Below are 71915 nucleotides of genomic sequence, written 5' to 3'. Positions count from 1 at the left end.
AGAAAATTCTGTTTGTCGACGGGACAAAAGTTAGTTTGGTTGAAGACGTTTCGCAGCTTATCCAAGTTGCTTCTTCAGTTCTGGTCAGAATGCTGGTGGACACTTCCTTATATCTGTCTGCAGGAAGGAGCTAACTAACTACTCTGAAACTAACACACCTACTTGCTTACAGTTTATGTTAGTTAGTTAGGCCTATTGACCTGTACTGGGAGTGGGGGTCTAATTAGCATAACAATTCAGGGCCATAATGGTGCTCCCTCACCTCTGGACCTGACCTGCTACACCTGTTGTTCTCTTGTTTGTTTTGAATTAGGTTTGAGGATGGAGTTATAAATAGGAGATAGGTGGTGTCTGAGGCCTCCATTTCTGTTTAGAGAAGGATTCTCTTTCTTAACAAAAATGGCTTCTTTCAATCCCTTCTCAGACCAATTATTTTCTCTGGCTAAAATCTGTACCTCACTGTCCTCAAATGAGTGGCCCGAGGCTTTTAAGTGGAGATGTATGGCAGACTGAGGTCTACTACTGCTCTCTCGTCTGTGTGAGAGGTGGTGAGGTGAGGGGGCACCCATTATGGTCCTGAATTGTTATGCTAATTATACCCCACTCCCAGTAGCAAGTAGGTGTGTTAGTTTCAGAGTAGTTAGTTAGCTCCTTCCTGCAGACAGATAGGAAGGAAGTGTCCACCAGCATTCTGACCAGAACTGAAGAAGCAGCTTGGATGAGCTGCGAAACGTCTTCAACCAAACTAACTTTTGTCCCGTCGACAAACTGAATTTTCTCCTCACCATTTTGGACTTAAAACAAACATGTTAGTTAGTTGGATATTAGTTAGCACATAGCTGATTGGGCTCCAGGATGCCTCTGGACTCTGAATATTTGAATTCTGTGGGAAGTCTGTGGGAAAAATAATTTAAGAATTTTCCTCCAGAGCCAGAGCAGACTTGGAAGTGGGTGGGACTGTGGATCTCCTTAGGGAGAGAGGGTGTGTGCATGTCTGTCTTTGAGCAGAAATGGATTTAACAGAGGTACAGCTCTAGTTGGCAATGTTAGGAACATTCCAGTATATGGCATTATAGATCACTCTCCACGGAGACAAGCAGGTAACACACCCAGGCCAATTTGTAGGTTTCAAGCAATCATGTGTGAATAACATGTTTGTTTTTCTATATATTTTTTATATTGTGTAATTTCTGTCCTCTTCAATGACAATGACCAATGTGTATGGATTTTCACATAGGTTTATGTTGGTTTAATTGTGTATATGTGTGTGTGTGTGTGCATGCATGCGTGTGCATGTGTATGTGTGATATTTGTGTTACCTCTTCACTGACGATGATGAGTGGATACCGATCTTCACTGAGGAAGTTGAAGATGCACCAGAGTCTGAAGGCATCATCCTCTGAGATCTGCAGTTTTATCTTGTCAAGGTTCTTCTTACAGCAGAGAGTCCAGCACATGTGGTAGAAGTCTACCTTATCAAAGTCCCCTTTAACCTGAAATACAACACAAAAATGAAAGTATCAATTTTTTATCCCATATATATAAGAAGAATGTGTCTTGCTCAAAGACTGTGTAAAGAAGTGGACTCAGTGAGTGTGACGTTCAGCTCCAGTCAAATGAAACTCACAAGGCTAGTAATTACAGGAGCTAATTTGGAGCCAATTCCATATTAGGAATAGGAATTTATTTACTGACAAGATACAAAATAAAAACTCCAGGATCATGTTGAGTGGGTTAATACAAACATGTTAAGGCCAAAATGACAAGGCTAACGGCAGCAGTTACAGACAAAGGGTTGACAATTTTTCAATGTAAAGTCAATTGGACCCAGAGTTGGTGGAGCCGGAAACGCCTCCGTGAACACTTTCTATTTAGAACATGGTGGCTAGTGGGTTAGATCTGTCCATTTAGTCTATGGTCTTGTCCCAGTACAGATATATTGTAAAAATAAGAGATAAATATACAACCACTGTGCACTGTGTGCATCTAATTGTAAACTGTTTCATTGTCAATGAATCAGCAAGTGTGCATTAGCATGCTAGTTGTTGTTAGCATTACCATCACAGCAAAGCTGGTCTCTGAAAGTTGTGAAAAGCGCTTATAAACTGAATAATGTGTGTTGTGAATGCATAAGGTACATGAAGAATAATTTGGACCACTGCAACCCATTTAAAATGAACTAGTTCTGTTTTTCAGTGTTTTAAGACAGTAAAAAAAAAGTACAACATAAATCAGATCAGATGTGTAATGATCACAGTAAGTATAGAAAAGTGGGCAGGGATAAGGGGTAGGTGAAAGCAGACATTTTCTGAGCATGCAGGCCTCAAATACAAACACAGGATTATTCAAACATGTGAATGAATGTAAACTCAGCTCAGAGTGAGGTCATGATTAGGACAAACTGGTGTAAATTTTGTAATCTTGCTATCCCTTTAAGTCCTGCTGTTTGAGTGTGAATGTTCCTGGTTGTTTTTGTGGCGTTCTTTCTCTGGTCTCCATGGTAACGTCCCTGAGTCTCTCTCCTAAAACACAAACTCTCACGCAACTTCAAATCCCCTTCTATCTGTAATAAGCAGTCTAGGTTTGTCAAAAGCAAATCAGATACTAACTGATACTAAAACTAGTATGGAAACTAGATACTCATTTAAACAGGTATCAATACTAAAAACAGTCACATTCATAGAGATATTATTGTTTGCCTACAATGTTCCACAGTATGGCTTAAGCATAATGCATTTTAAGGTATTTTTGAGCAATAAGAAAACTCTAATTAAATAACTGTAAGATACATCAACTTAATGCCATACTCTGGAGCACTGTAGGAAAATATAAATGAAATCTCCATGGAGACAAGCCACCAGAAAATGACATAGTGCACCTTTAAGCCATTTAAAATCATTCTATTCTTACTTGAATCATTTTTTTAAAGAAACTACACTTTTCTAGTGGCATACTTGAGTAATATGTTGTACAGTGTAACAGTTGTGGTTACTCTTCCCACTGCCAGTAACTCTACAAGTGACCAAAGTTTTGTCTTGACATTTTATCTTTCTTGCGCCACTCCTTAAGATATTATTTAGTTTACCTAATTTTGTGTCTGTCCTTTGAAAATACCATATTTTGTGCATCATTTAATGTTTTGTCCATCAGATTTGATTGTTTCTGAAGTTAATGTAACTTCAATACTAATCAAATCATACGTTATGTCTCGACAGTTATCCAGTGAGTAGTACTTCTCCAAAATACATTTTTACTCTTAGATGAGTACATTCTTGGACCACTACTTACTTCTGCTTGAGTAATATTATTTTGAAGTAACGTTATTCTTACTTCAGTACAATAGTGGTTAATCATGGTTGTTATTATTAGTAGTAGTTTCATTAGCAGTTATTAGATGTGAGTTTCCTTGTTTGCTCCGGATGTAACCCTGTGGTGTTGTGGTTTCCTTCACTTTTATGGTCAGAAGTAGACATTAGTCACAGATGCAGTAACTTTAAAGTACTGTGTAGTAACTGTGTAATTGTCCTGTAGTACTTCTGTGGCAATCTTGTATTTGACACAGTTGCTGTGATGAAGTAACTGTGATATAATGCAGTAACAGGAAACTCCATCTGAACTCCACCCTCAGTCTGGGTTTGCTCCAAGATACACTACATCTCTGCATCTGGAAATACTAGCAGTACTAGCAGCAGCAGCAGAAGCAGCAGTAGTAGTAATAGTAGTAGTAGTAGTAGTAGTAGTAGTCGTAGAAGTAGTATTAGTAGTACTTGAACACAAATACAAGAATGTGGTGAACGTCACAGATCTATAAATAACTCAGGAGTGTCCTCTGTGGTTATGAACAGCATTCCAGCAACTGATCAGACAGGTCTATCCTCCTCTGCTCCGCTGCCCCTCTCCTCTGCTCCTAGGACCCTCTACTCTGCTCCTCTCCTCTGCTCCTAGGACCCTCTTCTCTGCTCCTCTCCTCCTCTGCTCCTAGGACCCTCTTCTCTGCTCCTCTCCTCTGCTCCTAGGACCCTCTTCTCTGCCCCTCTCCTCTGCTCCTAGGACCCTCTTCTCTGCCCCTCTCCTCTGCTCCTAGGACCCTCTTCTCTGCCCCTCTCCTCTGCTCCTAGGACCCTCTTCTCTGCCCCTCTCCTCTGCTCCTAGGACCCTCTTCTCTGCTCCTCTCCTCTGCCCCTAGGAACCTCACCTCTGCTTCTCTGGCCTTCTCCTTTGCTCCTCTGCTCCTCTGACCCTTGCCTTTGCATGATCATTTGCCAGTTCTTGGTTAGTCACTGGAGCGTGTCAGTTTCGGCCCAGGTTTAGGTCACAGGTGCTCTTATTTTGAAAGGACCAGTGAAGCGTCAAATGTCATGGCTTCACTTCCTCTTTCTGTGAAAGACCTGAGTCAGACCCAAAACATGCAGAATCATCCTTCTCACATATTTAACCCAAAGAGACTGAAGAATGGGTTAAATGAAGGTATAATCCAGGGACACTGAAGGATGGGTTAAATAAAGGTTTGTATTTTTGTGGGCACAAGATTTGCCCTGTCAAGATAAAAACACACATTGTATCGGTCCATCTCAAAATAATACATAAAACATGTTTTTCTAGGTGCATATCATTTTGTGAGAGTCAAAAGAACACTGACGATTCTCTAGTGTCTGAAAACAAAACTCTTTCTCGACTTTGACACAAAATGTGTTAAATATTTCACCTTTAGTGATACCACAACACCACTGTCAAGGCCAGCTCTCTCTCCTCTGTTTGTCACTCTATAGCTCCTCTCTCTACATCCTTTCCTTCTTTCTCTCTCTCTGTCTCCCCTTCCATCTCTATTTCTCTTTATGCCTCTGTCTCTGTCTCTCAGCCTCTCCTCTCTATCTCCTCACTTGCTCCCTCTCTCTGTCTGTCACTCTTTATTTCCTTTTCTTTCCTCTCTCCTCCAGTCTCTCGCTTCCTGTCTATTTCCTTCAATCCACCTCACTCTCTCTATGTCATCTTTGATCTATCTATCTCTTTTTTCCACGTGGTCCACTTGCTCAATTTCTCTCCATCTCTCTCTCTTTATTCATACCAACTTTAAATTGTTTTTTTCTTTAAATCTCTGGGTTTCCATTCCTTGGTCACATGACCCGTCCTCACTCAGATCCTGGAAAAGTTCCAGAAAAAAACTTTAGTCTCATAAATAACAATAACAGAAGGAGCCTGAGTCACCAGAGTGATTGGTCCAGTGTGATACATCAGGATTTACTTAAAAACTATTACAGTATAGAGCTTTTCTGGACTGTGAATTAAACCATGGCTAAAGGTGGAAACTGCAGGAGCTGCAAAATAAATAAATAAAATAAAGACTTCTTTTGATTTGAGCAGTTATCGATACTAAAAAAGTCACATTCACAGGACAGAAACAAAACTTTCCTAAATAGCTTAAGAATTATCTTGAGCTGCATTAGAACTATAAGAGCACATAGACTAGTATATATACCCGTGGACCACTAAGGAACCTACCTGGACGACTGAGGGATTACACAGATATAAAGTCACATGGTAATGTAAAAGAAAGTACTATCATTTAATGTTGAAAATCACATTCTGTTGTCTAAAGAAAGATTTTTTTTTAATCATTATGGTACTGGTATCTTTTTTCATGGTATGAAATGTAGAATAGAGACAACACTATTACTAACTTTAGACTAACTTACTGTATGACTTATATACTTAGTTTTGCGACCCCATACATTTACTCCTACTTGAGTAATAGTGTACCGTGTAACTGTATGAATGATTTGAATATTTGTGTTTCTTGGAAAGCTCCTTCAGATATGATTTAGTTTGGCTCATGTTTGGGTCTGTCCTTTGAAAATACCAGATTTCGGTATGACATACATTATTTTTGTCCTTCACATTACATTCACATTCACTTCATATTATAAATGTAGTTAAACTTTAAGTTTCTCTTACTTGAGTACATGTTTAAGCTACTCCTAAACTATTTCTGCTCAGGACTAAACCAGGACAGAACCAGGACTGAACCAGGACTAAACTAGGACTACAGATGGTTCTTTGGCCTAATATTTTCCTGGTTTCAAAAGAATTGAAAGAATCATCCGGACTCGCTTATAAGTGACACAAATTCTGTGACACTTTGAGCACAAAGTGAAACCACAACTCAGCAAATTCTACAGACCAATGACCAGTCAGGAGTCTGCTACAACAACAGAGAGACAAGGACTAAACCAGGACTACGCCAGGACTAAAGGAGGACTAAAGCAAAACTAAACCAGGACTACAGCAGGACTAGACCAGGACTGAACCAGGACAAAACCTGTGAGCCCCACTAGAGGAAGTGAAGCTTCTACGGTTGGATGGTTTAATTGTTGATTTCATGGAGCAGAACAGGTGGAACCAGATCAGGAACAGGAAGTCCAAGTCCTTTTTGAGGTCTGAGCGCCAATCAGAACCAACAGACAGATTCTGGTTCAGTCCTGATATAGCTCTGGTTTAGTCCTGATTTAGTCTTGCTTTAATCCTGATTCAGACCTGGTTTTAGGTCTTACCTTGTCCAGTATGTACTTGGACAGGTAGGGCATGTATCCCTGGTTGGACACTGGACCTTCGTCGTCATCTTTGAAATGTTCTTCTAAAGCCACAGGATCATGAGGAACCTTCAGCACCGTGCACAGGTTATGGGACAACACCTGAGGAGAAAAACAACCAATGAGAGACAAACGCCGGAGAGAAACATCCAATCAGAGACGTGGAAGAGAGAGGATAGCCAATCTGAGAGGAAAGGAGAGTATAACTATAGAGAGAGAACCAATCAAAGACAAGACTTGGAGCAAAGAATCAGTCAGAGAGGAGGAAGAGAGAGCATTGGGAAACAGACAACCAATCAGAGATAAATCTAAGAGAGAACAGCCAGTCAGAGAGGAGCATCCAAGATGAGACAGCCAATCAGAAAGGAGAAGAGAGCCTTAAGCACCATGCACAGGCTATGGGACAATACTTGAGGAAAAAAGAACCAATCAGAGAAAAGCACCTGAGGAAAGACAACCAATCAAAAAGGAATATAGAAGAGGACAGCTAATCAGAGAGGAGGAGAGTGCAACGGTAGACAGAGCCAATTAAAATGAGACAAAAAGACCTGCGGCAAAGAACCAGTCAGAGAGGAGGAAGAGAGTAGGTTTGGAGAGAAACAGCCAATCAGAGAAGAGAATACAATTGCACATGGGGAAGGAGAACCGGGACTAAACCAGGACTGAAGCAGGACTAAACCTGGGCCAGGACTAAACTAAAACCAGACCAGGACTACTATATAGAGACACATTGAAGACTTTAAACCTAGAATGAGAATCAGATTTTGAACTGATCATGAAATACAGAGAATAAGAGTCTAGGCACAGTATATTTTGCATATATGCTCCACCCACTGCCAAAACTCAAAAACAATGAAAACAATAACTTTTGGTTCACTAATAAATGTTAAATCTCTAACTGACCTAGGCATTCTGTCATTTTTGTTTGAGGGAAATATGACTTTTTATATTCAATTACTAACGGTAATAACAGAGGGATGAGGGGAGTTCCCAAAAACACTCAAAAGAAGAAGTGGAAATGATTATGTCTAAAAATGTGCTGCAGAATTCTATGGTCGAATTGACATGTCAACTGTCAAAATTATGGCTCAGGTCTCTGTTATTACTTGGCCTATTCACATGAAATGAAAACTGGCACAAAGTTCAACGTGTCAATAGGCCATTGATACTTTGCTGCCAATGTCATCAGTAATCCCTGGAGGTGTGAGGCTAAGGTACTGCTCTGTCTGAAGGTCTGTTAGACTTTAATATGAACTTTATTTTAACACAATATGACACTAAAGAACAGACTTAGCAAAAACTACAACAGTTGGGCTGGGTTGGGCTATTAAACAAGTCTCTCACACATACAATTACAGTCATAAGCCAACAATTTTTCAGTTAGTCGCGCTCACCTTTTTGTTGAAAATCAAACTCCTAAACAGGACCATGAACATTCACGTCGATCACAAGCTCCTGGAAATGTGCTGTTTTGGGTTTTTTAAAATTAATTTTCAATTACTTGGTACTATTTGCTAATGTGTGCTTTTTGTAGGGTGACCAGACATCCCTATTTACCCGGGACAGTCCCAGTTTTGAGCACTGTATCTCCTGTCTGAGCAGACTTATTCAAAACTAATGATTTGTCCGTTTTATACAAGAAATGTCCCAGGTGTCCCTATTTCTGACCAATTTGATACACGGTAACAGTAAAGAGAGGCATAAATTGTCATTTATTTAGGTAAAATACAGAAAAGCTGCTTAAAAATGACCAAAACACAAAGAAAATATGACTACACTGGCTCACATTAGTGCCGCGTGCGTAACAGTTTTCCTTAATTATGCACTCCTTTCACAATTTTATTATTACCAACCAACCCAAACCAGGAATGTCCCAGTTTTTTATTTTGAAAATCTGGTCAGTTTTGTGTCATCACGGTAACTGCGTTGCACCATAGACACACATGTAGAACCCAGCATGATCTCACTGCAAAGTACCATTAAATAAAGAGTGAACTATATAATAATTAAAATGTGATTTTAGTACTTTACCTACCGGGAATATGAAAACAGACTCTCAAATATATTTCCTGTTAAATAAAGTGAAATGTAAATATTTGTCCCATTTTTGGCATAACTTTATTTTTAACTGCAATATTACAATTCCATTTGCAGTTTGTTGTTAAGAAGGAGCATTGTATTGTAATTTGCGCAAGTAATTTCCCAGTAACATGTAAATCTAATTTAAAAATACACATACATTGGTTAGGCAAGCTATAAGAAGCAATAGCAGGATTTGATAACAGAGCCATTTGAGAGGTGAAGAAGTGAAAATTGAATGAAATACTGCTGTGGAAATAAGCACTACACTGGTAGTACAGGTAAAGGTAATAGTAGTAGCAGTAGAAGTAGTGACAGCAAGTAGTTGTTGCATTGTAAAGAAATAGTTTTAGATGGAATCAGCACAGTTTCTTTTGTGATTCTAGGTCCTGTTTAAGTCCTGATTGAGTCCTGTTTTTGTCTTTGTTTACTCCTAGTTTTGTCCTGGTTTAGCCCTGGTTCAGTACTCATTTAATTTTAGTTTAAGAGCACTGGCTTTAGTTTAATATTCGTTTAGATGTGATTTAGTCCAGGTTCGGTCCAGGCCATCATTAAACCGAAAAACCCCAGGACTCTGTTCTTGAGGCATCCACAGACTGTCGCTTAATCTCATATCGCTGTGACCGCAGCAATCTCGGAAATACACGTTCCACTCGATCAACAATATTTACTCAACACTTCTCAAACTCAAACTTTAACAGGAGCGCACATCTGTCAGAATGTGCAGCTCAAATACCGCAGAACTATAGGGTCGTTTGAAACCAAGGACCACTGAACTGAACCAGGACTAAAGAAGTACAAATGCAGGTCTAAACTAAGGTCCAAACCAGAACTGAACATGGACTAAACCAGGTCTAAATCAGGACTAAAGAAGTACAAATAAAGGTCTAAACTAAGGTCTAAACCAGAACTAAATCAGGAATAAACTAAGGTTAAACTAGGACTAAACCAGGACTAAACCAAGGACTGAACCGGGAATGAACCAGGTCTAAACTCCGCGGCTCATCCTGCGCTCAGGGCCCGGGGACACGCACCTTGAGCTGGGACTTGGAGACCTTCCCGCTCCGGTCCACGTCCAGCGCGGTGAAGGCGTGCCAGATCGGCTTAAGCAGCTCGTCCCTGGACGCCATAGTCCTGGAGCAGGTCTGGAGCAGGTTTCTATATTGAAGAGAGAGAGGTCATGCGTGCATGAACTGCACATTCACTTCAAGAGCGGCTGTCACGTGACCACAGCAAGCGCAAAGCGCAGCAGCGGCGCTCAGCGAGAGATGCGCCTCGGCGCAACCATCAAAGAACAATTAATCAAGAACCAAAAACAAGAGAGAGAGATTGGAAGAGCAACCACATGTTTCAGCAATGAAAGCCAGCACCACCAAAAAGTTTATTTATTTATTTATTTTTTTCGCTAGGAAAAAAAAAATCTTCTGTTTTATGTAAATCTTCATTTTTATAATTCACATGGGACGAGGAACAAAAATGCAGTGTTGGGAAGTAACTGAAAACATGTACCCAAAATACATACACAATAATCGTGTTTAAACGTTTACAGTTTTCTTTTTCTTCCTTTTTGCAGTTTCAGGTGCTGGGCTTGTTTTGCTTTGATACTTTGACACTTGCTTGGACCGTGGTAAAATGAACTGGAAGAGAGCCACGTTTGATTGAAATACAGCCACTAGGCGTCGCTGGTGTGTGATCTGAGCAAAGTTATGAATTTCAAACATTAATTTTATAAGGAAAAACACCATGTTAATGTTCATATTATGTTGGTACTCACGGGTATTTAACTATAAAAGGTAGCCTTATAATAAGAGGTGAAACGTAACAAAGTATAAGTAGTAAAGTACTTTACTTTAGATATTCGTGTAATCCCTCAATCGTCCAAGTAGGATCCTTTAGATGTCCGTGTAATCCCTCAGTCGTCCAAGTAGGATCCATCGCAAAGGAGAAATTCAGTTCTGTCAACTGGATAAGTTTTGGGTTTTTTTGATCGAATAAGTTTCAAAGCTCATTCATGCTGCTTCTTCAGTTCTGGTCAGACACTGGTGGACACTGCCTGAAGGGAGGAGCTAACTACCGTACACTGAACTCTGAAGTTAAGACACCTGCTTGTTTACAGTTTCTGTTAGTTAGCTATGTCTATGGAACTGCACAAAGTGGGGACTGTGCCTGTGTCATATTAGCATAATCATTCAGGGCCATAATAACCTCTGTTCCTGACCTGGCTATCTCTATTGTTTTCTTTGTTTCGATTTACATCTGAGGTTGAAGTTGCAAAATGGAGATAGGTGATGTCTGAGGCCTCCATTTCTGTTAGAAGATGGATTGTCTTTCCTAACAAAAATATCTTATTTATCTCCCCTCTCAAACCAATTCTTTTACCATTTCATAACCAGAGTTAAGATCTGTACCTCACTATCCTCAGTGGAGTGGCCCGTGGCTTTTAGGTGGAGATGCAGACTGAGGACCATTATGGCTCTCTCTCGTCTGTGTTGATACATCCTCTTGAGAAGTGGCTGTTTAGTTTCTCCAATGTAGCGCTCACAGTTCATAGCTTCACTACACTGAATGGAGACCACATTGCTTTGTGCCTCGGTGTTTTGTCCTTTGGGTGGACCAGTTTCTCTCTTAAAGTGTTTGTAGGTTTGAAATAGACTGTGATTTCATGTTGTCTATAAATCCTCTGTAGTTTTAGGCTGCTGTACTTTACTCTTTGTACTTTATTATTTATTACTTTATTTAGTGGATCTTTTTTTATTTTTACTTCACTATATTTACTATATAGGAGCAGTTATATGTACTTTCTACTCCACTACATTGTTTTTTGTTGTTGTCTGAGACCTGTTGAAAGCCTGAGAAACTGATAAAAAAAAAAAAAAAAAAAAAGAAAAACAAACTGTTTTTGTTGAACAAAGTTAAACACAAATCTCTATCAAAATCACTAAATTTTTAAGGTTTATTAGACATTGAAATCTGCAAATCTGCAATACTTTTACTTCTTAATCTTTAAGTACATTTTTAAATGGGTACTTTAACAAAATTGAGTAGTGCTTCCACCACTGCTTATAATATCACTTCACATGAACGCTCAGGACAGAATCTTGTTAACCACAAAGTCAGTGAAGGAAAAACTGGAACCATTCCAGTTTGTATATACAGTAAGTTGAGGCACAGATGATGCTGTTGCTGCCCTCATCCATATTATGCAAGATTTTTTTTTGTCTGCCTTCAATACAATTATAAAATGTCAAGCTCAGACAGGAGCTTAATGCATAAAATCAGAGTTAATGATGAGCAGAAGATGGTCTTTGTTAAACTGTCCTGTGTGTATTAAGGTTAATATACTGATATAGCAGCCCACGCTGTGGATACTTTATCATTAAATTAAACTATATATTTCAGCACACCCCTCGTGTGTAATGTACTTGTATTGTGTTGATGTGACTAAGCTGCTGTTTCTTAGTGAAACAAATTCCTGATCTATGATCTGACAATAAAGCATTATCTTATTAATCTAAATTGCAGAGCTCAAAGGTTGAAGTGAGAGGCAAAGTGTATCATGGTTCAATCCAACAACTGGCTTTATTAAAGAATCTCTGAAGGAGTAAAAAAGATAAATTAGGGCTGAACAATTTTGGAAAAATTGGAAAAGGCTATCTGTACTTTTTTCTGCAAAGCATTGAGATGTGATTCTATTTACGATTTATGTTATATTTTATTTTTTAATAGTAGGATTCAGTCAGGGGTGTAGAGGTCTCAACAACAGGGTCAGCAGCCTTTACACAAAGACCCTATGGAAACAAAGGGAGGGCATCTGAAACACAGGGACATTTCAGTACATGTTGGAAGAGGACAAAACTTCAGGGTCAGCAGCTTTTACACAGAATAAGATCAGACATTTTGTCTGCTCAAAAAATATGTTAACAGTTGCAGTCTTTCCTACTTCAATTTGTTTATAATATATCTTGCAACCCTAACACAAATAATGTTACTTAAAGCAAATGGCTAGTTGTATTAGAATTTGACTTATTTGAAATTTAAAGCCTTGTATCAAACGAGTTCGATAATAAAAAAAGATTAAATAATTTATCATGACCAGAAACCAAGCCCAAATCAGTGAGTTTTAGAAAGAAGTTTATTAAAAGAACATATTTACAGATAAAACAGAAAAGTTAGATTTTTACAAAGAACAAATGTTTTTTCTTCAAACGTCAAAATTAAACAGAATTTGACTGTAAAGACAAACAGTGATTGTTCTAATGCTAAGGCAGAGGCAGAGGAACCAGCGAAACATACAAAAATACCACCATTTTACAAACCAATCCCATGATAAACATTTAAATGTAGATCAAACATCAGTGCGTTCAACAGTGGAGATGACCAGCGATGTTTACAAGGAACAACTCATTTGGTGTTTAAAATGAGAGAAATCATTTTTTATAAATGCATGAACCACGATCTTGTTTTAAAGAGGAGGTATTACACTTTCATTTTAAATGCTGAGTATCCACTCATTTTGATCCCCTTGCCAAGTCACTCCAGCTTCAGAATTGTTAATGGAGAATGGTCATGTGACAGCATGAGTGATGCATGCTTGTCTTACAGTTAACTACATCAGTCTGCCCCAGGGCAGCTGTGGCTACAGTAGTAGCTTACCATCACCGGGTATGGAGTGAATGAATTCTCTGTAAAGTGTCTTTGAGTGTCCAAAAAAGCGTTATATAAAACTGATGGAATTATTATTATTATTATTAACTTAGGTCGACAGGGTCTGTGAGAGATCACTACATTAATCAGACATGCATGGATGACATCTAAAATTTCTTCAGGCATGTTTTTGATGAGGGATCAATGTAAAAAAAAAAAAAAAAAAAAAAAAAAAAAAAAAAAAAGAAAATTGCGTAACACCCCCTCTTCAACAAAAAGGGAAAAAAATGAAATGTTTTGTTTTTAAAGTTCATTAAAAATATGAAATCAGACTTACTCTTAATATGACATTTGTTTACTGAAAAGACTGAATACAGTGTAATTTTATTGGAAGTATAAATCTATACCAACTAACAGCCACTTAACCTCAAAATCACATTAGGTTTTGTGTTTTGTTTTTTAGTTCTTTTTGCAAATTCCACACAGAAATCACAAATTAGAATCACACCACAACAGATAATTCAATTTCAGAACAAGACGAAACAACAAAACAAAATTCACTGAGATCAAAATGTGTAATTTTGTCAATCAGTATTAAAATTGGGGATTTTTGTGTTTCATAAAAACAAAATGGTTGAAAATAAAATGTTAGAAGTTGATTAACATAACTTTTTGCTCCACTGATGTCACAAAATGGCCGCTACCTGTTTTGTTTACGCTTGACCTCTGTCCTCTGACCCAAACACAGTCATAGCAGCGCTTTCTACACTTAGATTTTTTTTTTACATTTTTGTTTGGAATTTACATTTTCTGAGAATTGTTTACATTTCGACTCGTTCAAAGTGCTCTGATCTGGTTCAGCTTACATTCATCTAGGAAACAAGGAGACACTAGGAAAGGAGAGAAGAAGGCAAGGAAAAAAGAAAAGACTTGCTTTTTCAGTTTGTTTTTTGTACCAGGATTTAAAACTGAATTTTGGACCCATTTCACACTTAAAGTTCCTCAAAAAGTTTAAACTTTTGTGACAATTTTTTAATTCCAAAATAAAACATTCCATAATATCTGAAGAGAGCGCTAAAATAGTCAAACGTGTGAAGGACATTTAAAACCTCTTCAGACATGTTTTTAATGAGTGAACAATGATACGACATGGAGGTAACTCCATAATGTCCATTTTGCACAATAGCCCCTGTAAGGTTTGACAAGTTGAGCAACATCAAATTTGAAACTTCAAGGTGTAAGTTATAATCTCATTGTCTCTAAATGAATAATGTGCATTTGACATTTTAAATCGAAGAGTCAGTACAAATTTGAGTCAACACTCTCAAGTGTGAAAAGGGTCTAGGGATGAAATTATTTTAAATACTGTCCAAACTTGTTGCTGCATTTTTGAGGCAGTAGGGCTTTTTTTCTTCTTTTGTTGCAGAATTTTAAAAACGTCCATTTCGTTTGAATCTGCAGATCTTTGACAGTTTTTTTTTTTTTTTGAGTTGAAGTTTGTTTCTTTACCCAAGTGAAAATCCGGGGATTGGGAAAAATGTGTCTGGCAAAATCTGGTCTTTTTTGTAAAGTTGTATTTCCTGGTTTAGACCTGGTCCAGACCTGAGTCTACTGGAGTCTTTTTTTAGTAGATGGTGAGATCTGGTTTAAACCTAGTACAGATCCAGTCTCTGTAGGTCTTGCTCAGTACATTGGGAGTCCTGATACAGATCTCGTTCAAATCCGGTTCAGACCTGGTCTCTCTAGTTCTTGCTCAGTAGATGGTGAGATCTGGGTCAGACCTGGTTCAGTCTTTTCTCAGTAGATGGCATGTCCTGGTCCCTATTCAGTCCTGTCCCGGTCTCTAGTCCTTCAATATATAGTGAGTCCTGGTTTAGTCCTGGTTCAGACCTGGTTGAAACTCGGTCTCTGTAATCTCAATATATAGTCAGGCTGACTGAGCGGTTCATCTTCTTGCCGATCAGTCTTCCGTTCCTGGGTCCGGTCTGGAGTGTGGATCTGGTCAGGACCCGGTCTGTGGACAGGACTTTCTCTTCTGCTGCCGCTCGAGCCATCTGAGCCTTTTTCAGCTCCCTACCACAGAAGAACATAGCATTAGGGAGTGTGTCAGATGCCCTCCCCGTATGCCAGATAATTTGTTTTCCTCCATTTTGACCAAATGCAAATGCAGAAGAGAGCGGATATTTTGTGAGAAACTCTTTGATGAATGCACGTCTGAATTTGAACAGGTGTTTAAAATGGAGGACTCGGGTGTGAATGACTAAATACACAAAGAACTGTCTGCTTCTGGATCTGTCCGGACTAGTTTAATTTTACACTCACTTTCACTTTCAGATTTTTGTAATTCCCTCACACCCTTTTTACTTTATGGGGAAAATCATTGTGCCTATGCAGTTTAGGCTTACATTTATTACCAAATTTTATCACCCATTTCAAAATTGTATAAGTATTCATAAGATATACTTTGAGGTCAAAGTACATAGTTTATATAATAGTGGTAGTTGATTAGTCGGTTTAAAAAAATCTATTGCACTGGCGTTATGAAATAGTAATGGCAGTAGTACTGACAATCAGTAAGACTGATTCTGTCAGTGCTGTTATTGTAGTACTAGTACAGCATTGTAAACCACTGTATATTACATAATAGCAGGAGTAGTAATGCACAATACTTCCAGAGTTAGCATGGTACTCACTTTTGCAGTAGTGCATTCTTGAACTTCTCAGCGTTGAGCTCCACTCTGAGCTGGTCAGCGTCCATCTTGGCGGCGGTGAGGAGCACAGGGTTTCTGAGTAGCTGTGACGTGGAGGGTCTGCGCGAAGGGTCCGGGTGAATCATTAGCTGAGGAAATAGAACAACAATTATTTCATTATCAGCTGAGAGTACAGGTATATAAGGATAACAAAAGGATTTTATTATCAACAACACAAATACAAAACCATGTGCTATCTCACCTTGAGCAGTGCGATGAAATCCGGAGACAGGACCTGTGGGATGGAGGGTAGTTTTCCTTGCCGGATTTCGTGCCATTTGTCTCCGTTTGTGGGAAGTGGCTCAGCTCCGGAAGCACTCACCACAGTGAGCGCCAAAGCAAAAATGTCCGCTGTAGTTCTGTATCAAGTTGCAACTTTCTGCAGGTAGAAAGTCAACTGCGTGATTCCATGGAAATTAAAAGTTAAAAATCATACTATGGAACATTTTCTATGGAGATGGATATGTTTTATGCTATACTGTGGAACATTATAGCCAAAGAAACACAACATTTCCATTAAAAAAGAGCAGGCTTGTGGAGATGCAAGCCCATTACAGTAAGGATGCAGATTGTTCAATGTTTTTCATTTCAATAAAAACATGCTTTTATTTCAGTCTATTTTTTGGCAAAAAAGTGACATAATGTGGCTTTAATATCAAATTAAGTTCTATGACGGGAGAGGTCAAGTTTATTTCAGAAAAGAATGAAAAAAAAAAGAGGCCTCACCTCCTGTAGAACTTCATTGGCCAGGTACCGGCTGTCTCCCTCCTCCACCTGAGGGTTATTCACACATGTCACATGACCCAAGTCACCTGATCACACACACACCACAGTTAGTACACCTCATGATCAAATATCACAAAATTATTAACTAAAATACAGTTTGTGGATAGATTTCTCACCAATTTTGTAAATGACGCTTGTAGAGAGTTCGTCCTCTTCTTCGTCCACATCTTCACAACTTGTAACTGATTTACGTGAAATAAAGATATTACCTGACAAAAGAGAACAATAAATGTCAGAATAGAAACTCCAGAGCAGCAACTCATCTGATCTAAACACAAACTTTGGAACATGTCTGGTGCTGAGAAAAGACATAACCATCAAGAGCAGGAATACATTTTAGGTTTTACATTTAAACAGTTTAATATTTATACTGTTTTAATGAAGAAAAAAAAAGCGTGATTCATATCCAATATTAGCATTGTTACGGCTTCACGTGGGACAAATTTCATAAAAGAAAAACTCAACTATGCACCTCTCATTATCAGACTATAAATATGAAAAAAACTGACAAGCAAAACAACTGTCAGGGAAGAGAAACATGCCACCCTATTTCACCACCTTCTCTGATCTTTGGAGAGGTAATGCTAATAGTAAAAGCAGTAGTAACACTCGCAGTGTTTGCACTTGGTTTGATGTCCATGTGTTATACAAGTAACAGTAGCAGTTTTATTCTCTTACTTGGTTTAATGTCCATGTGCACGAGGCCAGTGGAGTGCACGTAGCGCAGCCCTCTAGTCACTTGGAGCAGCAGGTCTTTTAGTGCAGCTTCGTTTAAATATGTAAGTCTTCGGTAGTTTTCAGACACTAGGTCAGCTAGCGTACCGCCATTGCAGTACTCATTCTGTATTAGCATGTGTTCGTCCTCAGCCCACGCAGAGTAATACCTCACCACATGGGGGTGCTGTCCCAGGACCGCATGTGCATACACCTCACGTAGAGCATTCTGTCTGAAAGGGCAGAGAAAGATAAATATTAAATTACATTTCAAATTCTCTGCATGGTGCTGATGTTTGTTTTATTAAGTATTATATTCTTAGTAACACTAAATCTAGCTCCAACAAATTGGAGTTCCATTTCATCCCCCCTAACCGGGGCTTCAAACTAAGATAATCATTCAGAGCTTTAAGCCTTAAGCAGCGCCTCTGGTACATACATACATAATTCCCTTCCCTTATTCTTGAGAAACATCTAAACATGATTTAGTGCACTCACTCGTCCACAGATCCGGCGAGTGGTTTCTTGGACCTCTTGATGGCGTAGATGCAGCCATCCAGTCGTTTCACACATTTAAACACCGCCCCAAACTCTCCACAGCCAATCTTCTCCAACTCCAAGAACTCAGAGGTATAACGTGACGCCATGTTACTGTGCATCATCGTGATACGCTGAAAATATGAAAAAACACATGTGAAAATACTGCAAAACACTGTAAATTTACACAACTGATATGAGGCCAGTCAAGTTAATGTCCATAGGCCCAGTAATTACAGAGATATCCACCTCCAACTCAGTTTCAACTTTTTAAACTTAACTACTAACTATCAAGTACAGGGATACTACAATTTTGGGTCGTTACCTCAACAGAATCCATTCACAGGTGTCATTTAAATGATTCCTGCCTGATGTGAAGGACTGAGTGAGGACTTTTGACCATTCAAAAATCCTTCAAATCAGTTTGGAATTTCTCTAAAATTAAGTAGTAAGAGTGTAGGTGAAACAAAAAGATAACTGTTTTTACCTTTGAGGGAGGCAGGATTTCCTCCTCTCCTTCTCCATCACTAGGGTCCATGTCTTCACCACAAGAACTGAAACAAAAACACAAGATTTAAGGTTAGAACTACACACTGGTTTAACTCTTTCCCCCCTGGACGCCTACTAGGAACAACCCATACATATGTTACTAGGGCTACCTATAGAGCATAATTGCATAAAAGAAAACAGACTTCCACGAGTGATTATAAATGATTTTTACACTCATGAACTTAATTGTAACACAGACATATTTGGTATCTCTGGAAACCTTAGACTCTGAACTATTCATTTATGGATGTTTAAATGTGATTCAACTCATTTATAGGTGTATAACAGCTCACTGAAAATGAGAGTTTACCTGGTCAGGTGCAAGCTCGAAAACAAAAAACTACATTCAGCATCTGATATCTGCATGTTCTGAGTACTATATTCATAAAAAACTAAAAATATACTTTGTCAAAGTATTTAAACAGATTTCATATCACCAGATACAGTATAGCCAAGTGTACACCTGTTTTTACCTGTTGTTCACCTGTGTGCACCTAATTCATTTTTTTCCATTTAGCTTATTCAACTCATTTAACTTATTCAACTTATTTTATTTATTCAACTCATTTAGCTTATTCAACTAATTTAGCTTATTATAATATAATAATAAAACTCTTCCCCGTCAGTGTGTGTCCAGTATTTGTCATCTTGGTTTCTTTCTCGTGCGCAGAGCTCCGCATGAGCGTTTTTTCTGTAGCGATTCTGTTATACATTGCATCTTGGGAAAAAAAACTGAAATATTTTAAAGGACTAGCTTGGGCAACATCCAGATTTCAGGGCAATTTTGGTTCATAATCGAGTATAAAGCTCAGATAGTTTGTTCGGATATCGCAGGACTCCACACAGACGCATCAGCGGCATTCTCATCTTCTCCCCGAAAGTCCGTCGCTATCGCTGTTTTCCACTTTATAATCAACTTCAACATCATCACTTTGAAATCTATAAAAGTCACTTTCTCTAAACTTATCCATAAAATACGTCCGCTCCTCATTATTTCTAAAACTGCGCGCCGCAGCGCCGCGATCTTTCCATTGCACGTGTTTCGTGTTGTGTTTTTTCCGGAAGCTACAATCGTCAGTATTTCGATTAACTTCGGAAAAAATCGGCGAAAACATATCCTTGAATCTTATTGGTCAGTCTAGTGTGGGTTGTAGTGGCCCCCACCGATCACAGTCTCTGTTTAAATGTGAAAAACCGAGCCATTTCTAAAGGTCGTCAAATCACGTCTTTAGTGATACGGCGGAGGTGTCAAAAGTCGTCATTAAGGGTTCAGGGGGGTCGTCAAATGTCGTCTTCATGGGGGAAAGAGTTAAAGGTGGTACAGCTATATTCTAGTATATGAGTATGGAGTCTAATCCCTAGTACTAAAATCAAGTTTGAAATTTTAGTATTCTGACTACATTAAACAAGACCAATAAGAGTCCTCAAACATGAACATTTTCAAATCTAGCATATGTTTAGAGAGTTTTTGGTACTCACTCATTCCAGTGTGCCCTCTTTCGGTTGACCCTTTGCTGTGTGGCCGATTGGATGAGCAGAGAGTCGGGTGTGAAGGGGTTAAAGTTCACCAGTGGCGTGTGTTGTCGCCGGGCACTGTCTGTCAAGGCCTTTCCTGATTGGTCGGTTTTGAACAGCGCCACTCTGCGATTGGATGAAGTAGTGCCCGTCGTCCGCGCTCTGGACAGTAAACTCTGAGGGGAGAGACACATGTTAGAAACTTGTAAACAATAAGCACTTTAGCATTTTAAACATTGCCCTGTGTGTCAGATGCCCTCTGTGTGTCTCCATAGGGGTCTTGTTCTGTATAAAAGCTGCCAACCCTGTAGTTTAGACATCTACAAACATGTTCTTGAATGCATGGTGTTCTTGGATTAGTTTAAAGTTCAGATTTCAGTTTCTGTCAGATGTAAATGCTCCTCAAGGCGTTTGAAATTCAGGATTCTGTCGAGGTGCACAATTCAAAATACAAACATGAGATCTAGTATGTCAAAAAATGTGAAATGAGATTTTTCTTTGTTTTTTTCAGCCCCATTATGAACTGTGACATTGACGTTTCGGGTGTGTGTTGTAGCTTTTGTCTTGTGGCGTCGTGCAAACATCAGTGCTTTCAGGTAAAATTATCCGTTTTTGTTTAGTGTAAAATGAGCTGACTTCTTTCAAACCTGTTAAAAAAAATCTCAAATTTCCAAGCTTCAAATAAGCAGATGTCCTTCGTGAAGTGACAGTTTAAATCAGTGTTTAAATGTCCACACAGAGGTTTTAACAATTTTAAAAGACCTATATTGCACAACTCTCAGAAGAGTCAATTTGTTTAATTTTGTTTCATTCACACATGGTCAAGTAACCCTGTATTATTGGTCTGACTATATCTATAAAGCTCAAAATGCACTGTTCAACTTTGTGATATCATGAAGCAGTAGTTAAAGCAGGGGTGTCAAACTCATTTTGGTCCGGTGGCCGTATCCAACCTACTTTAATCCCAAAGGGGAAAGATCAGAAAACTCATGGCATATATACCCCAAAAATAGCAATAAATTCAAATATTTGTGCAGAGAAAAGCAAATCTATTACAGAAATCTTTTTAAATTGATGAACTCTTTCTTTTACAAAATATTATAATATTATGAATAACCAGAAACCTTTAAGAAAAATACAATTTCAACACAATGTTTTAACATTAACTTGTATGCAAATAGGAATAAGTCAATTTTTCTTGGAAAATCCTGCACTCGGCTCCACTTTTCTCACTTTTAACATTTTGCTGATGATGGTGTCCCAATCAACAATCAAAACGATCGTCCTTTAAGAGCATTTGGAAAGAGACAAGTCTTCATTTGTGCTGCTCTGGTGGGAGGGGCCACGCACAGAGGTGCTGGAGACACTGCTATGCTAAGCGGCACAAAAAATGACCAATATTTTAATAGAAAGCATAATTAAAATATTTTAGTAGAAAATCAGCCGAAGGCCAGATTAAAGGTCTTGGAGGGCCGAATTTGGCCCCCGGGCCATATGTTTGACACCCCTGAGTTAAAGTCAACAGCTCCTTTTACCTTTAGTTCAGTAGAGATAGGTAATTCCAGGTCTGAAATCATCCAAATGATTCTAGTGAAGGTGTACAGCATTTAAAAACACAGTGGCATACTCTATCCTCACATGACTTCACAAGGAGGAACAAAGTGTTTTCTGTTTGACAGAAGAACTCAGCCTAAATATGCAGGGTTTGTGTATTAAACTTGTGTGAATAAAGCAAAACACAACTTCAAGTAGTATGTTTTGAATACCAAAATTTCGCAATATAAACCCTTTAAATAATAAAAGAATCTTTGTTTAGGTTTTTAAATTAGTGATGAGGTGTTAAAACTTCTGTGACATACCACACAGAGCCGAGAGTCTCCACATGTGGAACAAGGCTCTATGGTCTAACCTGATTTAAATATCCTGTGTGTAAACTAGTGGGCATTATGGCTGCACAATTTAGGGGGTTCCTAATTACAATTTAATTTAAACAAAGATTCAAGCCAAAAGTGCATGTATTAAGCCAGACCAGAAGCATTACCGTTTGGTTCTTAATGACATAAAGAGGACAGACTAACTTTAAATAAAACTATTAGTTCATAAGTTCCATTAACAACATTACTCAGTTCAAACTCCAAAGCTGGTGCATTGTGGGTAGGTGTAATTCAAACATTCCTTCAGTTAAAGTGAGTTTAACCCAGTGACCCACATCTTAGAGTTACGTAACTCACTGCACAGGAGCCAGGTTAAAAGCAATCGACCAAAAATGTATTATTATTTTTTTTTAACAGATTTAAATGTGCCACTCTTTTACATTTCAAAAACAGCCCATTTTTAATATAAAGTTGGACTTCACTAAATGGACATATGCATCAAAGGAATGACTCAGCATTTTAGAGCTTTAAACAATTGACAAGTTAAACATTAAAGCAATATATTTTCTGCAATATTTGACAAAAAATTCTAGTTTAATGCTTTTTTTTTTTTGTTTTCTAAAAGAAGCAGTTGACTAATGTGTATTCCAATTCCTTTAGCCAATCCAAAAGCCAAACATAATGGACAATATTACAGAATAGTTACAAATACCTTTAACTGAAACCGTATTAGTGCTTTAATATTAATTTTACTTGTGGCTGTTCGTGTTCGTGTCACCAAAGCAAAGCAGAGAACAAACCACCTGTTGAGTCATACTGTTATCCCAGAGGAGCACATTCCAAAACATGGTGCACATATTTAACATTGCAGCGCTATTTTAAAGTTTAAACTGAATTTGTATGTGTAAATACATTGGTCAGGTGTGTATGAGAGGCAAACAAACCTTTGGCGTGTGTGGCGTGTCGAAAAGCCGCAGCTTTCTGAAGGTTTTGTGTGGAGGAGTGTCGGGGCAGTCGGGGATGGGAGAACTAGACGGTTCCCCCTCATCCTGCGGATAAGTCCGGTCTGGAGAGTCTCCGAAGAGTCGGGAGGAGAGCTTCTTTGGTGACGGGGAGCAGGTGGCGAAAAGGCGGCTGGTGGGGGACTGTAGGTGCGTGGGAGAACCGAAGCTCAGTCCGTCCTCCTCGTCCTCCCAGAGCTCCACATCATCCGCGGACTGATCCAGAGCGCTGCCCGCCTCCATGCGCGCTGCCACTGGAGAGTCCATCTCCGTGAAACCGGACTCTTCCCCGGTGCTGTTGTTCACGTCGTCTATGGGCTCGTCCTCCCCGTCGCTGGAGGTGAACTGGAGCTTCTGTCGGATGGGTTTGCACTTGGGAGACGCGGATCCATGCCGCTGGCGACTGTAGCGCGACATGTTAAGGGTTTTAAGTCCTCGCGTCGGCAAAGTGCGAAGAAAGCGCAATAAAAGCGGTCGAAATCGGGAACAGCGACTTTTTGAGTGCACTATAAGATGCTATCAGGCGTTTATCCAAGTTAAAATAAGAGTCAAACGAATAAAAATAAGTTTGAAAGCAACCAAAGTCTGTTCAATTTTTGTAAACTCACACGCCCATCAAACCGCCGCGGCCCACATTGGCTGTTATACACTGCGCAGAATAATGTCCCTCAACGGGCTCAGAGCCGGTAAAATCCGCTCCTGTCCTGTGTCAAGTCAGTGGCTGTCCCTCGGTGAGACGTGGATGAATAAAAACCGAAACAGAGAGACGTCTTTCGGATAAAAGCGCTGTGTTGTGCGCGCAGACCGTGGATGAACTCCCTCCTCTGATCACGCGTGGCAAAGGACTTCCCGCGGCCGTTGGTCACGTGGCCCCGGGCGACCAATCAGAACGCGTGACCGCAGTTTGAAAAGGGGGCGGGGCGTGCGTGAGGACTCTGGCGCGAACGTGAGTGACGCAAAGACGTTACGTGAGAGTGTGATATCATCAACGGTAGAACAAAAGAAACATTTACTTCTGAAAAAGAGCCACGAAGTCATAGTTTTGACCTAAAAACCAGTTTAAAACCAGTTTAGACTAAAGATTTCTCGTCCCCTCACTAACTTTAACAATCAAACACAAGAAATGACCGAAGAATAATGGGTAATTAAACATAAAAGTTAACATTTAGATAAGCTAAACAATAAGAATCACTTCAATTAATAGGAACGCTTCACCTAAAGCAAAGACATGCCAGAACTTGTTCATCTGTTTGGAACCCTGAGCAAATACATGCATAATTATAATTTAAAAACACCCTTTTAAAGAAAAATACTGAACAAAAGTATAATATTTAATTTTGAGTAGAAACAAGTAAGAAAACTTTCAGCATTCTGAATACCACCAGATCTAAATGAGGTCAATAAAAGGACTATTTTTAATTTGTGTTAATGCTACTGTAGTTACTGGTTAGTTAAAACTACCCACAGGAAGACTCTAAAGTGAAATTGACAAACACTTGAAAACCACTGATGGCTTAACTTTATCCTAATAATCATCAATAGGCTACCATCTAACACAATTATAAACAGCAGCTTGAATTAAGTAATGACTATTACAAGTAATAGAATATGAGATTTAATCTTGCATTTGGACAGTTTCCTTTACTATTTGTTTTACCGTAACGTTAATGTCATCACGTCTGAGCTCTGATATCTCAATACACCTCTCCTATTTGTCAGAGCAAACAGATAAATACCATGATCAGTAGGAAAACGTGGTAATTCAGTTTAGCTTTAACAGTCTTCCTATAAACCTGCCAAAAATGCATTGCTTTTAATATTATTTTAAATATCATCTGAATTGTTCAGATTACCAATTTTGCCAATAAAATGAATCTTAACAGTGAATAAGATTTTGATTGGATCACAGTTTAAATCCCACACTCACAATAAATGACTAAAATCACTCATGTCATGTAGTGTAATGTTGAAAGAATTCCCAAATTAAATCACATTTCATCATAGGGCTGATCTAGAGTGAAACATGGTCCTATTATTGCATATAGGCATAAGGCAACTGTATCATGCACATATTACTACACACAGGCCATTAGTGTAAAGTACCACTTTTACTCACTTTTGACATAGACTGATCTCAAAATGTCAGCGTTTAAAACATTAAAGCTACTTTAAATCTTTTCAACTTCTTCCCTATACGTATAAATAAAAGTGAAATGATTTTTTCACAATAGCTTCATAAAGCAGTGCCATTATTTTTGGTGAAGTTTTGCCTTCTGGTTGGGAACAGGTGCAGATGTTGTAGTGTAATTCCATAACTGTTATCTAGCAACTATAAGGTAAACAAAGGACAAAACTTGTCTAAACCAATTGTGATTTGACTAATACAAATGCATGACAACACCTCTATTTTGTTAAAGGTTTAAAACTTTTTGTCATCTACTTTTCTTCAGAAGCTGCTAAATTGATGTAAAACTGATAAATATTACCACAGGTACTATTCCACCAAAGCAAGTCACAGTTAGAAAAATATATTAATCTGTGAAATCCACTTTAAATGAGCAAAATATTACAATGCATAAAGTTAGTTCTTCACATTTTTTTTTTATTAGAAATAGCATTAGCTGTACACTGTTAGAAAGCTCTCCCTCCACATTCAGGGACAAAATACTTTAAGAGTCCATTTATCAAAATCCTACAGTTCTATGTACAATAAAAGCGCAGCTTGTGTTGGAAGACTCGATTTGTCAAAGTCCGAGTGCAAAACCAGAGACCAGGACCCAGACCAGAGACCAGGACTAAAACCAGAGACCAGGACTAAGACCAAAGAGACCAGACCAGTGACCAAGAACAGTCCAGGTTTTCCCAGAGGTACCATAATCATAGGCCTGATGCAAAATGCTATCAACTCATTATTAAACATATGAAAAAAAATGTAAGGGTTGGTCACAATTATCAAATTCCAAAGTCTGCAGTCAATTAGGCAAGCTCCTATTCCTCTGTGTCAGATGCCCTCCCTTTGTCTCAATGGAGTCTTACTCTGTAAAAGCTGGCTGTACACTTTAGCCCTCTACAAACATGTTCATGGTATTTTTGGATTAGTTTAGCAGTTCATTTTTCAGCGTTCTTTAAAATCTTGTTGCTGATGGACATAATGTATTAAATTAATCCAGATTTGAAAACTCAAAATATACAACTGCAATCATAATACTTTTTCCAACCAAAAATGTGCAGCACTACTACCAGAGAGTCACTGGTTCAGACCCAGGCATATACTCTTTTTGTATGCCCCTTTCTGTCATAGTAATGTGGTGGGCCATGATGAAGGACATCTGACATAAAACCTGTTAAACCTGTAAAACTGGTTTGTGGAATGAACTCAACTCAATACTGTTTAAATACATTTTTAAGCATTTCAATCACTTTTTCCCAGACCTGCCCAGGCTCCTATAGATCTGGCTTGTTCCAAGTCCTGGTCCAAGTCCTGGTCCATGTCCTAGTTTTCTGATGCGTTCACACTTGTTCTGATCACTTCTGGTTTAGTCCTGGTCTAGTTTTAGGTTAGTTTTAAGTTTAGCTGTGATGTGGTGACTGGGCAAGTGTGAGCGCACCCCTAGTCTAGTCCCAGTCCTGGTTTATTGTCAGTCCTCCAGGCCTGGAGACTCTCCTTGTTGTATTCTTGAGGCGATCCTGATGGCCTCCTCCAGCGACGGACTCTCACTCAACTGAAACAGAACACACAGAGAAGGGTGAAAATTTTGCCAATATTTCTGAGTCATTCCCAGTTTGCCCTGACTGCATCAAATTTGTCTTTTTGAACAGACTCATGAGGAACATCCTAGGCAAAGCATTAACATCTCCATGGAGATGAGGTTGCAGACCCTCCACCAAGTTACACCTTTAACTTGCACATGGATTGGGTATTTTTCTAAATTTATGAATATGCATAAACACAATTACAATACTTGTTTTTTTCTTATTCTGATCTGAACTAAGGATATGTCAAAAATCAATAGTGATTTTTGAACATTTTCCAATCTCTAATGTGCCCGTCAATGTTTTAGTTGATATTCAACTACTGCACAAAAAGTGAAAATTGAACACATGCTTATAGTGATATTGTAAGTTTAATTAAGAATCAACAGTCCCCAAAAACAACAACAGCAGTATTCCCTTTTCTTACATCTCCTTCCTCAATCTGACCATTCAGTGACCTGACTGACCTTAGCTGCTACTTTAGGTGAACTGTGACTAAATAAACTTTGGCACTCTTAATGCAGTGGCATCCTCCATTTTGTGTCTGTCTCTAACGGAACCATTACCACCGTTTCTAATGAGTGTTAAATTATAAAAGGAACAAAATACAATTGTGACAAAGTCAAAGCAAAATCTGACTGAGAGAGGAGCAGAGGAGGGGCAGAGTTGGCATATGAAATACAAGTGGAATGGGGAGAGAGATAGAGGGGGGGGGAGAAAAGCAGAAAGGAGGTGAAGAAGAGGGACAGAAGGAAGGAGGGGAAGGGGGAAGAGAGGGGAAGATGAGGGAGCGACAACTAGACCGATAGGGAGGGGGAGAAGCCTGGTTCAGAGGAGCAGCAGTTAGCATCTGAAATACAGACAGTAAGAGAAAGAGGTGCAGGAGAGAAAGAGAGGAACAGAGAGAGGAAAAAAGAAGATGAGAGCAAGAGGGGGAGGAGGGAAGGAGCAGTAGCGTTAGCATCAGAGGCACAGACAGTAGGAGGGAGAGGAGAGAGGAGGAGAACTTGTCAAGTATAAATGAAGACAATCAAGTCCATGTGAAGAAAAAAAAGACTAAATCAGAACTAAACCAGGACTGAACCAGAACAGAACAGTGTTCTACAGAAGAGATGTTTTTTGACAAATGACACTGACTCAGACCTGAACTGCAGAAGTCAAGGAGCTGAACAATGACAAGCTGTGATAATAAACAGCATAGTGTTTTCGTTCGTTAAATAGCGGCATAAAATCACACACTCAGTTGCTATATTAATAAAACAGGCTCTGTGCACAGCAGCATGCCAACTAACTCACTATATCTAAAAGCTAACAGTCACTTTTATTTTATGGTAAAACATAAAATAAACATCCTATTAAAATTCTAATAAAATAAAGACTACCTAATTATTTTTATGTGTAGAATACTTCAGTTAGTGGCTTTGTTTTAATATCTATTTTGCCTCAAAATGAGCATTAACATTAGCAATGAGACAGAAACATCTCGCTTTCTAAACACAGAAGTGTATCGTCCGCTGAAGGATTACAGCAAAGTTGCCAGGACTTATGGTGCACAGAGCCTACTGGTCAGAAAATCTACACTTAGCAGTTTAAGCCTGCATACATCTGACATTTATTATTATTAAAACTGTCCTCCTCCTGTATAAAAGGAAAACTTCATGTAAACAACACAGTGAACAGGATTGAAGCCGATTTAACTGATTGAAGTTGAAATACGAGTGAAAATGGATTCTGTTTAGTTCTGTTTGAGAAAACAGAAGACACAATCAGGACAAAAGAGTTAGCATAAAAGGACTACAAATCTAGAGGGTTAGCATTAAGGAGTACAGGAGAGTTAGAATACAGTACTACAAAAGAGCGTTAGCATCAGGACTACATGAAACAGAGAGCATGTGGACTCAGAGCCAATTATACTGACAGAAGGCACATTTTAATACTGTGCGGATTCTCACTGGGACTATATTCAAATTTCAATTAGACCTGTGTAATTAACCACATTTTAGTCAAGATTTTGTCATTTCTAATGGTCAGTGATCAGCTGGGCCATTTCTGATGGAGTGGTCTACAGTCAATAATTCCAAAAGCATGTGGTTAAGAGCAAGACTTTGGTGGAACTAGAGTTCCACAGCAAGACTGTTGCTGTTTCGACTCCTGGGCCATTCTGTGTGGAGTTTGCATGTTCTTCCTGTGTCTGGGTTGGCATCCTCACTCCATCAACTACATGCACAATAGGTCAACTGCTCCAACTAGGTAATCCTGACTAAGACTAGCTCAAGATTCGGAGATACATTCCACTGCTCCTGACAGGTTTATCCCAGACTCACTGAAGGATGGGTCAAATACATGTAGATGACCATAATAAAAACCATAGTACATGTTTATAATAATAATAATGATAAACTAATTACTAAGAACATGAAAGATTTCTGTGATGTCGTTCTGCCCTAGTTTCCATCAGCAAGATAAACTGAAGTTGAGGAAATGTGTCCTTTGCATTTGACCCATCCTTCAGTGGCTCTGGGTTAAACTTAAGCCCTACTCTGGTCTCCTACTTTGGTCATGGGTCATTAGTATTATGCAAACAGCAGGGTCACTCTCTGTTGCCCCTCCCGCCTTTTCTCTCTCTCCTCCCCTCTATTCTCCACACCTACACTGTTTGTTCTCTTCTTCTCTCCCTCTTTATCTTCCCCCTCTTTTCTTCTGTCTCTCTATCCCTCCAACTCTCCTTCCATCCATCCCTCCATCCACCCCTCCCTTTGTGTAAATACACTGAAAACTTGCATTGGGAGGGTCAGACACATCAGGACTCAGCTCAGACCCCTTGAGTGTGACGTAAACATTGCTGCTGTTTAGAGACAAACACAGACACACTTCTCTTTATCAGAAGAACATCTCATTACAGACAATTCAGGTTTAAGGCTTCAAAATCAGCACCAAAACTGTTCTAAACGTCACCAAAACACGATCCGGTATCAGGACAAATCTCTGCTTTCATCTCTTCCTTTTAAAACTTTAAACCTTAACTTAATGACTTTTAGACACATGCAGTATCACTGTCACTGCTCTAGTTGATTTTTTGCAGCTGATGTCATCAATGTCATTCCCTGGGAGTGTGATGCCAACTGGGGGCGCTGCTCTCTCTGAAGCTCTGTTAGATTTTAATCTGAAGTGTGGATTTAGATGGAAATACAATAGGTGAGCAGATTTGTGTCGTTAAACAAGTCTCTTGCGCATAAAAATAACAAGCTAGTTAGCATAAGCAATAGTCTTTTAACAAAAAAGTGAGTAACTGACAAACACCTAAACAGCACCATGAATGCGCATATTGATCACAGGCTCTTGAAAATGTGCTGTTCATTTTCAGGTGTTTTCAGACCATCTTAAAACGTTTTGGACAATTTTGCTAATTTGTGCCTCAACTGCTGAACATTCCACCAAAGAGAACGCCCCCATTGTGATGTCACTGCAAAGTATCACAAACTGCACAAGTATACAGTATAATGGTAGAAATGTGCATTATGAACTCCATATACATTTCCTTAGCATCAAAATCAAGTTTGAATTTCATTTTAGTATCTTGACAACACTACGCTCTAGTGGTGGAGGGGTGGTAAGAGTTGCATTACAGAGAAGCAGCAGTAGTAGTAGTAGTATTGGTACAAACCAGAACACACTGTCTGCGTTTACCCCAAACACTGTTATCAGGTGAACTCGTCAGGTCTCATTAGAGTCAGTGTAAACACTACAGCTAAACAATTGATAAGATCTTAATCAAATTGAGATAATTCTCTCTAATGGTCAGTGATCAGCTTGAGTGTTTAATAGAGTAAAAGCATGTGGTTTAGAGCAGACATAAGACTTGTGAACTCTGACAAACTTGCACTGATTAAAAGTCCATCTTGTTTATGTTTATGAAAGACACTTATACCTTTTGAAGAAGAACAAAAAAACTGCCCAGCTTTACTGAAAACTAACTGAAACCAGAATCATTTAATAAAGTGTTAAATGCCTTTTTGAAGAACTGTACTTTAAGCACTACTAATACATACATTTCTGGGAGCACAGATTTTCCACTGCCCCAGTAAAGTTCCGTAGTGTCTTTACTGGTGGAGCAGGTTTTGTGAGTTTCACTCGGGCTCTGAATGCAGATTATTGTGAGACTTTAAGATGAGCAGTGAAACCAGCTCTACAAGAATGATCCCAAAATTTTCCAGAACAGGTCTGATAAATTTTGTCTCCAAATGGAATGTTACTGGAAAGAAAAGAGGGAAACTTCCCTTTGTTTAAGCCTGCTCTCTTAACAGTTTTAAAAAGTTCCTACAGTCACAACAGAACCTGTGTTGCCAGTATCTTAACCTGTATATAGAGGACACATACAAGTGTGCGTTTGTTTCTCTCACCTGTACAGCTCTGTGTTAACTGTATAATTATGTGAGAGAATGTTTCTTCCTGCACAGCGATGTGTGTGTGATGGATGAGCGATTGCATTATTTTTGGTGTCGATACGATACCAAGTACTTCTGGGGATAATTTTTTCAATACAAATACAATTTAGCATATGCTAATTACAATCAACATTTGCATATCAATCTAGTATATGCTTCGGTCTCTCACCTGTACAGCAATGCTCCTCCCGTTGGACGTGTTTATTTCACCTGTACACCCCCTCTCTTAATTGTGTTAGTTACCCTGATGATGTTAGCGTTTCTCAGCTGTATTGTGTTACCTGTCTGATATGAGGGGTTCTTTTCCTCACCTGTACAGCAATGTGTTCCGTTGGATGTGTTTATTTCACCTGTACAGTTCTGAGTTTGGTGCGTTTGCATTACCTTGATGATTATTTGATGGTGTGTTGGCTTCACTTACCTGTACAGCGATGTGCGTTCCGTTGGACGTGGCGAGCAGCGTTACTGGACCATCACCTTGATCCTGAGCGTATGCTGCTTCTTCTACTGTCTGAAACGTGCTCATATCAGGGGCCATGATCGCCACCTAAAGGATATAGAAGGAAAAGCATGTTATATCAGCTGTGTCCTCACTACGAGCGGGCTTGCATGTTAGCTGCATGTATGAATGGCTGGGAATGAATTTTAAAACACAACAACTTTACTCTCTTACCTGCTCGTCTCCTCCGTCGGCTGTTACCATGGTAAGCTGGTGTCCGCCCTGATTGGTCAGATGATGCGCCCTCTGGTGGGTGAGTTCATGTGCTGGGATCGTGATAGTCGTGCCCTCCTGCGTCACCATAGTGATAGTCCCACCCATTGCCTGAAGCTCTGCCTCCGAGATGCTCACCTGTCATGACAAAGAAGAACATTTAAAGAGGAGAGAATAGGACAGAAGTCTCAGACCATTCCAAGAACTGCTCCATCTAGGTTAAGCTTTGAAAAAAAATGTATTATGATTTCCCATCCCCCCTCTCACCTGTTGCTGTGTCCCATCCTCTTGTGTGACCAGAGCCAAGTGTTGTCTCTGGATCATCTCTGGATTTTCTGGGACAGGTTCTACTCCTGAGTCTTCTCCGTCTGCTCGTCCGTAGTTCACGCTCGGGTCATCCATTGCATCTAAAACAAAAATCAATTTCAACATTTATTAAAAACTGAGTCACACTTCCTGTTCAAATTTATAAAACCAGAGTAATGTTATGATACAGTTCTTTGTACCTGGTGGAATTTGCCGTTTAACTGTCAGATTGCAAATTTGTTGACCTGCTGGTTTATGGTCAATAGCTTTGTAATTACTGGCTCAAACCACATAAAACAAAAACTGGCACAAAATTCAACATCAGTAAATAAAAGTGAAATGAAATAAACAAAAGTGAAATTATTTTTTCACAATAGCTTCAGAAAGTGGTTCCACTACTCAACCCCAAAGATTATTGCCAGTTGAAAGGATTTAAACCTTAAGATTAATACAACATAGTACACCCCCTCTCTTCTTACCTGATGGTTCAAAGTAGGCCTCGCTCTCCTCCTCGATGGGCTCTGTGTCATTATGGGCAGTCCTCTTGTGCATTGCCAGAGTGGAGATCTGTTTGTAGGTCTTTCCACAGTGGTTGCAGTTGTAGGGTTTACAGGGCGTATGCACCACATGATGTTTGTAGAGACTCGAGTATTCTGTGAAACGCTTCTCACATCCAGGGACTGTGCACACATACGGCTTCTCTCCTGTAATACACAGATTTGTTATTACTTTGTTTGATGCATGAACAAGTAAGAATAGATTGAGAGAACAAATTACCGTATTTTACGGGCTAGTAGGCGCTCTGGATTATAAGACGCACTGTCATTAAATGGTCTATTTCCAAACTTTTTTCACAAATAAACCGCACCCTAACCCTAACAGTTCGATGGGTCAGTAGGACTTTGTTTGGCACGTTCACGGTGACTCTGGGCTTTGTTCAATTGTGGCGTGTAGGAAGGGTGTTGTCTGGGACCGCTGGATTGTTGGCGTGTTCGCAACGACTCAGTTGTGGCTCAGAGTGGCACATTGGACTTGCTTTTTCGGTTCGCTCCTCTGTTCCGTTCCTCGTCCATGTGGAGTGATGAGTGTGGCTGCGGGTGTTTGTCTGTACGCGGTCGCTGTCTGCTCCTTGCGTGTTTGCGTGCGCTGCGGGCGGCGCGGCTTTGTAGTTTACTGAAGTCGTGCTGGGACACCCTAGTGGATTCATGTATGGGGCGCTCTGGACTCCGGGGTGCGTGGACATTTTTTGATGCGGTTAGAGGCTTAACCCATTGACGGCGGATGCTGCGCAGCGCAGCGCTGAGTCCCCTGTCCGGATTGCCTGGCGATCAGCGTAACTGGTAAAGGCGGGGCCACACCTGGAAGCATGGGGGGCGTGTCCTCCTCTCACTTCCATTCACTCCCATAGAGACGCAAAACTGCCAGAGCTGTATTGTCACGTTAAACCTTCTTTATCGTGGCGTATTATTTCTCCATTGAAAAATAATCCAAATGCATCCCGAACATGTTCCCATCAAGACCTGGTTTGAAGTAACAAACGTTGCTCTTTACTTCCAGATCAACCAGTTGATCTGTTCGCTGTTCCAGACGCTCCTATAACAGGTGCCATATCGCTGTGTCGTGTAACAAATAAACACGGTCAAACACAAAAATGCTGACAGTGACAATGATAGTGAAGACACGGACAACATTTGTGTTTGACCATGTTTATTTGTTACACGAGAACAATGGGGAAATAATACGCCACGATAAAGAAGGTTTAACGTACAGCTCTGGCAGTTTTGCGTCTCTCAAAAGAGCGCGTCTAATAGCCCGGAAAATACGGTATACTTTTTATTAAATTTAATTGTAACATGACACATTTTTATATACAATTTTCTTAATTTTAAATAACAACATTATGTTCTGCAGTAGTAGCAAAAGTAGTAGTATTTGTAGTAGCAGTAGTTAAAACAACTTATTGGAAACCCTAAGTCCCTCTAAAGTACAAATGGCTTTGGGGAAACATGGTAGGTGAAAACAAGAATTTTTAGAGCACTGATTAGCTACACGGCAATACAGGATTACTCAACCATGCATGAATCAAACAAAACATAACTTTTGAATAAGATTATGATGAGGGATCACTGTTAGAACATGGTTAACACATCTGAAAAGACGCTTCTGCAGAACATACAGATGTGTTGCGCATCAGTGTTTTTAGTCAAGAGTAGACTGCAGAGACTTGTCTTTTAATCCCTGGTTCAGGCCCTGGTTTAAATCCTTGTTTATTCCCTGGTAGTTTGGTTCTTTATTTAGCCCCGTTTTTACTCCCTTGTTTTAGTCACAGTTTTGAAAAACAATCTAATTGTGAGTTTTAAAGAAGACATATTGTGCTTCTGTTTGCTATATAGTTATAATCTCACACCCATGGGTCATGATGTAATAATTTGGACATTTAAAATCACAATAGTCATCTAAAACTACAAGAAAACAGAAGAACCAAAACTGCCAACTTCCGTATTAGAAAATTGTGGTGCCCAATAGGAGCTGCCATTGCCGTAAACGTCATCACAAGACACAAAAGTCGGCACTTCTGATGGAAAGCTGCACTTCACGCTAGTGAACAGCTGATTTCTTTTCTCCATGTGTAAAAAAATGACTATGCGACATTATTGAATCCTATGTGTAGCACTGATTAAGAGATTAAGATTAAGAGAACGAAGTAGAGAGGAGTGGGTGTGTACCGTGGACAGTGAAAATGGGAGTCGATTATCAATATGGAGTCTTGAAAATAAGAGATTAAAGATTGCTCAAATATGTACAAATCACTCCAAATACAAATTTGAGTGAGTAAATGGTGAAGGGAAACAACTACAACATGGTTAAAAGTCCTGAAAAGTCGATATTGCAGAATAGGTCTGCTTTAAGTATTGGGATTTAATTTTCAGTCCTTAGACCTACCTGTGTGTATCCTCATGTGGTTCTTGTAGTTCGTGGCGCTGGCAAAGCTCCTCCCACAGCTGGGCTCAGAGCAATAGTACGGCCTCTCTCCTGTGTGAGTCCTGATGTGAACTTTTCTAATGTTTGAGGTCGTGAACGACCGACCGCAGCCCTCCACTGGACATTTAAAAGGTTTCTCTCCTAAAAAACATGAGGTGAATTAAGAGGAGAGACAAAGGAAAAGAGCCAAAAGAGCAGAGCGAGAGGTGCAGTGGTAGTACATTGTACCTGAGTAGGTCCTGGTGTGTTGCAGTAGCAGTAATAGTAGTAGCAGTAATAGTATTCATAGTTCTTGTACCTGTGTGTGTCCTGGTGTTTCTGCAGGTCTCCAGACGTTTTAAATGATTTGCAGCAGTTGAGTTCTTGACACCTGTACGGCTTCTCTCCAGTGTGAGTCCTCGAGTGGCTCTTCAGACCATAACCTGAAACATATGAACCACTCCTCAGTCTCACCCAGTCTCAAATCATTTATTTTGTGAATCCGTTTAAGAGCTGAATCAACATAAGATTAAAGCCATAGTATTTAATTTTGGGCCAAAAAAATAGACTAAAATCACATGGAGCCTTACTGAGGGGGCTTGTCTCTCCACAAACCTTATTCTATTTGGTTTGGAGGAAAACCTTGAAATGTTGTTTCTTTGGCCGTAACATTCCACAGTAAGGCATAAAACTTGTTTATTGTCATGGAGAATGTTCTGAAGGTTTTAACTTTATATTTCCATGGAATTATGCAGGTGACATGACATCAGCAGAAAGTTAAAGTTTTGATAAACCTCTTTTACCTGTTGCAAACTTCTTTCCACAGCCTGGATATTCACAGATGTAGGGTTTGTCCCCAGTGTGTGATCGCTCATGGACCTGAACATTCACACAGGTTAGAACCAGAGGTACAGAAGCATAAATATCAATGGCATAGTACACACTTTGAGATGGTGTGCTGTGGTGTAGAGTTTCCCGCATCCTTCATAGTCACATCTGAAGGCCTTCTCTCCAACATTTGTCATGCGTCTGTTATCGTGACCTTGAAGTACAATCTGAATAATAAAATACACAGTTAGGACCATTTTAAAATACAGAAAATTAAGTTAAATCTGACATGATCTCTCACTCTCATGTGAACGCCGTTGTCCGTCTCCACTCGACCAAAGGGAACCAAAGGGTTTTCTATGTTCTCAACCTGTAACAGAAAAAGAGGCTGTGTTTTAAATGGCATTACAGCATTCTATAAGCTAATCATATTTAAGACAGATGGGGGCAATGGACATTGTTCAAATGTAGATTTCTCTTGTAATACAGTTCTTGGGTCTAGTCAATAAGAGAGATTTTGAGTATTTCATGATCAGGTATAATGTAATCAATAGATATTCTCCAGCTGACATCAGCATTTCCTGAGGTGTGAAGCCAACTGAAGGCACTGCTCTGTCTGAAGGTATTACTCAAGTTAGAATTTAATTTGAGCTTTGTTTTAGCACAATCTGGCCATAAAAATGAATTACCATATTTTTCGGACTATAAATCGCACTTTTTTTCACGGTTTGGGTGGTCCTGCAACTTAAATTCCGGTGTGACTTATATATTAAAATTTTCACAATGACAGCCGAGAGAGGGTGCTCTAGGCTTGTGTGTCAGCATCTGCTACTCCTATTACTTCTGTACCCCTATCACTTCGTCCTCTGCTGCGCATGTCTCCTGCAGAAAGGGCCTCTGTCCTGCTGCAAGTAGTAAAATATGCAGCCAAAAACTGTATCGAGCAGCAGAAAAAAAATTTGGAGTGAGCAAGAAACTTGTGAGGGACTGCCGGAAAGCAGGGATGGAGAGTACAGCTTCACAGTAACTGGGAGGGTGCGCCATGCAACTTTCAAGGAAGTCATTGGTTGGATCCACAAAGCATGGGCTTGAGTGCCAACTGAAACCATCCTGTTGGGATTCAAAAATGCAGGAATAATTCTAACTGGAACTGATGCAGAGTCTGATGACAGCTACACAGAAAAGTAGTTGCTCAGCGATGCTCAGAAGTGTCACCGAGGATGAAGAATTCAATGGATTTAGTGATTTAGGGTAAGATGGAGTTTGGTAAACTTGTTGCTGTCTGTGCTATAGTTATCTGAATAACTATTAATATGTGACGTTAACAGCCTGTTGTTCTCTATTCTATTGTTATATTACTATAACTTGACTTTCAAGATGAAATGTTGGCTCCCGGTCTCTAATTTTATAATATAAATTTCCCCCAAAAAGTGCGACTTATATATGTTTTTTTTACTTCTTCATTATGCATTTTTTGGCTGATGCAACTTATAGTCCAAAAAATAAGGTAACTGGAACTACAGCAGGTTAGAATTATACTGTTGAAGTCTCTCTCAAATAACATTACAGTCACAAGCTAGCTAGCATTAGCTAACAGTTTGGGATACTGGAGGATGAGAGGGAACTCTGTACCTTGGTGGTGTATTGCTCCAGGACACTGATGGTCTCGGGGTCTATAGCGCCTTCCGCCTGCAGGTCGGCCACTGTGCCATCGGCTTGGATGGCGAGGATGGTATTGGACTGGGGCATGTGCACAGTATGTTGGATATAAGCCGTGCTCCCATCCTCCAACTGCACCTCCTGCAGACCTGACTGTTCATACGAATCTGAGAAGAGAAAAAACAAGAATCTTTATTTCAAATCAATGTCTGGGGTTAAATCTCACCTCATTAAATAGAATAGTAGAGACAAATCAACTATTATAGTCTTTAGGTGGTAACTAAAGCTGTCAAAAAACAAAACTGCAATCAATAGAAAATAAAAAAAAACACAATATAATGATTTTATCAAGATAACAGATAGTCACAGAGATGAGATCCCTAGTTATTAGTAATTTCTACCTGAATCTGGTAAACTCATATACTGATTTTTTGTAGTGAAGAAATGCTAAAGGTTGAAGCACTGCAAAAATTGTAATGTTGAACGATTTGGGGGGATAAAATTGCGATTTTTTTGTGATTAGATTTGCAACATGTTTAAAAAGTTGATTTCAAACATTGTAAACGAGTGCATGTTTGTAGAGGTCTAAACTACATGTATATAATAGGGCTGGGCAAAAGCAGCATGAGTTTGAGTGTGATTAATCGAATGTTATACGCAAAACCAACTAATGAATAAAAAATAGTGTATAGCACACTTTTATTAGAAATGAAAATGAAAGAGCCTTACATTTGTTGTGCAAACAGCATTTCTTTCAGAGGGGAACCTACAGAGCCTTCAAGGCATTCTCAAGGCTCAAGAAAAAATATTGAATGGATTTTTGTACTACTAATACATTTTTTTCAATTTTTTTTATTCAGTGAGTAATAAACACTACACTAGTAATCATTTGTAGATCACTGTTATAAACTTGGACTGATATTTCTTGGGAATCAAAGGGTTAATATAATGGCATAGAAATGGACCAATCGCAGTTGTTCTTCCAATGGTATCTGGGTAAATCAGTGACTGAGTTATGAGCGGGATCATATCACGAAATCTTCGGGGCCTTCGCGAATACCCTGTGATAGCATTATGTAAGCAAGACCGCAGCGACGAAAACCACACTGGACACCTCTATTTGGACACCTCAGGAGCGTCTGGAAGAAGGAGAACAAAGAGAAAGACTCGTGAACCGGAGCTCGCACCCCGGTTGGAGCTCAGAGCCCACGGCCAGGCCAAGCCTCTCACGTGGTCAGAAAAAAGTGAAAAAGGTGTAAATAAAAGACGTGAAACTTAAAGAAACGCACGCGGTGGACGTTTTCAAAATAAAAGTCAGTGAGGAACAGATGTTTACAATAAAAATAAGAAGAAGAAGAACTGCGTTAACGGCGGTAAAATAATTGTCGGTGATAATTTTGCGTTAACTAATTAATTCATTAACATGTTAATGTGCGCGGCCCTAGTATATAAAAACAGTTTTCTACTAAAACATTGGCTATTTAGTGTTTTTTTTGTTAACTGAGGGCAATCAATCATTTAAAAAAAAAATATGGATTTTGGGATTTAATCATTTTACCAACTTAAAATTGAGCTTTATTGCCAAAGATGTGACAAAGGATACAGTGAAAAGTGCAGTGGTTTTACCTTTGGGGGTGTGAATGTAAGCTGTGGTTCCATCCTCCAACTGAACAGCCTGACCATCCTCTAACTGTAGACCATCTCCTAATGAAAAATTCAGAAAATATAAGAGGAGCAGAGGAGAGGAGGAGAGGAGCAGAGGAGCAGGGGATGCAGAGGAGAGGATAAGACGTTACCTGCTTTGGGCACAGACAGGTGTTGTACATAGGCTGCAGATCCGACCTCGAGCTGGATGACCTGTCCGTCCATGAGGTGAGGTTCAGTGAAGGCTTTGGAGTCATGTTGAAAGTGGATAAGCTGTCCGTCCATGATCTGAGCCTCGGGGAACGGTTTGGAGTCATGTTGAATATACGCCGTGGAACCATCTGCCAATGTCACAGCCTGAAGACTCACCGTGTCCACGCCTTCCATCTGATCTCCATCTGAGGGACACCAGAACAGGCATCAGGGTTACATAAGAAAAATAATGTTTTGAAAAATCTGATTCAGCATATGCACTTGGAGATTTGTGTTCAAATGTAAAGTGTGTTATAAATAAAATTCTTGACAAAGAAATTATAAAAAAAATCAAGTATATAATGAAGTGTATAAAAAATAATGCGATTATAATTAAAACATATAGTGATAGTGAAATGTTTTAAGTAACTATCAGTGCTAAATATTGTCTGGAAAAGTGGGCAGATAACATAAAATTGCTCTTCTTTCTGCTCCAGTTTGTTCATTTTTTCATATTTTTATCTTTATGACACCGTTGATGTCATAAATAACATGGTAATTATCATTACCTGCCACAGTGACTGTCTCAGTCAGACACAGAGTGACCGGTTGACCATCGGCATCCTGAAACTCTGCCATCCCCTGAGCGTCGCCACGGTTTATCTGTGCTAGGAGCATTATTCAGCTACAAAAAGGAAATACAAGAGATTAACATTTAAAACTATAAATACACTGCTATAAAACATTAACTAGGAGCACTATTCAGCTATGGACAGAAAATATAACAGATATTAAACATTTAATGGTTCTATATTAAGCAAAATGGATTCTTGTAAGATTTAAGCCATGTTATCATGCAGTTGCCTCAAATTCATACCCAGTCTTCTTCCATTCAGACATGTTTGAACAATCCTTTATTATTAATCTGTCTACAGCTCGAAATGCTCTGTTAGACTTAGACAAACTTCCCATAAGGGAAATTATTTGGACACAGTAGCTCACACACAATATAATATAATAAAGAGTTCCACCTTGTGATGTCATGTAGTGGTAGTTTTCAAGTTAACAACTACCTTGGCAATTCCAGGGCTGAAATTATCCAAATGACTGTATGGAGTTTAAAACACAGTGGAGCACTTCCTGTATTACCACATGACCTCACAAAGTTGAAGTGTTTTTAGTTTCAGAAAAATCAACCTACATATGGGAATGGGAAATGCGTGAATGAAACATAACACAACTCCCGGTATTTTGATGAGAAAACATCATTACATAGATCAGAAAAAAGGCATATTATGAGCCCTTTGAAACGGCAATTGCATAGCAACATACACAGGAGTCAGGAGCATGCTTCAGCTCAAAACTAAATATAACAAACATCTAAAATAATAATTACACTGCTAGATATTATAACAGGAGCTAGGCACATTATTTAGCTGAGAGGAAACAAAGAAATAAATGCACTGAAACAGTGGTCAGAAACTTGCATCGGCTACAAAAAGAAAATGCATGAGCTGAACTTCTGTCGTTGTAAAATATGAATCTTTGTCCAAGTGTATCCAAAGTAAATTATCACAAGGAGTTTTATCAGCCTGGCACACTGGTGCTGCACTTGGTAAACCAGTTTATTTCTCTTCAAGTTATTTCCAAATGATCATAAAAGACAAAAAATATTGTTGTCTCATTTTGTTTATCTGGTCATTTTAAACTAATTGACTTAGCCAGGCTAGAGTGTTATACCACACACATGCTGTGAGTGTAGTGACTCAGAGTATGTGTAGTAAGTGTTTTGCTCAAAAGGCACAAAAACAGTTAGGTCAGAGCAGGAGTCACACCCACAACCCTCTTGTTTGGAGAAAGCCACCAAATCTTAAGCACTCATGTCTGTTGTTTCTTTAAAAACACAATTTAGAAGACAATTGTAAAGGGTGTAGGGCATCCAGTCTTCAAATATTCTAAATCATATTTTGTATATTTTGAAACACCATAAGCATCATGCATTTATGTGATCAAATATATATTAAGACAAGTGGACCATAATTGGCAAATAATTGGGGGGTTCTGTTCAGACTCTCCCAGGTTCATCCGCAGTGGTCAAACTTTGTGCATGTACGAAACCATCTGTGATACTGAGGATTTCGTATTAAGTTGCAGTCTAACACATATATTCAAGTCCCACATTTACCATCTCAAAGATGGTTTCTGATGTCATTTTTTGTAACCACATTCCTTTGACCATGTACATCTTTGGCTCTGGTGTAGTCAATGGTGTAAACACATTTGGCATGTTTGCAGATATCTGATATTGGGACTCATCAGTTTGGCGCTTGTCCTGTCACATTCTCATCTGATAGGTGAAGTTACTTTTGGTTAGACCATAACATGTCACTGCATTTTATCTGAAAAGAGTTTGTGACTGAGGACCATAAGTTTTAAAAGGTCAAATCCTCTGATCCTGAAGCACAGCTTGTGTTGGACTGGAGCTAACGTGTTAGCCGCATGCTACCTGCTGCTAACTCCGCCAAAAGCAGCTCTCACGGCTCTGAACAAGGAATCACTTCGGGTCCCGTTTAATATTAAAATTGCATTCTCTGAGCCGGTTTAAGTTCAGTAAAAGTCTAAAGTTGTAGCCTGTTTGTAGCTAGAGGCTAGCGCATTAGCCTCGTGTCAAAGTGGAGCTAAAGGCGTTCAGAGCCTACGCTCAGAGCCGCGCAGTGAAAACAGCTCCGTAGGCTCATAAAGATCACATAAGCCTCTCCACTCGCTGCTGGACACTTTATTTCACGGTAAAACGCCGTGATTCTCCGCCGTGTTTGACTCCCACGCCGCCGCCTGTCAGCCCCGCTCCTCGGAGGCGGCTGTGGGAATAATGCACACTGGGTAAAAACCGATTTATACACTAACCTCCAGAAATTTCCAACAATTCCTCCTGTTCGACCACCATGCACCAGTGCAGGAAACGGTCCGCGGAGCCCGCCCCGGGAACATGAATGGTGTCAGCGGCCGAGCCTGCGGAGCCCCGCCTCCGGAGCAAACACGCCCTGAGATTGGTCCAAGAGGGAAAAGAGCGCAAGGCCATTGGTCCACACAGCTGTCAATCACATCTCCTGAAGCCCCAGATCGGGCATCGCAGATTCTAGCTCAATGCTACAGCTCGTGTGATGCTAAGTGGTGTTTATGCTGCATTTAAAGATTATTTTCAGGACGATTTGAACATCACCAATGTTCAGGAGGACGTCGTGTTTATTCCGGACCCATTAAGCCACACAATTTACAAAAGAAGTGTAATATGAAAGATTTAAAGAGCGACTCCCGTCTGTTTTTAGCATTAGCTCCCTTTAGCATTTGTTCCACGTTACGTCACACGAATAAAAATGACCTAAAATTCAAACTTTGTCCTTTTTATGTTGACTTTCTTCACATTCGTTACACACGCTAACACCTTTACTCTCTAAAGACCGTATAAAACCCTGTGTAAAGTCCGCGGGGCATTTAAAACTTGCCTTTGGAACGTTTAACTGCTTATTTACACCGAGCCGCGGTTTCGTTAGTCTGGTTCCCGGGCTCCCGACAGGCGCCATTCCGCGGCGGGTTCGTATTGTTTTGGACTTTTGACCGAAAAGAAGCAGCGTCCTCGATTAAATCTGACTTTCATCACATTATACGCTCTGATCCCTGTCTCCTGCCTTTGTTTGCCCTGTTTCTCCCCGCGCAGAGCCGTGAGAGCCACGATCCGGGTTCACAAACACCGGTGCAGCGAAGGTTTTCGGTGTTTTTGGGCTCCATGTTGAACCGGGGCCTGTGGGTAAAACCGGGGCGTGTGGGGGATGCAGTGAAGCCGAGGCCTCTGGGAGCAGATGTAGGCGAAGAACTGGGAGAGCAGCGGGGGTCTGCAGCCTGGAGATGTAGTTTAAAGGGCCTATGTTATAATGTTCTTCGTAATATATAAAACTGGAGTTTTACACACAAACCCTGCATATTTAGTTCTTCTCTCAAACTGAAAACACTGTTCCACTTGCTGATGTGGTAATACAGGAAGTGCTCCACTGTGTTTTTAAGATCCATACACCTTCACTATAGTCATTTGGATGATTTTAGCCCAGGATTCGCCTATCTATTGAATAAAAGATAAGTGTTAACTTGAAAACTACCGCTTCATGGTGTCAAAAGGTGGAACAAAGCATCTTGAGCATTGAAGAGTAATAACAAAGGGGAATGTGTGAATAAAACAAACAACTCCAAAGATATTTTTGAGGAGGTAACAACATTCTAACATGGCTTAAAGATCACAAAAGTCAATTTTACATAATATAGGACCTTTAATATAGGAGTTATATTTTATGGTGACCTGACGTCCCTGTTTACCCAGGACAGTCCCAGTTTTGAGCCCTGTGTCCTCTGTACCAGCAAATTCATCCAAAACCAGTGATTTGTCCTAGTTTTATACAAGAAATGTGCCAGGTGTACTTATTTCTGGAGATTATATTGCCATGTTTTTAATAAAACACAGAAAACTGTGTTTGAAAATGACCATAAGGCAAAAAAAGTGAATTGCATCAACAGAAGTCCCTCAGATTATGACTACCCCACAAGTGAATCGAGAATTTCACAATTTTATTTATACCAACCATCCCTACCCAGTGTGTCCAAGTTTTGAATTTTGAAAACCTTGTTGCCTTATCAAAATTGACAGTATCAAATATCAACTCACCAATACAGATATAGATTCAGCCCTAATACAACAAACTATACTCATACTGTCAGAAAAGGAGTTGCTCAAGTACACATGGTGACCCTGGTCAGAGCAAAAATCATACTCCCAACCTCCTGTTTCCACTTAATCTTATCCATCAAAGTCTGTGCTTTACATACAATGTAAGGAGACAAATTTTGATTATCTGTATCTACTAGATTCCCCACATGATATCTGAACTCATATTTTGAGTTTTTGAGAACATGAACCAGATTAAGCAAAACACATATCAGAATGTATTTTTATTGTCCTATAATAAAAGACCTAAATTATGTTTCTTCCAGAGACAATAAATTACCTTATTTGATTTTCACAGATTTCAATTTATTTGTAATATTTACATCATTAATATTTACAGATACAAATTGCAAATTACACAAATCTCCATTTTCTGCACATCAGCATCAGTCAGTTTTAAGTTAAATTTGCACATTCCTTTGTTTCTTCATTGATAATATAATCCTGGTCTGACTCAGATTTGAGTCCTCTGGGTAAGTCTTCTGCTCACACTGCAGAATATTTAAATAAAACATAATTTGGAGTTGTGCAGTGAGAGTCAGTCTGATTAGTTGTGCCTTTAAACCGCCTCCTTAAACATGTACAGTTGTTTCGACATTTAAAGTGATCATCGCCTCTGATTCACTGTGTGTGGACTGAACACTTCACTTCTGAAAAATAAAAATACAAAGTTCTGTTCTCGTTATTGTAATTTTACATAAGTCCATTCTTCATTCCCTCCTCCCTATTTTGTGACACCACCAAGCCTAGCAAGTCTGCTCACAGTAAGAATGCATGTTTTCCAGCAATAAAAGAAATAAAAAGTACAGATGGGCCAATTAGGATTTTTGGAGCCGATAATGATATTAGCTATTGGCCTGCTGCTGTGGTCCATAACAGATATTTGGTAATGCCAATAATTAAGAATGCAGCAGTGCAGGAAAAATATTGGTATCAGATGTCCATACTGGGCAATACTGGAACTGATATATAAGCCATCCGAAATAAAAACACTTCACTTGCTTGCCCCTTGCTCGCCCTCCGCCCTCAGGCTGAACGGTTCGAGTCTCTCGCCCTCTGGCAGCATGTTGTTCAATCTGTCCAGCAGGGGCAGTGTCTGGTCAATGCCCATCTGGACACGGCGCAGGATCATGGACATCTCGTTGACCTTTTGGATCTGTTCAGCATATTTAGCGTAACGTTTCTGCCGCTCCTGCATCAGGCTAAACAAGGCCTCTACCGACAAGTCCATCTGTAAATATATATAAGAGAAACCAGGTATAAATCAGGTCTATACTAGGACTAAAACAGGAGTAACACTGCATCTCCACAGATGTGTCCTGTAACTTAGTCTGATAGCATAATTATAACCTATAACCTGTTATTATAACCTATAACCTGTTATTATAACCTATAACAGTTCCACACACCCCTACACTTTGTTACAATTCTTTATTTGGTTAAATATACTTTGTGGTCTTATCTTGTTTTTTTGTTGTTGTTGTTTTTATTTTTGTTTTGTTTGTCTTCCTCTTGTATAATTAACTGCACATCACCAATATATATATTCAAATACACACATGACTGTGAGTATTTCAATATATTAAAGAAGTATAAAAAAAAAAGTCCTCAAAAAACAAAAAAACAAAAAAACTAGTCTCCATGGAGACTCCATGGAGGTAAAAGATGCCAAGACCACCATTCATTTGATATTCAAAAACTTCATCTAATTGGTCCATTATTCCTGTGACACACTCAGAGGGTATTGACCACATTTGTAAATACTAAATATACAAAATATACATTGTAAAATAAACGTTAGTGTAGTGTAAAACTGACTTCTAACCTCTTTGATGCGTTTGACAAGAGCATTCTGGTCAAAAGCCACAGCCTCAGCGCACTGATGCAGATGCTGCTGATAACGAACACAGAGCTGTAGAACCTGAGCTGGGTCCAGTCGGTCCAGAGAGAGAGAGGAGGGAGAAGTTTGACCACTCAATACACCTATAAGAGAGAGGGAATAAAGGTAAGAAAGAGGAAAGAGAGGGGGAGAGGGAGGTTTGACCTCTGAATACACCTGTAAGAGAGGGGGAACACAAATAAGTAAGAGGAGAAAGAGGAAGAGAGGGAGGTTTGACTGCTCAGTGAATACACCTGTAAAAGATTAGTACAAGTATGAATGGAAAAAGAGGGAGGAGGGGAGGTGAGAGGAAAGGGAGAGGCCTGACCACATAATACACCTGTGGGAGGGAGAGAGGAGATTGTAGAAATCCTGTAGTTTGAAGTGAGCTGGAGGACAGGTCAGAATTCTATGGTAAAATTTGCTGTTTGACAGTTCAGCATCTTCTCTGTCAGTATAAAGATGTGATTGTTGACAGTTGAAATGATTATAAAGGACTTTCATTCATAAGATTAATATGACAAGTTTGTGGAGCCAATCCAAAAAAAAAAATGATTAAGTTCAACATTTATGGATCATAAGTTGGGTATTTCTTTGAAAAACAGCGAATCTCCAATAGAGTTATATGGACCCCAGCCCTCCTTCATCTTTGATCTCCGATCTTTACCTTTGAGCAGTGGCTGAAATGTGGGGATTTCCTGTAGCTTTATCACGTCCGGGTCATTGTGAATGTTCCTCAGACTCTGGGTTCCTGGAGCCACCACCACAATGTCGTCCATCTTGGCTCTCTGCTTCGCTGGAGAAGGTGCTGAAAGGAAAATAAAACTAGAAAAGCACTCAGAGAGCGCAGACCTCCGCCAAGGACTACCCCCATTTTTTATATAAATTACGATAAAATCAGTCTTCTGGATCAGATCCGGATCAGCCTTTGGAATATGAAAGAGGATCCCATTGTCTATCCCTGAGTCAAATTTCATGGGGTTTGGTCAATAATTTACCGAGATATTGAGAAACAAAATTTTTGGCCCCATTTACCACAATGTTAACTAAAATTTCAAAGTGATCCAGAATCCAGGATTTCTTCCGGATCACCCCCAAAATGAAATCAGTTCTTCCTTTTCACATTTCCAACAAATCCTGAAAATTTCATCAAAATCGGTCCATAACTTTTTGAGTTATGTTGCTAACAGACAAACAAACAAACAAACAAACAAACAAACAGACAAACGCCGGCAAAAACATAACCTCCTTGGCGGAGGTAACTACTGATTTACTCCTCTGCTCCTTTGACTCTCTCCTCTGCAACCCACGTTACATCTGACCCTCTCCTCTATATCTTCTGATTCATCTGACCCTCTCCTCCCCTCCTCTGTATCCTCTGCTCCATTTATATGTTCTGTTCTTACCCGCAGATCCATGATCGAGGTGTTTATGTTCAGAATCCGCGCTTTGTTCCGCTCCCATCCTCAGAAATATGCTATTACTGTTTTTACAGCGAATACAGCTATACGCTAGGAATTTCTACCATTTAAATAAAACCTTTAGTATTATTACCAACAAGAACCGAAAATATAAGACTTTTACCATCAGATTCTGAAGCTAACCTCGGCTACATGAATGAAAGTTCTCCTTTTGTGCTTTATAACGGATTTTAAATCGCAAATTAACCCAAGATAACCACAGAAAACGCAGCGCAAATATATGTTGCTCAGTTCGAATGTTAAAACGGACATTTAAAACTGGTATTAAATCCAATTAAATCCTAAAGTGCTGCATCGTCTTGTCAAAAAAATGACCCGCTACTTCCGTAAATACGCGTCACGTGACTGGCAGACCGGAAATTGGTGGTTTTTTTCACTTTCTTTGCGTTGTATTTTTCATTCTTTTTATCTTATATATTATACTTTTATATTATACTTAAATATATTGATTATTTTAAATAATTTTAAATGTTGTATTATATCTTGTTTACAATTTACAAAACAATTCAATAAAAAAAAATCTTAAGAATTCTTTATTTCCACTTTTAATATATACTTAATACCCCGTGAATGGAAGGAACCATTCAATTGTAAAGTTAAAACAGTGAATTGAAACAAACTTTACATATTACTTTCCATTCATATTTATTTTAACAGAAAGTCAAGATTATTCTGAAATGTCAGTGCAACAGCAAAAAGTTAAAAGGTGTATAATCGTAAAATTGTCAAAGCATTGTTATCTGTAGTTAATTTTTGAATTACAAACTGTATTTATAAATGTCTAGACCAGAACAGTTAATATTAAAATATGACAATACAGATCGTTTATAAAACTTTGGAACATTCTTAAAATACAATAAAACTTGAATTTTATGAACATACTGAACATTATTTTCAAACAACAATGCTTCAATGAACAGGAAAGACAGAAAGTTAATAAGGAGATAAGGGTAAGCCTGTCACGATAATTACATCAACTTCAGTCGTTCAATATATGAGATAAACCAATGTTATTTTATGTTCTACATTAACAGTTATTACAGGTATGTGGTTCACTGTGCTGTTTTTTATTGCTCATTTCTCATGTTTTATTTTCTAAATGAACCCATTTAGAAAAGTGCTGTAGTCTTGTAGTCATTCAGTTGATTAATCAGTCGATGGAGTCTAGGTCGACCAAAATGTGTAGTCTTATGAGTACAGTTTGGGTCAGATACACAAAGATGTGTAACAGTTTTGAGAGCTTTTGCCATGCCCCCTTTTTAGTCAACTAATCAATTAGCAGGTAACGTCTTTACTGCTATACTGTCTTGACAAAAGACCTACTTGGAAAAGTAGTTAGTGGTATTCTCCTGGTTTAGGGTTATTGTAGCAGTGTAATTAATTATAATTTATAATTATTATCATTTCAATGTAATCGTTATCATAATATTTCCTGTAGCAAAATGATCACAATTGGAATGTAGTTATCGTGAGAGGAGCACAAATGCTTATGGAGTTACGGGAGATTGATGGCAGTCTGAGGCTTAGTGGCGGTGGCCATTTTGCGAGTGTTGCCCGTTGTCATTGTCAGCGAGAGGATACGGGCGCAGGTCAAGGGTCAGAATACGACTGAACATCCACTCGTCCAACTACACAGAAGAAACATGGACATAAACTTTAATAATCTTTGAAAATAAAAACTCTTTTGGGAAATGTCTAATTAATGGACCATGATGTGAGGTAGAACTATATATTTGGGTCAGATGTAAAATCCCCATGATAGTAAATATGTGTCTCCTATAATCACCTTGCTATTTCACTATAAACTAATAAAACTAACAATGCGAGTGGTGATAGACTTAAATGTTTTGCGTTGGCAGTTACATCAGTATAGACTCCCAGCAGAGCGTCGGCTTTGGAGAAAAACTCCTCCTTCAGAGAAATGACAATGATCTGCAGATTCTGTCGGGACTCTTCTCGGATAAAACTGGTCACCTGAAAATAAACATGAAACAAATGGAAGTCTAATACTTAAAATATCTGTCAAGGACTCTAACCTAAACCGATAACGTTAATACCACAAACCAGTTGTTTATTGTTATTGTGACTTGGGTTTCTTGTTTTGCAAAGTCTTTTGCAAATTTTGAGTTGCCATTAGCATGCTTCTGAGATGCATTTTCACATCATAAAAGGGGTGATTTTTATCCTTTTTTCAGCATAATTTTTTATCCTGTTTCATAATAAAAGATCTAGTATTGAATCATATACAGGATATTAAACAATAAACAAAGAGTAGCAGTGTTACTCTGGCCCAGAGTGTAGAAAATTATGACACGCAGTGGAGTGTGAGTTTGTGGGTGCGGAGTCATACTTTTCCAATGTTGGAATTGTCCAAAGCTGCATCCACTTCATCCAGGATCAGGAACGGAGCTGGACGGTAACTGAAACACAGGGCAGTTTGAACAGGGCTACAGCAGTAATAATCCACTATTTTTCTTATACATTAAGGTTAGTTTTTAATCCTACAAAATAATTATGTCTATCATGATTTCGATAATAAAGAATACTCAATATCAATTCCAATACTAAGATGATAATAGACAACAGAATGTGATTTTCAAAATGAAATCAAAGCATTTTCTTTTATATTACCATGTGATCTTATATCACTGTAATCCCTCAGTGGTCCAGGTAGGCTCATTCTAAAGCTACTCAGGAAAGGTTCATTTCTGTACTGTGAATAGGATTTTTTTAATATCGATACCTGCCCAAATGAGTATCTAGTTTTGGTATCAACTAGTATCTGCTTTTCAGTACTTTTGACAACCCTAATACAACAGTCAACTCAGTTTCATTTCTAGAGAAATTTAAAACAAAGACAACCAAACAGGTGCACAAATTCAACTGAACCCATAAAAGCCAAGGAGAGAAAATTTGTCTTTAGAATGGAATGCGGGTAAAAATATGCCAACTGAAGTCTTCTAGAATATTATGAATAGAATATTTATGAACAAAGTGTATTATAGATGAGTTTAAAAGAAAGTGGAGTCTAAACCTGTGTATGGCGAAGACAAATGCAAGCGCAGCCAGAGCCTTCTCTCCTCCAGACAGATTATCCATTGACACGAACCTTTTCCCAGGAGCCACACAGTTATAACTGATGCCGCCCAAGTACGGCTCCTCTGGGTTCTCTGCACTCAGGATTGCCTTCATCACAGAAGAGACCAAATTTAGACTAGGGTTAGAAACTGGTTCAGTACTGGTTCATATCTGGTTCGGTCTTGATTTAGACCTGGGTTATACCAGGTTTAGTCTTGGTTCAGTCTTGGTTTAGTCTTTGTCCTGGTGTTTTCCTGGTTGAGTCCTGGTTGAGTCCTGGTTTTAATCCTGGTTTAGGAATTTTAGCCCTGGTTTAGAATAGATTTTGTCCTAGTTTATTACTGGATTAGTCGTGATTTAGACCTGGTTTAGTCCTGGTTTAGAGCTGTTTTAGTCCTGATTCAGTCCTAGTTTAGGCCTGGTTTAGTCCAAGTTTAGTCTTGGTACAGTACCTGTGCACTGTTGTTTCTGCAGATCCTCTTGTAGACCTTGTCGATCTTCACACACACATGTTCAAAACACTGAGTAAAGAGCTGACACCTCTGAGTCTTCACAGTCTCAAACTCCTGACTGCACCTTCGGGCCATACGGCTGCTTGCATCAAATGCTGACACAACAAAAACAGAGGTGTGTTAATTTTTTTGAATAAAATGTAACTTGTTCTAGGAGAGGAAGGCGGAGCAGGGAGAAGCCATATGGTGGGACCATGGGGAGCGATAGCCAAAAAATAAAATGCAATTTTTTTGCTCACACTGGATGTGGATTTGGTGTTTGATTTAAATCAAACACCAAAATGACATCGCTCACTGCAGCAGAGAGAGGGGCAACAATATTCCAATGTAAGTCAATGGGAGCCATGGGCACTAGGAGCCGGAAAAGCCTGCATGCAAACTTCTTATTTGAAACGTGGCAGTTAACGCATTAGCTATGTCCATTTATATATAGTGCATATGATTAGAACAGGGCTAAAGAAAGAAAAGCATCTGTGAAAATGTGGCGCCCCCACATGGACACTGATGGATACATTAGAACAGCGTTAAAGTCTCACTGCACATTTGTGTACATTTCAACACAGAACAGGGATACAGAGAGGACAGAGACCTTCCATAACATCCTGCAGCTTCTCCTTGACCTGTTTCATTTTCTCCAGAGCTTTGAGGTTTGGAGCCACGGTACGACCCAGAACCTCCTCTAGGGACAGTAGTGAGTCAGTCAGATGCTCCACACATGCCTCCACCTCCTGCCCCTCTTGCAGAGCCTGAGGATAACACAACACAAATGCAGGTAAATCTAATGATAAATCTAGAGTTTTTTGGCAACATATTTCAACTTTTAAAGAAGACATAGTGCTTTTTTGGGAGATATACAGTAATAAACTGTAATATATATCAAGATTTAACACTTTGTCCATTGCAAACTACAGTTAGAGATCAACCGATGTTTTTCATGGCCAATGCCAGTACCATTTTTAGAATGTTTAGAATCCAGAACAACCAATGGCTGATAAATATTATTTTGGGGCCAATATATAGAGCCAGTTGGATTGGATAAGGATTTGGGACCCCATTTTTGTAACCATTATTTTTTCTATTATATCTGTAGCTTCTCAGGTAGGAGAAGGATGTCGGGGTCACCAACATCTTCATGAGTAAAATGGGGGTTACTGAGAGAAAAGGTTTGGGATTATCTTCCCCAAATTATCAAATTAAAATTTTCTACAAACTCGGCTATTTTTTTTTTATTTATTTTTTTTTACCACAAACCTATAAAAGAACTGTGTAATCATGTTTTGTGCAGTTTTCTTTGAATTTAAGTGTTTAAATAAAGATTTGTGTATTATTTAAATACCAAGGTGGCCAAAGTGTGAATATTGGCATGAATTTCTAACTACAATACTGAACTAAAATGGTTTAATAATAGAAACAGGGCCAGTGAATTCCTGAGGAGTCCAGACATATTATAAAAGTCCTGAATAAAAACACAGAAGCTTGGCAAATCCCTCACCTGTACAGAGATTCACCTGTCCAGAGCCTCACCTGTACACAGACTCACCTGTACACAGATTCACCTGTCCAGAGCCTCACCTGTACACAGACTCATCTGTACACAGACTCATCTGTACACAGACTCATCTGTACAGAGACTCACTTGTACAGAACTTCACCTGTACAGAACTTCACCTGTACAGAGACTCACCTGTACAGAACTTCACCTGTACAGACTCACCTGTATGTCCTGTCTGAGGTCAGAGTAGTCAATGATGATCTGAGCTTCTCTCTCATAGATTTCCACAGTGGACAGAGTGCTCTCAGATTCTCCCTCCAGCTGAGATATGAAGAAAACATGTCAATATAATACTGTCTTATAATATGTTCACTCTGGAAGAGAACTTCAGGACCACAGCTGTGTTCATTTTGTCAATTAAAATATTTTCAGCATAGTTTTCCACAATGTATTTTTGCTGAATTAAAAAAAAAAGAACTATTATGGATTTAGTCAACTAAATATGCATAATATTTCTGTTGATTAAAATAGACAAAAAAAATAATTAAATTATGTGGATTTGACACTGAGAGGCATTTATTTGTTCGCATATGTGTATTATTTGTTAGGAAATTGTGAATTGAAAATTGGAATTGCAAATATTTGTAATAATGGTTTCTCTGCACCTGTGACACGTTGCTCAGGTCTCCTGATATAAGTCTTATGGGCAGACCCTGAATCTTGCAGCTCAGGAGAAGGTTGTGTCTGAAAAGTCGTTTTTGCTCCAACTCCGACTCCAACGTCATCACCTCCCTCTGCAGCTTCACCAGCTCCCTGGAAGAGACCAGGGTTTAAACTAAGACTGAAACAGGACTGAATCAGATCTAAACCAACGTCATCACCTCCCTCTACAGCTTCACCAGGTCCCTGAAAGAGACCAGGACTGTGGAGTGTAGAGAGATGGGTGGGGTGAGACTGAAAAAGGTCTAAACCAGGTCTAAACCAGGACTGAACCAGGTCTAAACCAGGATTAAATCAGGTCTAAACCAGGACAAAATCAGGTCTAAACCCAGTTTAAGTCTAAAGTAGACTGGGTCTAAAGTAGCTATTGTACTTGTTGATCTCTTGTAGTCTCTGCAGCCACTGGTCCAGTTCAGTTTTGGCACTGGACACTTGACGTTTCTTGGACAGAAGTTGGTTTTTCAGATCCAGGGCTTTGTTCTGTCCCTCCTCCACTGCGGCCAGAAGGCTCTCCTCGTTCTGGAAACATCACACTGATATGGGTGGTCTGAACCAGGTCTACAAACCTGTAAACCAGATCTACAAATATTTTATGCATTATCCTGATTATGTCATTTTTGGCGATCAATTAGATATGTACTAAAGCCTTTCAATCTCTTAGCTGAATTTCAAATATTGTAGAAAAAGTCAAATCACAAAGGTGAAGAACCCTTTCTGATAGAAAGATCCATCAAATATTATTCTAATTTTGTACATTTTCAAAACATCAAATATCAAAGCATTTTTTATATTATGTACTGTCATTTATGAGATAATATGTGTAATTTATGTGTATGTATGATTAAGTACCTTAAATTACAAAACATGAGGAACTGAAATCTAATGGCAACACACAGACACCCGCACGATGGTGCACTCATTTAGGTGTGGCTATGATGAAAATTTGAGTGAATGCCAGACTCAAGGCTCTGCATGGTAACATCTCCGTAATTGTACCGTATAGCTGAGGCTAGCGCTACATGCTATGTATGGTCTCGTTCACGGCAGAGTTCTTCTGTAATTACTGAGGAGCGCTTGTGTTTACTGTTGGTCACGTCAAAAGATTGATCGAAGACACAGTGAGAGGATGGCTCACTCTGAGACCAAGACTCCAAAATATCAGACAGGATTGATATCATAGCTCGTCTTTGGTCATATGCCGGTTCAGGTCTCCCTCCAAGACCAAAGACCCATAATTTTGAGACACAACACAATACAAGATTTTCCCCAAAATCAGAAATCTTTGGGCTCGAACAGACAAAATTATGCAGTGGACCCCCGTCTACTTGTGCACGGTCACTCCTCTCTCAGTATGACTGTATACTGTACACTGTGTAAGGGGTATTTGTATAAATAACTGTCTCAAACCTGAGATTGCTCCTCCACCGCTCTCTCCTCTCTCTCCAACATCTCCTGGAGCTGTTGCAGTTTCTTCTTCTGCTGTTGGAGTTGAGTCTGTTCATATTCCAGCTGAGCATTCAGACGAGCCACCTGACTCTCAAACTCCAGCCTACAGGGGGCAGCACACAGACAGTTAGGTACGCTCAGACCCTAGTACAGTCCAGCATTAGCTTTAGCATTACCTCTTCTTATCGTGCTCCATGTGGTGTTTCAAATGCTCCTGCTCATACTCTCTGATATTCTCCACTCCTATCTCCTCACAGAACTCAGCAAACACCATGTCCTCCATCTGAACAGAATGAGAACTTATTTCACTGTGTAAAATATTCAGCTGTGTGTTTTAGAGCTATGTCCTCTATGACCTGGTCCATCTGGTCCCTGATCCTCTTCAGATGCTGCTCCTTCTCCTCCAGATGTTCCTGTTGCATCAGTATTTCTGAGTCTAGGTTTGTGAGGTCACTCTTCAGACGAGAGATGTCCTAAACACCATACAGAACAGATCAGTAGCAGGGAATACTAGAATATCCGAATATCTGGGGGGTGATTTGCTGGATATACTGGTAGGCATTTCACACCTAGGCCTTCAGTAGTGCTCCGTCTGAAACAATCCACTCCTCAGTGACTATTTTATGGTTATAAAAGCATCTTATTATACAGAAACACGGTATAAGGAGCCGTGGAGATTCCGTGCACGTAGAAGTGAGGACAGGGGGGTGCACGGTGCACGGAGAAAAAGTGAGGAGCGCTGGGGTGCTAAACCAGGACTAAACCAGGACTGTTTGTCAGGACTGGCCCGGGTAGACTGTCGGGTGACCGCAGATGAAAGAACCACACCGGGCCCGGGGCTCCTCGGGACTCAGTGCAGCTGTCACCCTATCGTGCTTTGCAGACACTCTCTCTCACTCAAGTCCAAGATTAGTCCTGGTGTAGTCCTGATTTAGACCTGGTTTAAACCTGGTTTAGTCCTGGTTCCGCTACAGATGGAGTTTGCTGCTTTGGCTGGTTCACTCTCTGACTGTCCAATCAACGGGTCTGAATCCGGTGACATCGTACGCCTGTTAGAAGGCCCTGGCGATACCAACTCAAAATCTGATTGGTTGAAGCAACAGTTTCATGGACATTTATTTTGTGTTCGAGGGCCTGCAGAACAGATTGTGAAGGCCTCAGGGACACTTCTTTGACTTTTGCTCTGCCTAGCAACAAGTGATGACTGAAATGAGATTGGTCAAATCCTTTAATATGAAAATGCATGTGTGGAAGCAGCACAACCATCGGAAAAGCTCTGAAAAGAAGCGGACAGACCATTTGGAATTATTTAATAATAATATAATTAACATCAGTCTGTGATTCAGATATATTTTTAGGCCAGCAGAGAAGGCCTTGAAGGCCCTGATGCCCCGCCACTGCTGGTACTTTCCTAACAAGGCTGGTGCCACCTAATGCCTCTGCTCAATTTCATTTCTCTCCAGTGACTAGGTCAGGAATCGGAATTCACTAGACGGTCCTCCAGAACTCCAGAAGTTAAAGCCGGAATAAAGAGAATATTTGGTGAATTTTAACAAGGGGAAAAACGTTATTGCCCTTCTTTGGGAAAAGCTTAATATACCAGTTAGTCCCATTAGCGGCGCTTTACATACGTCACGACCAAATAGCAGCGATTGGTTAAATGAAAAAAAAGTACCCACCTATCGTCAAGCATACCAATTCTAATGCTGCAAGGTCAGATGGTTTCTACAAAGTGAACCCCCCCCATGAATGAAAAGTGCCTGTGCTGTTATGATAACGGGTTTCATTTTGGTTATATTTGCACAGCCTGAATGTGCAGAGAAGGAGCTTGAGAAGTCCTGGTCATGATGATTTTGTGACCCTATTTAATAATAAAACACTGATAAAACATTAAGAAAAAACCCCTGAGCAGATCAGACATGTTAAATCCTGATTGTTTGTACAGCCTGTATCTTTGGCAGAGCTCTCCTCCTCAGTAGGTCCAGGTCTGCAGAAGAGTACTTGAGTCTGGTCTGAGCTCCATGACATTCAGCCTGGATCTGCTTCAGATCGGCTTCTTTCCTCCTCAGTTTCATCAGCTCCTGAGGAAAACATCACACAATGGGGGTTCTGTTACTGTGAGAATTCACTGCACAATCACAAACTGTTAAATTATGACTTAAGCCCAATTTACGTTTGTGCATTAAATCGTCTGCGTTGTGATGCAGATAGTCTGCGTCGACCGACATGCACCTCTGAACTTTTGTAACTACGCGTCGAACCGACGCAGACAATAAGGGCTGTGATTGGTCCTCTCTACATCCGCTCTACGTACACTTCCGGTACTTTCCCGCTTCATTTTGTGTACACGAATGACATTTTTAAATTTAAAGTGTTGTGGCGGTGATTTACTTCGCAGCACATAGACCTCAACACGGATCCATAAATCAAAAATGACAGCGAGAAGGCCACAGAGGCCATGTGTGTTGAGTTGAAGCAGAATTATGAAACGGTTTTTACATCACACCATGCTGTTTGTTAAAGTGCAAGTAGTGATATAGTATCAAACATACATGCTTTAAAGGGATAGTTCGGGTTTTTTGACATGAATCTGTGTGGCATCCCCATGAGCAGTGTCGTGCATCCACACTGACTTACCCCCGAAGCATCTGGTGAGCCGAGATACTGGCCGTTTTCGGTGATGACGAAAGTAATCCGGCAAGTTGGCTGGGGACCTTAAAATAAAGTGTTTTTCTTCTCAAAACAATATGTGTTCAAAAGAGTGATGCATTTGCATCACAAAACTATCGTCCTCAAAAAAGTTAGACCTCATAATGGCTTACGGCACTATTTTCTCTCCGTTCGTATCACTGCGCACTGCCGCCAGGTGTCAGCCTGTTTCACTTTGTTTACTGCTCGGAATGTTAGCGACAACATGTCTGATTACGACACCGACAATAAAGACATTGCCTTTACCACAAAGCCAAGGGGACATCTTTATGAACCCGAATATACTGATATGCTGAAATTTTGAAGTAGAGAGAGAGAAAGAGAAGAGAGACAGAGAAGTGGTACAAGTTGACGTTGGAGCCACAGCTGGAGCCGCGAGAGACCAAGTGAGCGACAATCACCCATCACGTCATTTAGAAACTCGTATACAGCGAACATATAGCCTATACTGTGACTGGAAGCATGGACTACTAATAGAAACATGGAATCATCCACACGTCCACGTAGCTGCTGACAATAGTGTAAGCGACATTTACAATAGTAATAACAGTCGACTTATAAAGCAACGTTTTGTAGAAGCTTCACTGGTGATATGACACTGAGTGATTTGCTACTAATTCTTGAGCCTGTCTGCTTGTAAATATAGCGTCACCTCTTTGTTCTTACCTGGGGTGCATAAGGCAAAAAGCCAAAGTTTCCTCAGCGCAAAGTCCGTGACAGGAAAACGGTGAAATGTACGTGGAGATTCAGCCAGATTTTTGTTGTTACAGCCTGGATAATCAGAGTCTGCACCACTTTTTAAGATATATTCTTAGGTATCTTATACAAGCTTATATACTTATGGCTCTAGCTCTCACGTTAGCTCTCTCGCATCGCGGCGGTCTGCGCATGTGAACACTGCCGAACAACTGAAGAAAGTGATGGATCCGTGGGCGGCTGGCGGCATTGCGCAGTGATACGAACGGAGAGAAAATAGTGCCAAGCGATTATGAGGTCTGACTTTTTTGAGGACGATGGTTTTGTGATGCAAATGTAACACTCTTTTGAACACATATTGTTTTGAGAAGAAAAAGGCTTTATTTTAAGGTCCCCAGCCAACTTGCCGGACTACTTTTCTCAGCACCAAAAACGGCCAGTATCTCGGCTCACCGGATGCTGTCGGGGGTAAGTCAGTGTGGATGCATGACACCGCTCACGGGGATGCCACACAGATTCACGTTAAAAACCCAAACTATCCCTCTAAAATAACAAAGGTGGAAAAGGGGTGCCCAGTTAGATTCCTACTTGGCTCTGCATGTACACATGGTTTACTTTATGCTAAACCAGGGTTGTACTAAAACAATTACAAAATGGACAGCCATGGACAAATGGTCAATACAGTTAGTCAAGTCATTCAGATGGGTGAGTTTGACACATCTTTATTAAGTTTGAAACATTCATTTTAGGTCTGTATCACAGTGCAATGTGATGTTATTGTAGTGGTGCAGGGTTGCAGCTAGTGTAGAATCCTATACAATGGGCATTTCTTGTCATTGACATTTTGGGCCAATTCAGGCAGATTTCTGAGGGCCTACAAAAAATTAGGTGAGTGCCACATTTGGTTCCCAGGACACACTTGGTCTAAACTGTAAATTTCCATCCCTCAGCCCCTGTTTTAACTGTGGTATTATACTCACACTGAGTTCTTTGGTGAGCTGTTCCTTCCTTTCCTTCAGGTTCTTCACTTCAGTCTCGTCCCAGCAGCGAGCTTTACTCCTCAGGTCACTGGAGCCTCCAGAAATCACCCCTGACTTTGCAAACATGGTACCGTCCAGAGCCACCGTCTGAGAGAGAAATATACACATTTGATTTAATTGTCTGAGAAGATAAATAAACTGAGCTGGAGGACAGTTTTCAGAATGCAATGGTGGAATTAGCTGTTTAACTGATTAATTACTGATTTCTTGAGTTGGTTTGTCTCATGATTGTTGTCAGTTGAAAATACAATATTCCATTAGAATAATATGGCAAGTTCGTGGAGCCAATCGAAAACAGTAATTCTCCCATAGAATTATACAGCTGCTTGCCCTTCATCTAAAATATGGAAATATGTTAAACCTTGTGTCTCTCGTATTTGTTAAAGGCCAGGGCTCGAGCCTCTTTGATGGTCTCACAAACCAGAGTGTTCTCACAGACGAACTGCACCACTCTCCGCAGCTGTGGAGCGATGGCTGTGGAGCTCACCTGAGGAAAAGTTTAATAGAAATATAATATTTTTCAGAAGCGGACCCATTTAGAGCATTTAACCATGTTACAGTTGTTTCCTTCTCATTTACCCTCTGAAGTTGTATTTAGAGTGATTCATGCATGTTTGAGTAATCTTTATCTCTAGATCAATCCCCGTTTTCCCCACTACAAGTATACCTACTTCTACTCTTTAATTTTATTTTCTTAATCTAAAATGACTTGTTCCTTTTATCAAGTCATTTTAGATCTATATTTTGTTCTAAATTGTGTCATAGATTATAACTATATAGCAGACACAAGCACAATATGTCTTCTTTAATGTTTCATATTAAGAAACACATGTGTCTCTTAAGGTAAAGAACAGGCTGGAGTAATGTTACTGCCTTATTTACCTGAACCACGTCCACGGCCATTTTGGCTCCAGACAGTTCCCTCAGACGCTCGTTCAGAGGATGCACCTGAAATGAACACACAGAGGGGAAGGTCTCAGAATGATTATATTTACTGTATAGAGGTTATGCAGAAGGCAGCAAAACATTCCACAGACCATTCAAAAAGTGGAAGAGGTGCTACAGTTTAATTACAAATATAAAAGTCTATATCTCCATTAAATATTTAGTCTGTACCTGACATCTAACACAAGCAAATCAAGTCAACAGTAGTTAAAAAAAAAAACAGTGAAGAGCTAAACCACAGGGATACTGCAGATTACATGCACATTTATCACTGATACAGACTTTGGATCAGACATGGTTGAACTGAACCTTTTTCTTCTTAAACAGAATGTTTCTGAGTCTGTGTATTGAGCAGATTAATTGTTGTAGTGTGAGATGAACTGTACTTTCTCTTCCCTACTGTTGGCTAGCTAAACTCTGCACAGTCAGAGCAACAGCAGAGAAACTACTTTCCATTTCCATTTTGCTGTAAAACAGCTCCATAGACAAAAATTAGTTAATAAAAAGCAAACAAACACATTTTGTCTGTTGTGCTGCCCATAGTATCAGGAAACTGCATAATAAGGCCGCTGGCAATTGATGTTGATAATTTCCACAGACATAAAAATATGGTCTGATCCCTAACATCCAGGTTTGAAGTGAATAAAATGTCCTTTGTCCTTTCTTTTTCATTAATGTATGCTGTTAAATTACCAGGCCTATTATGTCTCTATTATAAACACTATATCTTACGTCGAGGTAGTCGATGGGCAGAAAGGTCTCAGGCTCACAGCGCTCCTCTTTAATAAACTGGATGCACTCACGGGCCACGCGCTCAGAGCTCACCACAATGGCATTCAGGAAGCGTCTGAACACTTTAGTTACTGCGAGATGGTACTTCTTATGAATGGGACTGACCAGGTCTGACAGCCGCCCATACTGAGGACCACAACAACAAATTTAAACGTTACATGTACTGTCTTCTGCTGGTTTAAACAGTAAACACAATGCATTTTGCAAGAAGGCACCCGACTGGTATGGTATTAAAACCCCAAGGCCATGCAAAGCTGGTCAAAACAACCATTTTAAGATCAGAATGACGAGTCTGACAGCAACTATATACAGGCCCCCCAACCTACTCTCCCTCTTTCTCTCTCCACATGCCCCGTCTCTCTCTTCCTTCTCTCCCTCTCACCCTGTCACCTTCCTCCTCCTCTCTCCCTAACTCCCTGTCTCTCTCCTCCTCGTCTCTCCTTCTCTCTCTTCATCGGTACCCTCTCTCCTTTCTCTCCTCCGTACCACGGTATCCGGACAGTCTCTGCAGCCTTTCCAGGACCTCCTTCCTCTGGCATTGGCGTTTGTTTTCATGGGTCTCCAGTCGAGCATTGCCCAGTTCCTCCAGCACTGCCCCCAGCATCTCATGAACCTGCTCTGCTCTAGCTTTGCTTGTAAGCAACTCTGAGCTCAGGGATTGCTCCTGCTCCTGGAGGGCATCGATGGAGGATCTGAGAGAGGAAAGAGAAGGAGCAAAGAGAGGAGGAGGGAGGAGAGGGCAGAGAGAGGAGGAGAAGGAGGAGGAGGAAGAGAGGTGTGAGGAGGAGGAGAGGAGGAGTTGATAAAGAGGAGAAAGGAGAGAGAAAGAGAGACCAGAGGAGAGGAAAACATGAGGTACCAGGTTTAGGTGAAGTTTATATCCATCCTCTGACACATCTTTCAATTAAGAGAGACACAAATATAGCCATTCAGTTTTTTTATTTTCTTAAACATCAATAACTTACCATAAAACTATTCTAAATGTCAAACTGATGCTACAGCTTTGTATAAATAAAACGTCAAAACTAAAGAGACATTGGTCATCAAAAGACAGAAAAGAGTTCATATTAATTGGTGTACTACCATCAATACTGCAAGTGCCTAAACCTCAGGAGCAGTGGACCAGATTTAAGCCAGGATCTTGGTCAGGAGTGTTCATATGATGCTGTATTGTTCTATCTGCAGTTTCCCCGATCCTGACCCACATTATGTCTCCCACAGACCATCCACTCTTTTCACATTGGTCTCTTGATTTTCTCCTGGTCTCCTCTCTACTTACAAGCACTTTCATTCACACTCTTTCTCACCTTCTTGGCCACAATGTTTTATTTTGTCAAACATTTTGTCTTAATAGACTAAGAAACACAGCAATGGCTGCACAGCTCTGCACCATCAACCTAATACTTGCCTGACGCGAGGACCAAGGAAGTTGGGTTTGGGCCAAGAATGCAAACTGTACTAATGAGACGTACCTGCAGGTGGCAGTGTACTCCTCCAGTTTCTCAGCTCGGCACATCACATCCTCCAGCTGAGTCTGAAAGTTCCTGATCCCAGCCTGAACACAGCAGAGAAGATAATACCAGACTTTACATTAGTGTTTTCTTTAGATACAATTTTTTTGGGATCCAATCCAATACCAATACTTGTCATTGTTTGCCTCGCCAATACCCATACCAGTCCAATACTGCAGTAGTAGTGTGAAGAAGTAGACTACTCAAGGCTCAAAGTTACTCAATTTTGTTACAGTACAAGAGCAAAAAATAAAAGTCTATCTCTACAGAAAATCAACAATAAATTTGATTTTGAGGACTTAAGTATTTGTCAAATATCCTGATGATGACTTGTGCTGATTTAAAGGGTCAATTATAGTTTACATCTTACTATAACGGGTTAGTTATAAATTATATCAGGGGCATCCAAACTTTTTCCACTGAAGGCTGCAAAAAAATACCAACCAGAGTAAACATTTTTATTTTTTTAGCCCATACAAATTTCAGCTGTCAAGCTTGGAGGCTAGCTAATATTTGCTTAATTTTCTGCTCCAGTTTGGCATCAGTGTAGCACTAACACGATATCATATTACCTTCTTTTATTATATTCTTTCATCACAACAACAATTTCCTCAAAATTTAAGCAAACACATTTCCCATTTACTTCTCTAAAATATAATAAAGAATATTCACTAAATCTGCCTATTCTCAGATGAAATTCCCAGAAGTGGTTCGTTATTGGCCTGAATAGCTGCTACTGTTCACACAGGGAGAAACAAGAGCAAGCCTCAAGTCTCTGGTTTGTAAAGCGGTGATGGTCTCTGAATCAATCCCAGTTAAATATTTATGCTGCACCTCAAAGGTAAAACAGGCCAATTTAGGATTAATCCGGGCCATTGTCTGGACACCCCTGGTTACTATAAAGGGCCACTTTTACTGTAATGTGTGCAAGTGTCTGTAAGTGTTATGGTTTACTGGTGACCTCTGACCTGAACCTCCTTGTGTTTGCGCTGGTCTAAATTCAGTCTCTCCTGGTCAGCCTTGATGTCCCAGTGCAGTTTTTCAGCTTGTTGGTTTAACACTGCGCTCTGACGCCGGTACAGATCCTTCAGCTCCTGGTAACGCTCCAACTGAAGAGAGAAACACGTCAGACACAAACTTTTATTCATATGATCTCTATGGCCCAGCATGGGGGTTGGAGATTTATGTTGTACAGGAACAGACAAAATATAATTAATTATTATAATGTTTGTGATTCATGTTTTAATTTAGATCAGACCAGAGGTTTTTTGTGATTGAGTAATCTTTAATCTCCTGTATTCAAGATGTTATTGCTCAGCTCCCACTGCCACCGGTACACACCGTCTGTAATGTATTTACTTCATTCTCCAGTTTTATTGTCTTAATCTATGAAACATGTAGGATTCGGCAGTGTAACACAGTCATTTAGGCACAAATGAAAAATCTATTGCTCGCTACTTTGATCTGCAGCTATCCATAGGAGGGTTTGTGATGATGTTCAGGGCAACTCTGCAATTTTCCAATGCTGAAGTCAGTTGAACTGTTTCTTTAATTAAGTAATTTTAGATTTATATTGTGAATTAAAATGTCTAAAATATAAAATAATGATCCACAGGTGTCATATATTATAACTATATAGCAGACAAAAGCATAAGATGTCTTCTTTATGCCCGAATCAGTCATATGACAAATTGTTCTTTCAAGTACAATATTTTCTTAATGCTTTAGAGACACAATACTAATCCTACTTTAGTTTAGTGATCTAACCTGCTCCTGGTCCAGTTGTATGTCCCTGGACACTTGCTGCCTCTGGGCCTCTCGGTCATAGGTCCTCCAGGCCTCCTCCAGCTCCTCCACCTCCTGCCTCCCCTCTCTCAGCTCCTGTTTCTTTAGCTCCAGTTGCTCCTCTGCTTTCCTCAGGGCCACTCGTGTCTCCTCTGCCTTCTTCTTATGGTGAGACGAGTTCACTTTGGCCTTTATGTACTGAGAGCGGCACTGGGACAGCACCTGCTCCTGAACTCTGAGAGAAAAACAAACACAAATCTATCTACTTGCCAGCACATAACATATTTAGAGGACCATGTTACCTTTTATTGTTTTGAAAATGCTATATTTGCTATGGTCTTTTTGAGTCTCCCCTCCCTTTGCTCCTTGTGCAAAGTCACTCCCCTTCAGAGCAACATCACGACACAATTAGTGTGCATCACGCTAATGTAACAACTGCACATCACATCAAGTTTATCAAGTTCTTGTGTAGTCGTGATTTGTAGGCTTGTGGGCTAAGTACTGTACAGATTCTCAGCTAACAGCAAGGAGGGTCCAAATAGGGCTCTGGAAAGATTGCAAAATTACTGAAACAAGCATGGACGACATCTAAAACCACTTATTTCATTGGGGAAAAAACATTATAACATGGTGTAAAGCTCAACAAATCAATAATATAATACCCCTCTCTCTAAGTTTATTTGATGGGACAAGTATGTTATCATGAGCTCATATCACACACTATGACATTTTAGCCAAGTATATTTCTCAATGTCTGTCCCTGTCCCTAAACACAATATAAACCCAACACTGTAAAAGAGTGACTGACAATATTTTTGGATGTCACATTACACAATGCGAGGGAATTTAAATCACAAGACACCATTCATTTACAGTGGGTGATGGTGACCCAAAGTCCATTTGAGCAAATATCAGGTTGTGTGGTAAAGTTGTCCTTTCCTCACAATCAGAAATCAGTGCAGTGGACCAAGCAAATATGAAACAGTGGTTTGTCCAAATAGATCAAGACAAAGAAAACAAAGGGTTTATTTACAACACTAAAATAGCTCTCCATAAAAATAACAGTTGTTGTTAAACTGATCCATGACAGACCTTATGTCCTTGTCGATGAGCTGTGTGCCTCTCTGCAGTCGTCCATGCTCTCTCCTCTGGGCTTTCACATTCTGCTCACACTCACTCACCTGTAGGATCAGTATCAGTAAGGATTTATCGATAATAGAGCTACATGACGATAAACCAACTAATCAACGAATTTATCAAGACTAGTCAACTACAAAAAATTATGTTACTAGTCATATTTTGATAATTGTGATCATTATCTGGACTGTACAGACTCAAAACACATATACGACAAGACTTTTTTATGATAAAGCCATGGAGAGGCATTATTAAATCAAAATGTCAAAAAGAATAAACTGTTCCGCCTTTTAATTAATAATACACTTGAAAGTCTTTAGTCTCCATATTTCAACCTTTGTTTAATTAAAAATATGTTTAAAAATCCCCCCCAAACAATAATTGTTTGATTAGTCAACTAATCAGAAATTGAATCACTGACTAGACAATGACTAAATTAATTGTGTGCTGCAACTCTAATCAATATTATGACGCTCATCGATACCAGGTTCAGTACCGTCACTGCTCACCTGGCTCTGCTTCACTGATGCCCCCTGTTGTTTGAGTCTCAGAGCCTCACACAGAGAGTTGATACTCCTCTCACTGTGGAAGAGACTGGTAAGACTGATCTGAAGACGCTGCTCATTTAACTCGTCCAACAGGGACTGGTACTTCTCTGCCTGAAAACAAAAGACACAACACATTTGATCTGCAGTTCCTAGCTTAAATGGAGTCTAATAATCTCTCCCATTATTTAAGTCCCTGCATTTGACTCATTCTTCACTGTCTCTGGGTTAAACCTGCCAGGAGCAGTGGAACCCATCTCCAGATCTTGAGCTAGTCTTGGTCAGGACTTAAGGAGCACTCACACTAGGACTTTAGAACCGTTCCCAAGCACAAATAGCCCCTAAACCGCTGTATGTTTGTCCACTGTGAGCGCAATTGAACCGGGCCCAGGCACGGCATGGTTGGGACTTCAACCTGATTGGAGGTGGACCAAAGCACGGCACGGTTGCTCATGTACGCATACATGCTCAACTTTTACCATATGATCCCTGTCAGGTGTGCTGATGTTACTCATATGATAAAAACAGTAAATATAGTTTGCACTAAAACACACAGTGAGTAACTTCAATAAGGACTGTGGTAGAGACAAAAGTTTTGCAACCTTGTCTCCGGCTGTCCTCACTCCTCCTCCTGTCCTCACTGCTCCACGCTGTTATTATATCCATAAATTCATGAAGGAGTGCGTATTGTAGCAGGACTCATATCTGTGTCACTATTTAATATGATATATCATGCCACTAGACTTCTTTCTCCGCTAAAGTACTAGCTCTGCTGCCCAACATGTAAACAGACAGAGCGTGATGATGTAATCGGGCTATGGCTCGATTCGGTTGTGCAAGTGTGAGCATGGGCCATAGAACCCTACGCAAACGTGCTTGAGCTCGGCACGGCTCTAAAGTCCTAGTGTGAGAGCGGGCTTAGCGGGAAGATTTTACCTATTGTGCATGTTTTGGGTTGGGCGGTAGTTTTCACTTAACAGCTACTGTTTATCTTTTGGTCTGTAGAGATTGGCAATTCCATGGTTGAAATCATCCAAATGATTTTAATGAAGATGTATGGAGTTAAAAACACACTGGTGCACTTCCTGTATTTCCACAAGGTGGCACAGAATGTTTTCACTAAGAGAACTCCCTAAATAGCCTAAATATGCATGGTGTGTTAAACATTTGTGAATGAAACAAAACACAACCTAAGGTATGTTTTTGGTGAGTAAACAACATTATAACATACATCAGAAAATAGCATAATATGGGCCCTTTAAGGTTTTTTCTTTCCAAATTTGTATACATTTATGCATAAATTCAATGGGTAAACACTCTCCCACTCCCAATTTGAACCATTTTAAACAAATCTGTGCCTTTGTCATTTCTTTCTGTGTTTTTTTGTAGTTTTAAACTTTGGCTTCTCTCATATAAATAAAGAGTAAAAGAGGCAGTCTTTAGAATGGCTCTTTCAAATTAACAGATCCAAAAGACTCAGATCCCGTAAAACAGCCGAAAGTCCCATCATTTATGTTATTTAACAAGCCCTCACCTCGAGTTTCTCCTGTGAGACCTGCTTCCTCTCCACCACAGCAGACTTCTTCTTGTTGAAGTGGAACTGTGTGTCCTCTTTAGCGCGAAGCATGGCGGTCTTCTTCTGCTCGTACTCTGAGGCCAGCTCTCTGGACTGACTGATGCTCTCAAACATCTTAGTTCTCTCCTTAGGGTCCTTAAGAGCAATCGACTCCACTGCCCCCTGATCACAAAACACCGCACCACTAGGGTTGTCAAAAATATAGAAAAAACAGATACTAATCGATACTAAAACTTGTATCGAAACTAAATACTTATTTAAGCAGGTACCGATACTAAAAAGTCACTTTGAAAGGACACAAATGAACCTTCCCTGAATAGCTTTAAAATAATCTTGAGCTGTATTCGAGCAAGTATAAGAGCACACAGACTAGCATATGGAACAATTATAAGAGCACATAGACTTTACACACCCATGGACCACTATGGAACCTATCTAGACCACTGAGGGATTACATACATATAAGACCACATGGTGATATAAAAGACAGCACTCTGATTTAATGTTGAAATTCTATTGTCTTTTTTCCTTTTTTTAAAAAAATGAATTATAATCGATGTATTGAGTATCAAGTCTAGTCCTTAGCATGGAAATTGGGTTTGAAATTTTAGTATCATAACACTACACCCCACACAGGCACTAACCATCAAACATAAAAAAAATCATGTTATTTCATTTAGATTGCATTATTTTGTTCTATTAGGACTGCACAATATATACCAATTTCATCAAAATTGCAATTTGAGTCAGAGCAATTATCACATTGCAAAGCCTGTAATTATTTAGATAATAGAAAGAACAACATTTTTATAGAAATATTTAGCTGAAATGCCCCTGTGTGTCAAATGCTGTCCCTGTGTATCAGAAACCCTCTCTGTCTACATTTTTTTTCTCTTTTTTTTACAAAATTGTGCAGCTCTAACTAAAGATTGTAGATCACTGTAGATTTTGAGAGACAGGTACTCAAAGTGGTCAGTATAATAACACTAGACCTTTATCTAAGAAACCATTAAATTTTAAAAACAAAGGAAAACCTGAAAGACGAGGCAGTTCTGGGCTTTGGTGATGATGCCGATCTCCTCCAGCTGTTTCAGGTACTGGCTCAAAGTCACATGGACCTCATTCACCCGGTAAGAAGAAGAATCGCCTGGAAATGTGATATTACAGTGGCAGTGTTTACTTGCACTTCAAAATATGATTATTATCTGATTTCTGTCTGCTATATAGTTATAATCTATGACACCTGTGTGTCATTATGTTATAATTTGCAGATTTTAAATCGCAATATTCATCTAAAATGACTTAATAAAAGAAACAAGTCCACTGACATCTTTGTTAGAAAACTGAGGTGCCTAACAGTTATAATCTGATAGAAATAAATTCTGTTACTGACCAGTGATGGTGCGACTGAAGCATGTCTCCTCCTCTTCCTTGTTGCAATACCTCAGACAAACTGTGGCAGACCTGGACACAGGTTGTCCGATGTGCGCTCCATGGATTAGATCACTCAGGTGCCTCACTCTCAAAGACGATGATCGCTCTCCTATGGCAAAGCTGATGGCATCCATTACATTCGACTTACCTGGAAATAAGAATGTGTGTGACCATGAGACAAATAAACTTAAACTAAACTACATAAATTCAAGTTCTTTTATTGTCCCATTAGTGGAAATTGGTTCTGCAGCCCTCCACATATAAAAATCTATAGTAAGAAAAAAATCTGAGAAAAAATTAGGGGTCTCACACATAGTCTAAAAGAGTTAGCACAAATACAGCAGTTACAGTGCAAATATGCCTCAAAAAGTGCAATAGTGCTCAAAGTGCTAAGTGCCATTAAAGTGCTCAACTTTCAAGTTTTCAACTGTCAGAATAAATGTAGTTCCCAGAGGGCAAAAATTCGGGCAAAGTGTGGTCATGGGAACTTACTATGGCACCCATATGGCACTAGCCTTTCTCTGCACCTGATCTCCTCCTGTCTGAGTCTGCGATGCCCGAGATCTTGCTGGTCACTTTTACCAGACTAGAAGTCTATTTTTGTTTGTCAGGAAGAGACTTCCAAACAATTCAACTATGCAAAATGTTAAAATTGATTCAATAAAAGAACAATAAAACAAAGTTATCATTTCAGAAGAAACATTAACTCAAAGTGTAAATCCTGCTCATTTGAGCAGGTATCGATACTAAAGAAAAGTCACTTTAAGCCAACAGAAATTATCCTTTCTTGAATAGCTTTAGAAATTATTATTATTATCATCGTGGTATCAAAATTGCTATTGAGTATCAGAACTTCTGATACCGGATTCTAAATTCATAACACAATTTCACCTGCATTTCCATAAATAGAAAGGTGCTATCCATTATCTTCAGAGTAAAGGAAAAACTTAGACCACTGCCCTTGCAATTAACAATTCAAACTATAATATAATATTTTCTGAATGGCCTAAACAAGTACTCAAAATGGTGCCCATACCCACTAAACTGAAACTTATTAATACATTTTTATATATATATATGTATATATATATATATATATACATATATATATATATATATATATATATATATATATATATATATATATATATATATTTAGATTGAAAGACGCCTTCAATCAAAACGTACTAAAAGGAAAAAAAAAGTATTTATAGATCTCAAAATTTACCTGTGTTTTACAATTACACTAAAATAACATCGTGGTTTCGCAGGGTGGGCTACGTTGAACTAGAAAGAAGCTAGATTTACTTTTCACTATATACACAAATTATACACGCAACATGACCTTAATTACATCATAAAAAAGAACTATACTTAATTCTGAAGTAATATTTTATGTGATTGCCCTTTCGATGAGTTTAAAATGTCGTTTTGTGACAGAGGAGACGGAGGAGTTGTCGCTGAACTGAGACCGGCGCCATTATAACCCCTGATCAAACTAAACTTTAACTTTACCGGATCCGTTTGTGCCGATGATGCAGCTGAAGCGCAGGAAAGGTCCAATGATCTGCCTCCCTCTCCAAGACTTAAAGTTTTCCACGTCGATCTGTTTGAGATAACCCATTTTAAAGTCTCTTTTTAGCGAAAATCTGGAGAAGAGTGAAAAGTGACGGAGCCGAATGTCCGGAGGAATAGGTCCGAGAAGAGGCGGGAAAAACAGATAGCTACTCTTTAAATTATTTATTTTACATTTTTAGCACAAAAGATTAAAATAGACAGTAATAATAAATGTTGGAACAGTAATTGAATATAACAAATTTAGGAAATTATTCAAACAGTAAATTAACACTGGTATTATAATTTCCATATCAAGTATTCTTATACATTCTAATAAACATAATTACTTTGTTAAGAAATCATGACCAGTCACCAGATCATAAAAGATGAACAGAAGCATTCTGGAGCACTGCAGCATTTTAATTACATGATTAAAAAAGTAAAGACTAAATGCATTTGAACTCTTAGAAACACAAATGTGCAGAGTCCTGCAGTGACCAGATGTCCCAGATGTACACAGGACAGTCCTAGTGTCCATTTCACAGTTTTATTATTACCAGCCACCAAAAAATCGGGGATGTCCCAGTTATTTTCCGGAGGTGTTCCAGTTATTGATTTAGAAAAGAGATTCTTAATCTCAGCAGGTTCCTGGTGTAGTATTTGTGAACTCCTGTGTTCTTATCATTTCTAGGTCATACATTTAAGTTCCTCCTGTTCTGTCTGGACATTCAAACCTTGAGGAAGACTCAGACCTCAAGGCTCACACCTTGAGGAGGACCAGTGGGTTCCCTTGAAGGAGGTTTTGAGGTTAATCTTGGACAATCTGTCTAGATACGCCTTCACCAGCTTGTCCACACACAGATATGTCTGAAACAGGATCACAAAAACCTATCTCAATGTCACAAAACCTGCCTGAAGATGTCTGGGTATCACATAAAAGGTGAATATGAAATTAAAGCTGCACCGCTTAACTTTTCTGGTGGAGGGTAGGCCAACATCTGGAGATGTCATTGCTTCGTGCTTGTTTTGTGGGCACTGCTTTACAGACTAATAGGTCCTTCTTTTGCTTATGGCCTAATAAAACTGTTGAATGAACTGTATTGAGTTTATGCCACTTTTTAGACAAATTTTTATTCTAATTTTGCATATCTTCAAAACCACTACAAAATGTGGCCCACCTATTCTACAGTCCTGCTATGCTTTGAGTCTATATCTCCTCTAGCATGTGGTTTAAAGACAGGTTGGTCTAATATACATGTGTTTTTTAAATGTT

The 71915-nt window shown here is 39.5% G+C and overlaps 5 protein-coding genes across 10 annotated transcripts in view; all 5 read right to left on the bottom strand.

The window, feature by feature from the left end:
- Window positions 1-9868, bottom strand: part of swap70b (switching B cell complex subunit SWAP70b) — a 20644-nt gene extending 10776 nt beyond the window's left edge. The window contains exons 1-3 of one of the 2 annotated variants that reach the window (XM_055155201.1): window positions 9701-9868; window positions 6549-6689; window positions 1320-1493 (exon numbers count right to left, since the gene is read on the bottom strand). In XM_055155201.1, coding sequence (XP_055011176.1) covers window positions 1320-1493; window positions 6549-6689; window positions 9701-9796 — 411 coding nt within the window. In that variant the 5' untranslated portion in view covers window positions 9797-9868. The remainder of the gene's footprint in view (window positions 1-1319; window positions 1494-6548; window positions 6690-9700) is intronic. The other variant, XM_020924943.2, reaches the window with a different exon arrangement.
- Window positions 9869-12780: 2912 nt separating this feature from the next.
- Window positions 12781-23865, bottom strand: wee1 (WEE1 G2 checkpoint kinase). Its single transcript, XM_055155592.1, is given in 10 exon segments — window positions 12781-15383; window positions 16004-16149; window positions 16263-16439; window positions 16787-16872; window positions 16963-17055; window positions 17525-17793; window positions 18059-18231; window positions 18585-18651; window positions 20126-20337; window positions 22980-23865. Coding segments are annotated over 10 exon segments (1854 nt in total). The 5' UTR covers window positions 23454-23865; the 3' UTR covers window positions 12781-15226.
- Window positions 23866-25617: 1752 nt separating this feature from the next.
- znf143b (zinc finger protein 143b) lies at window positions 25618-43026 on the bottom strand. The gene is given in 16 exon segments (XM_020924938.2): window positions 25618-26758; window positions 31656-31781; window positions 31908-32084; window positions 32214-32353; window positions 32732-32956; window positions 35196-35375; window positions 35533-35546; window positions 35548-35656; window positions 36017-36092; window positions 36158-36268; window positions 36343-36411; window positions 37674-37867; window positions 39327-39404; window positions 39497-39742; window positions 40106-40221; window positions 42441-43026. Coding segments are annotated over 15 exon segments (1938 nt in total). The 5' UTR covers window positions 40215-40221; window positions 42441-43026; the 3' UTR covers window positions 25618-26674.
- Window positions 43027-44588: 1562 nt separating this feature from the next.
- Window positions 44589-47998, bottom strand: borcs5 (BLOC-1 related complex subunit 5). 5 transcript variants are annotated; one of them, XM_055155837.1, is made up of 5 exons: window positions 47593-47998; window positions 46854-46994; window positions 46133-46290; window positions 45306-45538; window positions 44589-44957 (listed from the first exon to the last, which is right to left on the bottom strand). In XM_055155837.1, exons 1-5 carry the CDS (start codon window positions 47648-47650, stop codon window positions 44915-44917), a joined length of 633 nt encoding a protein of 210 aa, XP_055011812.1. In that variant the 5' UTR covers window positions 47651-47998; the 3' UTR covers window positions 44589-44914. The 5 variants fall into 5 exon arrangements, with proteins under 5 accessions (XP_055011812.1, XP_055011813.1, XP_055011809.1 ...); XM_055155838.1 differs by having other exon boundaries at window positions 47771-47998; XM_055155834.1 differs by having other exon boundaries at window positions 46854-47998.
- Window positions 47999-49166: 1168 nt separating this feature from the next.
- Window positions 49167-70711, bottom strand: LOC110160342 (structural maintenance of chromosomes protein 1B-like). Its single transcript, XM_020924980.2, is given in 28 exon segments — window positions 49167-49295; window positions 49531-49641; window positions 50018-50087; window positions 50702-50853; window positions 51198-51352; window positions 51847-52003; window positions 52972-53070; window positions 53415-53562; window positions 53843-53988; window positions 54877-55018; window positions 55092-55198; window positions 55272-55388; window positions 56859-56996; window positions 59301-59447; window positions 59722-59847; window positions 60243-60308; window positions 61038-61223; window positions 61584-61596; window positions 61598-61789; window positions 62570-62652; window positions 63577-63717; window positions 64376-64628; window positions 65486-65574; window positions 66040-66189; window positions 67610-67813; window positions 68686-68798; window positions 69045-69233; window positions 70601-70711. Coding segments are annotated over 28 exon segments (3708 nt in total). The 5' UTR covers window positions 70710-70711; the 3' UTR covers window positions 49167-49190.
- Between the last annotated feature and the right edge of the window lie 1204 nt (window positions 70712-71915).

This window comes from Boleophthalmus pectinirostris, unplaced genomic scaffold (assembly GCF_026225935.1).
Source record: "Boleophthalmus pectinirostris isolate CB_2022bp ecotype Guang Dong unplaced genomic scaffold, ASM2622593v1 HiC_scaffold_2, whole genome shotgun sequence".
NCBI lineage: Eukaryota > Metazoa > Chordata > Actinopteri > Gobiiformes > Gobiidae > Boleophthalmus > Boleophthalmus pectinirostris.
The sequence above is the reverse complement of the archived record's forward strand: the minus strand, read 5'-3'. Positions and strand labels throughout refer to the sequence as shown.

Excerpts from the sequence above, each read along its gene's own strand:
- borcs5 (XM_055155834.1), bottom strand. The coding sequence starts at position 47,163 with ATGAAATTTGACTCAGGGATAGACAATGGGATCCTCTTTCATATTCCA. Across the intron at positions 46,291-46,853 it reads ATTTCAGCCACTGCTCAAAG|GTGTATTGAGTGGTCAAACT; the intron begins GTAAAGATCGGA and ends TCTCTCTTATAG. Across the intron at positions 45,539-46,132 it reads TTGTCAAACGCATCAAAGAG|ATGGACTTGTCGGTAGAGGC; the intron begins GTTAGAAGTCAG and ends ATATATTTACAG.